This window comes from Alosa alosa, chromosome 21 (assembly GCF_017589495.1).
Source record: "Alosa alosa isolate M-15738 ecotype Scorff River chromosome 21, AALO_Geno_1.1, whole genome shotgun sequence".
Taxonomy (NCBI): domain Eukaryota; kingdom Metazoa; phylum Chordata; class Actinopteri; order Clupeiformes; family Clupeidae; genus Alosa; species Alosa alosa.
The window spans coordinates 8766172-8838260 of NC_063209.1; the positions used below are offsets into that span (position 1 = coordinate 8766172).

The following is a 72089-nucleotide window of genomic DNA, read 5'->3' on the forward strand; positions in this document are numbered from 1 at the left end:
AACCTAGACAGACATGATGGCCGGGCAACCGGCATCCAGGGCCACCTGGACCAAACTGGGCAACCAGCGTCTAGGGCAACCTAGACGGGCGTCATGAGCCGGGTAACTGGCGACCAAGGCAACCTGGACAGTGAGCTGGGCAACCAGCGTCTAGGGCAACCTAGACCAACATGACGGCAAACAGGTTAAAGCTAAAACAATTCTCCCACAATGCCAGTGCAATTAAAAACAATTTAGAAGGTAGAGCACAATAACAAAAAGTGCATCAGTGAGTTTTACACAGACAAGAGTTAGTTCTAGACAGGTGATAAGTGCTGGGATTAGGAAGGCTAGTTTTAAGCCGTGCTACAAGAGGAGATATCCTCGAAAGCGCTGGCCTTCGGGAGATTTGTGAAGACGGAGGGATGACCCCCTCCAGTATGAACTGGAAACATGATCCTCCATGCTAAACAATTACAGGCCCATATCCAATCTACCTTTTATTGGCAAAATTATTGAAAAAGTAGTCTTTAATCAATTAACCACCTTCCTAACATCAAATGGGTATTTTGATTACTTTCAGTCTGGTTTTCGGGCAAATCACAGCACTGAAACAGCTCTCATTAAAGTTTCCAATGACATACGCCTCAACACAGATTCAGGTAAAACATCAGTCCTAGTGCTACTGGACCTTAGTGCAGCATTTGACACTGTTGATCACAATATTTTACTACACAGACTAGAACACTGGGTTGGATTTACAGGCATAGTTATCAGCTGGCTAAAATCATATCTACAAGAAAGGAGCTTCTTTGTTGCCATCGAAACTGTACCTCAACACCAACGTCCTTGACCTGTGGTGTTCCCCAGGGTCGATCTTGGGGCCACTATTATTCAACCTCTATATGCTCCCCACTTGGACAAATCATTCAAAATAATTTGATTTCATATCATAGCTATGCAGATGACACACAAATTTACTTAGCTCTATCACCAAACAACTATGGTCCTCTTGAATCTGTGTCAGTGTATAGAACAAATCAACACCTGGATGTCTCAAAATTTTCTTCAGCTGAACAAAGAAAAAACTGAAGTAATTATATTTGGTAAAAATGAGGAAAGACTTAGGGTTGCCACTCTCCTTGACACAAAAGGGTTGAAGGCAAAGGATACTGTTAAAAACCTTGGTGTATTAATTGACAGTGATCTAAATTTCAACAGCCACATGAAAGCGATAACTAAATCAGCTTTTACCACCTCAAAAAAATATTGTCAAACTCAGAGGGCTGATGTCAAAACATGACTTAGAAAAACTCATTCATGCATTTATCTCCAGCAGGGTTGATTACTGCAATGGACTGTTCACAGGCCTTCCTAAAAAGACTATTAAACAGCTTCAGGTGATACAAAATGCAGCAGCTAGGACTCTAACAAAAAAACTAAAAGAACTGACCACATTACTCCAATTCTTAAATCCTTGCACTGGCTTCCAGTAAGTCACAGAATTGACTTTAAAAGCACTATTGCTTGTTTATAAATCAGTAAATGGAGCAGGACCTAAATACTTGTCAGACATGCTTCAGCAGTACACACCTTCTCGTCCTCTCAGGTCCCAGGTGAAAAACCTGCTAGTAAAACCTACAGTTAGAACTAAACATGGTGAAGCAGCTTTTTTAGCTGCTATGCGTCAGCTGTGGAACCAACTTTTCGGATGACATTAAAAAGCCCCAACTGTAGCCAGTTTTAAATCTAGACTTAAGACCAAACTGTTCTCAGGCGCTTTCTGCTAACTGTGCCGAAGTTACAAATTCTGAATCTGCCTCGATAATTATTCTACTTTGTCTTTTATTACTTTTTTTTACTACTTTTGCCTTTGTTTTTTTTTACTAATTATTTTTAAATGATTTTACCTTGTGTTTTATGTTTTCTTTTTATTATGATCTTTACCTTTTAACTATTCTTTGACTATATTGCCCTTCTATGCTTTTATTTGTTATTATCGTTTGGTTTTGTTTATGTAAAGCACATTGAATGACCTCTGTGTATGAAATGTGCTATATAAATAAACTTGACTTGACTTGACACGATTGCGTGATTCCGTGAACCGGCACTGCCATCCCTGTAAGAAAGTAGATGTTAGTGTGATATGTGGAACTGCTTCTCCATTGACAAACTGCATCCCCTCAACGGAAGAGGGGAGGCATGATGCACCTGCAGGGGTTAGCAAATTAAAGATTGGGAGGAGAATGTAAAAGGAACTTGCACGTCCTCCCTGGCGCGATCACTTCGGGTGAGCATATCTGCCAAAACAAAACAGCCAAGGCAAAATAGGAGAATGGAAATTAGAGTACACATTATGCAGAGGATCCTGCTAAAACGGCAATTCGAGTCAGCAATCAATGTGACTGATGGCGTGACTAGATGGGCTGAAATCACACGGACACGCAGAGACCCGTTGTGTCTAAAGAGAGTGCATGAAGGGCGCGGCGTTGGCCTGAAGGAGACTTGAGTCTGCCAGTGATGATGGACCGCTCCGTTTGACCTGCGAGAAGGAAGGAGTGGTTAGACAGGTGACATGTAGCATCGTCATCGGTAAAACAACCAGCCAACGGCTACGTTGGTAGTCGTGATCAACGAACTTCCAGCATAGGCCACCACTTAAACCACAACTAGCGAAATGTAAAATTGCCGACATAATCATGAACAGCCGGTAACCATTAACACCAATATATGGAGTGCTGAAGCGACCCACTGGTGGGCAGTGAGCAAAGTGAGGCCTGCCATAGAATTCCTAGGAACCCAATACACGATACGGAATCAGAAAAGACATTTTAAACATACAAAAGACGCTAGAAGGATATGTTACATACACAAATGACAGCTTCTTAATTAAAAGCTCAACCATGTGCGCATGAGCCCACACTGTGGTGTCAGCTCATGAACACTGACATAATACGGGCATTGAAAAGAAAACACCTATTATTGCCTAGATAATAGCTTGTGTGACATACTGGCAATTGATGACCATGGGCCGGCGTGCCGTCATTTTGGTTCGAGCTTTGGTGCAAGACCCCCCAAAATTAAGAACCCAGATAGCCGAGAACGTCAGGGACGTCACGGCATACCTGGGACATGACAGATCAGCGGTAGCTGAGAGTAGTTTGAGCAACGGCAAGTGCATGCAGAGAATCACCCGAGGAAGGCCGTGTAGACTTCCTACCAGAAGGTATGGGACGCAATCCCAGATGATTAAATGAATGCAATGATGAACTGGCTTCCCGCAGCCATGCACAAGGAGTGATACCTGAACCGAAGGTCCAGCAGACGAGTAGCCTAGCCTAAAGCCTATGCAGCCCAACGAGCAGCGAGGCAAATTAAGAGGCTACACAAAAGACAACTGGTTTGACGACGCCTCAACCAAGGTAGACATCGAGATAACCACAGTGAGTGTAGAACATCAATTAAACAGGTCTTAATACAGGGTTGGGTTCAACGGCAGCGTGGTGCAGGCCAGCAATTTACAGCACAAATCGCAAGGATTATAATATCAGCAGGAATTATGTAAGGGGGCTTAAGTGAAAGTTAAACCGTGTCAGACAAGTCAGTTTGTTTGCTGCCCGCCGAATATCATTGGCAAGCAGGTTGCATGACTGAGTGTAGCCCAGCTCGAGGAGCTTGGGAAGAGAGAGCACGATAACCTTACCAACCAGACACAGTGAAGCTTGAGAAATTGTTGCCGAAAACGACATGGGCCTGCAACAGAGTTGCGCGAGGGACGGCGACCCGGCAGTAGGTTATCGTGAATTGAAGGCTGCAACAGCGTGGCGTAACTGGTCTCGATATGCAGTAGCGATGAAGCAACATGCAGTGGCCCTGACTGAAAGACGCACAGGTCTGAACAGCGCAAACGAAGCCTGTGTAGGATTGTAACAAATAACGCCACTGAGGGCAGAAGGGGCTAATGTAAAATGCAGAGAGCCCAGGTCCACGCGGAAGCCTGAGCTAGGATCGTCAAAGTCAGCGTACTGAGAAGCAGAAGCAGTGTTAGGTGGTGCGTATTTAAAGAGCCCACTGAATTCCTATAGGCTAGCTGATTGAATGAGTGAATGATCAGATTGCAGGGCTTTCCGAAAGTAGGCAAAGCTAAGATTGGCTCCGTGTAAGCATGGGAGGAGTAAGTTACACTACGAGTCTTCCTAGTAGAACTTTTGCTGAAGCTATCATTTATTAATTTACAATACCTGGTTCATTCACAAAGAATATTGGTGTGTTTAAAGGTTGGATTTTTTCCTCATTTTTTAATTGAGGCATTAAGATCAATTTCCAACAGATGATTTATTGCATTCCTCTGGTTGTCTTAACTTATGCACAGTTGATGGTTTTATAAAGACACCCCTACACCAATAAATAGTTCATGTAGACTGTCACACAATGGTAAGTGGAACATTGGCCACAGCTTGTAACAACTTCATTTTTTACCATTCTTTATGTGGGGATGTGTACACAAGGATGTGTAACCTTGTGTAACTTTGTGTAACTTGGGAATTACAACAGAAAGGAACACGTTTCAGCTAATCAAAATCAATGACTGGAACTGTCAGTTTCAGAGCTATTATTACCACACTGATAGATTGATTTTGCTTTTTTTATTTGCAGCCTACGTTATGCACTGTGGAACGCTCTCTCGGATGTACAGCTGTGGAATCCATAAAGGTCAAGAAGGCTTTTGTTACGAGGGCTGGAGGTTCCAAAACATCCATGAAGCTGGGGTAATTTTCTCTTATTTTAAATTATTTCCAATTGTGGTGAGCATTATTGGTGGGCTTTTTATAAAGGGTAGGCCTCTATTGCACTAAAATTATTCAACCTTTATACAGTTAACATCAAACTGTGTAGCTACGAAAGCTACAAAAGCACATTGTCATAGAAATGATAGAGGCGAAATTTCCACTAGGTTTTATGAAGATATTTATTAAACTTGCTGATTAATGGGTTCAAGGAACCAGCCTTGTCTCAGCTCAAATTTTATTTTAAGTTCACGTTAAGATCTTTAAAATAGCCAAGGCTACTCAGTTTTTCTCCCCAATCACTCTTATTTTGCCTTATTTCTAGAGATGCACCGATAGATCGGCTGGTGACCTGAATCGGCCGATTTTCACGTGATCGGCCATGACCGGCGACCGGCCGGTCAGTCTGAGACATGCCGATTTTATCCCGGTCAAATGCACTTGCGCGCCACAATTGTAACAACACCCAGCTGAGTTTGCAAGGTTTGAAGCTAGCAACCAGGCCAACACTCAGGGCTGGATGTAGGGTTACAAAGAAAGCGCTAATAGGCTACTGAGTTTTTCTATGCAGTAAACGCTGTGCTTTGCCATTGGCCTACTGCGTGGAATTTACTAAGCTGTCACTTCATTAGGCTACGTAAACATCGCTCATCACCGCCCGTCACTGCCGCTAATTGCGTGCCCACAGCTGAACCACAAGCGCTGCTGAACAGAGATAACCGATTGCAGCAACATACAGTAGCCCTAGTAGTTCTACTCCACTTAAAAAAAAAAATACTCGGAACTATTTACTGCACGTAGACTAGGGCTATGCCTTAAAATACCCTAGTAGATTGAGAAGTGGATGTCGTGAAAGTGAACAAATGATAGCCTATTAGAAAGGCAAACAAACGTTAAAGTTGCTTTTGACATAGTAGCCTACAATGAAGAAAACTGATGCTCTGAATACTGAATCAGCCGTCTCTGAAAGTTTCTGGGCCTATAGCCTAATTGATGCATTTAACCGAATTTGATTTAATTTTTTCACCGCCAAAACAGGCGTGCACTGTTTTTCATATATGGTGGAGCACCTAATCGCTATTAGCACTTCTCCTCCCTGTGTTTGGTGATAGCCTAGGCTACAACCACTTTTCCTCAACCCTCCCATAAATTCATCAATGCATATGAAAATATGTTACATGGTAGCATGTTCAAATGTATCATGACAATTTTTCTTATATCTTTAGTTGGATATTGGATGTGAGAAGAATAAAATGGGTGTTCCATAACTTAACTTGATCCATAATTTGATACTGCAACTAAAGTTAGACTTGAAGAAGAATCTGTCTGCTCACCAGTTCCATTTTTTTTTTTACAGCCATTTCATTATTGATAAGTTGATTACATGTCTATATTAACATGTTCTATCAAAGAAAAGATAGAAAATAACTATTTGTGTGTGTGCTGTAAAATGGTTAGAAGAAATGAAATCGGAATCGGCTAAAATCGGTATCGACAGGTCAAACTCTATGAAAAATCGGAAATCGGTATCGGCCCAGAAAATTGCAATCGGTGCATCTCTACTTATTTCTCCTCATTTCGAATGTTGCCTTTTAGGCTACTTATTTTATTTCACATTAAACATTAGGCCTAGGCCTACAATCTTCTTGAATTTCCCCTTGGGGATCAATAAAGTATCTATCTATCTATCTATCTATCTATCTACAACTAGGCTCCATCCATCCATCCTAATATTATATATACACAGTGGCGATTCTAGACATTTTTAACAAGGGTGGCACTAGTGAGGCACTGATTCAAGGGTGGCATGAGGCAAAACATCCAGATAAACAGAAACAAGCTCAAGATGTGAAATTAGCACAAATACATTAGGGAAACCAGATGCAAATAAATTCATAAATTCAAAACTCATAAATTGAAGGACAAAAAAACACAAATACCTTACTCTCACATAAAATGTCTTTGTATTTGAATAAAATTTAATACAAACATATTGAAGTTAATTATCTAAGTTGTCTGTCACTGGGCTATGCTGTTCTAAAACAAATTCCATCATGGGGACATTAAAATATAATCAATTTTATTATATTACTGTAAATGAAGATATACAAAATATACTCATCCAAGACATTTCCCCACTCTATGGCCATCTATTTTTTGTAGCTGTTACAATAATTTGACCTGCTTTTTTGTCTATTTGTTTATTTTCTCAAGAAACTTGAGGTTGGTATGAAGGAGTGTATTGTGTATGTGAGCAATTTCATCTTCCTGAATCTCAATATTATGATCACAACAAGTCTGGGCAAATTATTAATTAAATTTTCACGTGGGGTAACTTGTTGGAGGGCAACCATAACCGGTTCCATGTCTTCCGATTAGATGATTAATCATCAGTTTCTTCTCAAGAAACTTGAGGTTGGTATGAAGGACATGCACATGGTGCAACTTCTTGCAGGGCAACCACATAACCGGTTCCATGTATTTTGAATTGGATGACTAAAGTTCTCAAGAAACTGATGTCCCTGAATCTCAATATTCTGATCACAACAACTCTGGGCAAATTACAAGTCAGCACCAGTGCTGCATTCATTGTTTTGCACTTTTATAATCATATCACCAAAATTGGTTTTATCAAAATAATTTGGCACTATTTTTAAACTACAAACCTATATAATAAGTATTTTGATACAAAATATGATGCCATTTTTTTCCAACTAAATAAAATAAAAATGACAACATACTATTTTGTATTTTACATACATGTATCAGACATACTGCCTATCCCTGGCTGTTGGCTGCAGCAACTCAAGCTAGGTAGTACTGATTGTTTTGTGTTTGTTTTGTGTTTATGTTAGTTTTGATCCAATTTGACAGCTTTGCTATGTTGCCCACCCAAAATTTCTACCAGCCCACCCAAATATAGTAGCCTAGCCTAGGTTAGAACCAGCTCTGCCCTGCATGGAACATATTTTTCACGAAAAATGGAGAAAATGTTAGCAAAACTTTGGGTTTTGTTAACAGAATCTCCCGACCCTCATTCATCTATTTGCATGACAGCCCACATTCTGCCTTCAATCCAGCGAGACAAGTGAAATATTTTTTTTTTTTTTTTTTTTTTTTAAAGCTGTCATCAGTCCAGGCCGCGATATTTAGGCTACCTCTGTTAAGCCTACACAAAGTTATGTGATAAGAGTATTTCCTGATCGGGAAACCTTTAGTTCCGCCCAGTTCAATTTTGCAGGCCAATAAAGGCAAGTGTGTTTGCCACTTACATTTCTGACGCCTGACACTTCACACTGCTGCAAGTGCATCAAGAAAGGTCCCGCCTTACACCATGTTAATGGCCAGTCGTGACTAGGATTTGGGGTGGCACCTGGGGTGGCTAATCGAATCTCAAGGGTGGCCTGTGCCACCCGAGCCACCCCCTCTGGCTCCCCCTGTATATATATTATACATACATACATATACATAGCCTAAAAACATTATGATGTCTCGGACCTTTGCTTGAGGAAATTTTCCGTAACGACCTCGCTGAAGATTAATTGAATACCCCTGGTGTATACTGTATTTTCTGTATTTTGTTTTTGTTCTTGACAATTGTCAGTGTCTCTTGAGTGATCAGAGCTAAATGTTTTGGGCTAATTTAGATGTAATATTGAGTCATTGTCTTTGATTTTACCGGATTGACCCTAAAGCACTCCTTGTTTACAAATCACTTAAAGGACAAATCCGGTATGAATTGATCCATAGCTCTTGTTGGAAATCACTGTGTGCTGTTCATAGGAAAAAGAAAATGTGGCACAGCCAATTCTGAGTTATGGACAGGGAAGTATAACCCAGAGCCATATAGAAGTACTTTTGGTATTCCTGACATAATGCAGGGTAGCCGCGGGGTCTTAAAAGTCTTTAAACGGTCTTAAATGTCATGTTCCTTAATTAAGGTCTGAAAAAGTCTTAAATTCCGTTGCCAAAGTCTTAATTTTTTAAATGAAGGTCTTCAATTTTAATTATACTAGCCTGCAAGCAAGGTGAAATGGGGAAAAAACTAGCCTGGCGGGCCATCCTATATCATTGAAATGTATAGTCTGGAATCGAGCCATTCACCTCGCTTTAATCCAAGGGCGGGCAGAGAATTGTCTTTCAAACTGCCTAGGCATGCAATAGGCCAGCTACGACCATATCCAGTATCCAGTCGGCAAAACGGCAAATACATCCTTCTTCGAAAAGGAATGACTTAAGTGCATTGTGTTGCTCAACTTTCAAAAAAAAGCACAAGTCCAACTCCTCCAAAGTTGGCGCTAACGTCGATTCAAACAACCGCTCTTAGTTTGCCATAGCCACCTTCCTTGTTGTTCACTGTCGCAGGACTGTCGCCATCCTGTTAAGCCCGCCTTAAGACTCTCTAACAAAATAGAGAGCTGTGATTGGATGGCGTCCACGGCCAGCCAATAGAAATCCCTATGGTTTGATACTAGGCGTACAGGCTGAGCAAATTAATTTGCCGCCGCTAGGGTGCGCTAGATTTCTAGGCTAGGAAAAACAACAACAATGTGAAAATTCAACAGGGGTTGATTAACGCCAGAGATCGCCTAATTTAGTGTTGCACGTGCACCGATACTACAAAAGTGTCGCAATAGCTATTAGCAGTTGTCACAATACCTAATTTTATTAGTATCAATACTTTAAGAATGACCGTGTTCTTGTTTGTGTGCACAAGGCATACTTCTAGTGCCTCCTCCCCAAGCCTGTGGCTGTCGTCTTTTCTTCTCCTCACACATATGCGCAGCTGTCGTGCCATAAACAGCAAGACATGGCTGCTAGGTTAGCTTAAGTGATTCTGTGGTAACGCATAATAATAGGCTAATATCAAGTTTCTTTGCTCACTTGCACCTCTCAACTTTGTGTTGCTAACCTACCTAGGCTATGAGATGTACGTAGGTCTACTATTGGGTTTAATGTCATTTAGAAATAGGCAGCGCAACCTTTGCAAACTTTTACATCTGGAGAGAGCTCCTTGCTAACTAATTCTGCTAACTCAGGTCATGTATTTCATTCGTAATTAGTGCTAAAATCATTATTGAACATGATCCCTTCTATGAACTTGATAGTTTTTTATTTACATTTATTTTATCTAATGACCGACAACAATGAATTGCATCCACATATCCTTATGCATTATGTGCAACTATTATTCACTATCCTAAAACCGTGAGACTGAAGGCTACAGTAATTACTCACGTATTTCTTAAAGTGACAAACACTCAATTACACCTAGGCCTACACACCACATTAAAATTTGCCTAGGTGTAATAGTTTAAAAATAAATATTAAAGTATTCAAATGACTAAATATGTTTAGCAATTAAGCAGATTAATAGTAAGTATGCAGATTAAAAATACTATACATTAACTGTACACTTTATATGAATTCGAAGGTATATGAAGTAGAAACATATGAAATAAGCCATAATTTTCCGTGTGTGTGGAAAGAGTCAAGCAGAATCTAGGATGCCCACTGGTGTGAATGATAACACTATATTCAATATTACTGATGATGTCAAGGTGGTCTGGGCCCCCAAATCAAATACATTTTTTAAGAATTATCGAAGAAGTATCGAAATCGCAATTCTTGATGTGGTATCGGTATCGAAACAATACTTTTGGTATCGTGGGAACTACACTAGTCTAATTTCTTAGGATATGCGCAAACAATACTTTAGGTTTTCACACCGCCAGCAATGAATCAACATAATCAGTCGAAAGGAGAGGACCGCACATCATGGGGAAGTGTTGTTTTAATTGTCATTATGGATTTGATCTGGTGTTTTACAACCGCATAATGGGTGTGATGTAGGTCTTAATTTTCATGTAAGTGGTCTTAAAAAGGTCTTAAAAAAGTCTAATTTGGGGTGGTCAAACCTGGGGAAACCCTGTAATGGAAAGAAGATACCGAAGGCTTTTTTGCCATATTGAGTCAGCTTTACTTTCTTGTCCATAACTTGTCTAGGTTATGACACATTTTATTGTTCTTTGTCCTTTGGACAGTGCCTGGTGAGCTCGAACAACAAGGCTTTGAATCAGTTTACACCAAATTTGCCCTTCAATGAGACTGTGTGACATGTTCCAGCAATACTCATCACTTAAACCTCACTGATCACATGAGAAATGTTCCTGTTGAAACCCACTATCAGAACTAAACAAGGCAACGCTGCATTTAGTTGTTATGCGTTCTGACTATGGAGCCAGCTCCCAGATGACAAAAAAAAATTGCCCAAATTACTTTTTTGACATCAGGACTCTGAACTAAACTATTTTCAGATGCCCATTTTTTTTTTTACACTGAATAGGCTTAGTCCAACCAAAACAAGGTTTTGCCTAGTGGTAAGCTGGATAGGGGTTAATCCTAGCCTGACAATACAGTTTACTCACTAGATGAGGTGAGGGGAATTCAACAAACTTGTTTAAGCTTGACAAATATATCAATACAATCTGTTTTTCAATTGGGCAACATATAGCAAATGTGAGTGGTAGCTATCACATCCCCCATTCTGTGTTTAAGTGATTAATAAGGTGTGTCTGATCTTTGTGCTGTATCAAAATTCCCACAGTTATGAAAGCAGACGGTCAAACAAATGTCTTACTTTGTATTTTTTTTGAGTGGCTCACAAACTAACAATGTTCTATTTTCTGCTCTTCTCTCCCTCCTCCCTTTGGTTGGTTCCACCACCAGGATAAAAGACGCAGATTGACCAGCCCACGCTTTCATCCACCATTGTACACAGTATGGCACGCTTTGGCACAAGTTCAGTTTGTTTATGTTATTGTTTATTAGTTCATTTCTCCATGTTGTATGATTTATAGATAGACTTAAATTGTCATTGTGCAGTTGGTCCGTACAATGCAATTTGCTTGTGCAGCTTTTAAAAATAATACTCACATACACACTCACACACACAAAAAATAAAAAAATAAGAATACACATTATAAAAAGAACATATCAAGGCATTAACATGCTTCCATTGATTGAAGTCCATTTTAAAGTTCAACTGTGCAAGCTCCCATTGCTTAAAGTCCATTTTTAAAGTACAACTGTTTTGCTTTGTTTTATAAAATAAAAGTTTGAAATGCTATGGAGTGCCCTATTTTTTGACCCTCAAACTGATATCTCAATTGTAACTTCTACTTCTCAACAGTTTATCATTGCAATGTCTCCTCATTTGCTCTATTATTTCTCCTAAGGAGAAACAAGTTGTAAATGAGACTACACTCAAACATATAAGAGATCTCCCGTATTTCTCCTGCTTCTCAAACTAATATCTCTTATGTGACTCCTACTTGTCTTATTGCTATGTGTCTCATCTTTTGCTTGTTTTATTTTTCCTAAGGCAAAATTAGGAGAAATAATTGTGACAAAAGTAATACTTAAATGATCCTTAAAAGAGAATCACCATTTTGCCTCCTTAGCAACAGAAGGGATACAAATGAGAAGCAAAAGTTTCCTCTGGGTGTTAGTTTTGATCCAATTTGACAAATTTCTACCAGCCCACCCAAATATAGTAGTAGGCCTACTATGTTAGAACCAGCCCTGCCCTGCATGGAGACATATTTTACGATAATAATGGAGAAAATGTTTGGCGAAACTTTTTGTTAACGAAATCTCCCTCAGTCATCTACTATTTGCGCAACAGCCCACATTCTGCGTTCAATCCAGCGAGACAAGTGAAATAAATGGTTTTTTTTTTTTTTTTTTAAGCGGACATCGCCATAGGCACGATATTTAGGCTACCTCTGTTAGGCCTACAAAAAGTTGCGAATTAAGGAATATTTCTTGATCGGGGAAACCTTTCGGTTTGCGGTTCTATAATATCTTTTAATTGTGCCGCAAATTAACAGACAGAAGTGGGGCGAAATTTAAATTCATGGCTCCGTAGACCAGCAATCTACTTGTCGAGGAGGCTCATAATTTGAGAAACGCTGCAGATCATAGACACAGAAAGCTCTGGGACGAAACACAGGCATAGGATTTTGTTGTCACGCGCTACTATGGAAAATTAACTTTATAAAGACCAAAAAAAGAAAAAAGTATGCCAGATGGCCAGTCCAGCCCTGCGTTCAGGAATTATTTAAGAAAAAGTGGAAGGTGCGCAATGTTTCATTTATCCCTCCTGATCGGGACGAATAAAACAGGCATGGGGGACGAAAGAAACATGTACACAACTGTATACAGTTTAGCCTAAGCTATGTAAACTTCCCATAATTTCAATATTTTACAACAAATGCTTGACTGGTTGAATGGTCATACATGTCATCAGAATATCGCTACCTGTAGCCTAGATGCGACGAGTGTTTAGTGAGTAGGTCTAAGCTTGATGAACCATAAATGAAAAGTTTTCTTAACATTACATTAGGACATTATTGCCATTAAACACTTTTACAAAAGTATAGGCCTAGCCTACAGTTAACACTTAATGACCTATCAAATGTCGGCAACTTAAGTGTGTGACTAGATAAATAGGCACTGGCAGATGCAATAGGTAAATAGATATCTTTGCGTGTTAGCACAAGCAGTAGCCTGTAGGCCAATAAAGGCAATTGTGTTTGACGCTTACATTTCTGACGTCTGATACTTCAAACTGCTGCAAGTGCATCATGAAAGGTCCTGCCTTAGACCATGTTAATGGCCAATCGTAGACTAAGATTTGGGGGTGGCACCTGGGGTGGCCAATCGAATCTCAAGGGTGGCCTGTTCCACCCGGAGCCACCCCTCTGGCTCCGCCCCTGGGAATGACATGTTCATTTTTCAGGTGCTGGACAATGGAGGGTTTATGGAGTGATATCATCTTCTTTCGTTCCTTCAAAAAAAATGTATCTTTTTACAAAAAAGCTACTCCTGGCTTGAGTCAGGAGCATAAAAAACATAGTTGTAACTTTATGACTCTCCAGCAGTGGTGTAGTCTACGTGATGCACAGGACTACGCAGTATACCCACTTAAAAAGCATCACAACCTCAATCAGGCTACATCAGTAAACCTACTAGCCTACAACTAACTAGACCACACCACTGCTCTCCAGCAACGGGTTGGTTAGGCCAGTGATGAACGCCATCCATACTCTATCTGTGACTTTGAGCCCAATAGCTCTACTGCAAATTGAAAGGTGGAAAAACCCAGGTTCAGAGAGTAGAAGTCCTAACATGAGATGATTCTACCTGTGCACCTTCTCACAGGAAATGTCACTAATTAATTAATCTACTGGACGGAAGAGTTGTGCTAATGAGAATCAGCTGATTTTAGTGAATGGATGGAACAAATATAGTAGCCTACTGCATTGTAGGACTTTCACTTTCTGAAGCCGGGTTTCCCATTTCTGAGTAAATGCCAGAAATTTCACCAGTGTGACTGTGATGCATCAGACTTCCCTGGATCAGCTTAATATGATGACATTGCAAATGTATGACCGTTAAGAGTCATGTGTGTGAGTAAGTTACAGAGAAGTCTGCAAAACTAGGTGCTGGAGGATACCAAAGAAAGTCCACCACACATTAATATGATGTTACTGCCCCTGAAATACTGATGTTTCTCAAGGGGCCTGATGTAAAATTGAGATGAATTAAACATATGAATAATGAAAACATAAGTATTAATAGTAGTAATCAGTGTAGTAATATTTTTTTTAATTGGATTTTTCTTTTTAAAGTGAACAACATGACATACAAAGAGTCAAAAGACACACAAAAAAACACTAATACAAAAGAGATTGGGGAAAAACAACTAAACAAAAAAGAAGACACTTGTCTGAACGGCACACACTCAAACGTAAACAGGCTATGGATTGTCTTTACAGTACAGTATACGCATCACTTTAGAGTCCCAAGAAAGAATGGGCCCTGTACAAAATGACGTCCACATTTCTTCAGTTAACAGGTTTCCATTGCTAAAACTTGTATAATGCCCGCTAACCGACATTTCACATTAGGTCTCAGCATAGACTTCCAGCCTTTGCCACACTACGTCTGGTTTCCAGCAGGCAGAGTAACACTCTTCCTATTAGCTCTGCTGAGATCAGTGTCCGGTATGAGACCCAGAACGCTTTTTTGGGCACAGAGAAAGATTCACCTTTGTTAAAGAAAGTACATCTATAACCTCTTTCCAGAAGTGTTGTAGCTATGCACATTTAATACACATATCAGGACTTGATACACATGCAAAACTTTACAGTATTGAGTGATCAATATACTGTACAGTGCAACCCTTTCAAGTTTTACACATTTTGTTTTGTTTCAGACTCATCTTAAAATTGATTCAATATTTTTTTTTCTAATCAATCTACAGACAATTTTCCAATACTCCACAACATAAGTACAGTATATCTGGATCTCATTCATAGTGACCATTGGGTCCTTGGTTACCTGTCTGACCAAGGCCTTCCATCCTGATTACTTAGTTTGGCTGATCAACCAGGAAGGTTGTTCCAAACTTTTCCATTTGAGAATGATGGAGGCAGAAATATATCCTTCCCCAGATCTGTGTCTTGACACAACCCTGCCTCACAGGCCTATGGACAATTGTCTTGACATCGTGGCTGTGGTTTTCACTCTGACATACACCTTCAGCTGTGAGATCTTATATGAACATATGTGTGCCTCTCCTAATAATGAATACATTTAGGCACGGGCAGGGATGGATTACTGCACAGGCCTACCGGGCCCAGGCCCAGGGGCCCAAGGGGTCAGGGGGCCCTGAAGCCCAAGCCTTTGCATGGAATCGTTGCCTCAATATCAACAAATCAGGATGTAGGCTATGAATCTGATTGAATTTAGTATTGGCCATCCCCAAAATGCACCAGAATACAGGAAATCACATCAAACAAATTTTAAAAATTCTGGGGGAGGACCCCCAACCCCCCTCCCACATATGCAACAATAAGTGGGGGGGCATTAATACATCTGGGCCCAGGGGCCCAAAAGTTCATAATCCGTCCATGGGCACAGGTGGACTCCAATCAAGTTTTAGAAGCATCTCAAGGACCATTGATAGACATAGAATGCACCAGAGCTCAATTCCAAGTGTCATAACAAGGGGTCTGAATACTTATGTAAATGGGATATTTCAGTCTTTTATTTTTCATAAGTTTACAAAACACTCCAAACACCTGTTTTTGTGTGGAGTATTGAAACATTGTGTGTGAATTGATGAGATCCATTTTAAGATGAGTCTGAAACATAACAAAATGTGGAAAACTGGTAAGGGTCTGAAAAACTTTCCAGTTACACTGTGCATCTTCACAATCCACTTGTATTGTAGCAATCTGAAACAAACATTAACTATTAGAAAGGTTTGTTTGTGTATGTGCACCGAATTAAATGGGGTTTCAGACTTTATTTCTGCCAGTCTTGTACAAATCTTATGTGAACTTTTGAATTATTTTATTTCAGTAAGTTGTTGTTAAGTTATGCTTTCAGGTCACAATGCTCATTGTGACTTGTGTCCAGTTTTCTGCCACTGTTTTCTCAGGGTGAGACACCACCGTTCAAATCCAAGTTAAACAGCTTTGAGGGGAAAGTGTCCTCAGCAAGCGGAACTGATAGTTCAGTTCCATTTGGATAGTTCCATTCCATTCGATCTCAAGAACATGTAAACGTTATCATCCCTCTCCCCTTTCCCTTCCGCCTCCATGCACGTCCACTTTCACACTCTTTTATAAACATCTTCTTGCGTGACTTTTAAATTTCCGCTGCTCTCTTTCTCTCTCTTTCCTTCTCTCCCTCCCTCCATGTCCCCTTCCGTGTAACACCCGTGTTTGTCCTCTGAATTATAACCAGAACCGTGTTTCAAAGCCATTCGTTTACTCTAATATTTGTTTCTCACACATTTTTCCATGTCAGTTGAACAAAGAGCAGAGCCTGCTGATATGATGTTCGTGTAAACACGGCAAGACCCAACAGCGCAGGCTGTGCTGAGATAAAGGTCCCCTGGAGTTTTGGACACTGGTGAAGGTGCTCGTTTTATCAAAGGAAAGTATGGAGAAAAAACAACAGGAACAAATGAGAGAGAGAGAGTGAGAAAGGAATAACAATTGGGTAGCATGGGCGTTCGTGTCAGTGTCTCTTGAGGACAGCAAAGAAAGAGAAAACGAGGCGAGAAAAACAAATGGTATCCTTCCTACGTCAAGTGGAAAAGATCCAGACCCCTTGAACTGGGTGGGAATCTGTTTGGATCACTGGAGTAGAGGTCAGTGGACAAAGAGAAGAGAGCTTTCTCATTTATTGAGCATTTGGTATTTAAAATATACATTTTTACCCCCCCCATAAAATCTCTCCCAGTAAAATACTCTTTCTTCTCTCTTCACAGTGCAAAACACATGACACATGTGTGACATATGTGACATACCAACACTTTTGATATACAAAAATAAATACAGCTTGATGTACATGACAGATATTTACAAAGATTTAAAATCAAACAGAGGTTAGATATTAGACCTTCTTCAGTGTAGTGACTTCACTGTGCGCGAATAAGACGCAGCACTGACAGAACAAACATGGATAGTTATGAGTTACATTAAAGGGTCTGTCAGAAGCACATGCTGGACATTGATATTTTCGGCTTCCTTACACATACTGTATGTCAATGACTAGTCTACTCTCAACAGTGGTGAGCTTTAGAGTCTTTGCTGCGTTTCACACCCCAGGAACTCCAGTCGAAGAGCGATGTCATTCAACCATCCTCGGGGAAAGATGCGGATATAGCGAGCAAAGAGTGGAGGATCAAAGAGGTTCAGCTTCTGTTCATCGTATTCCATGTTTCCTTCAAATTTCTGAAACAAAAGAATAGAAATAAAAAAAAAACATCCTGTTGTGAGTATGTGGAGCCTCAAGATTACACGTTTTAAAAAAGGCACTTATTCTGCAGCAGCTTTTGAAAAATAAATCTTCACAGAGTGCCTATTGGCATCAGTCCTGAAATCAGAAGATAAAAACAACTGACTGACAGCTTATTATGAATGTATACAGTAGTCTATGAAATATTGCTAAAATATTGCTTCCCTCACTTGCAAATTATGACTTACACAACTTTCCTCAAGAAAAATGCTAATATACTAAACTTTAGCATTTAGAACAACCTGATAGTATCTGTGTGTGAGAGAGAGTTTGTGTGTGTGTGTCTGTCTGTGCTGTCTCCTGTGTGATAAATGACACACACCTTCTCTCTTCCGCCCTCCATCACCATGGTCCAGTCGTGGCCGTTGTCGCTGGTGGACACGCAAAACTCTGTGACCATCATTCCCTGCAGCATGGACCTTGCCCCCTGGGTGATGATGCCTGTCACCCTCCTCTGCTCCATGAAATCTACCTGGATCCACTGGTGGGGGTCATTGCTCTGTTGGGAGCGTGTATGAGAGAGAGAGTGTATGGAAAAAGCTAGAGTCAAATGTGTGGCAAAGGAGTAATTTTGTTTGGCAATGTCAAACATATACTGTAGGGCCAGAAGGATAGCTGTGTCCATTTAATCAAGCTAACCATGCAGTGTCCCACACATGTATTAAGACCAATCCTAGACTAAAATAAACTTTCAATGAAAATCTCTTCAATGGAAAAACTTGGGAGAAGGCATCAGTTTGCTTGTTTTTAGAGCCTTTAGGTCATTTATTTTGGGTGTTTTGAAGAAGGTTTCGTTTGCATCAATGAACACAGCTGTCAAAGTCAAGATTTACTAAAGCAACTGAAGTCTGAGAAGTTATTTTTAAACAACATTCTTCATAGACCTGCCTTAGGTCAACATTTTTCAAAAACATAATGCACCCTGCTACAAAACAACAGCAAACACATGTCAGCATGTCCTAGAGAGAGTCTGCTGAGTATAACAAAAGGTCTTGAACCTTCTGAGCCCTCTTATCAACGGCATGCGAATTCAGTATGGTGGCAAAGGGAAGCAGTAAATGTCTTAGCCCGGGTAAATAAATGAGGAGAGACAATGGTGTTGGACTTGGGCGTTTCCTTCACTTCATGTTATTCGTACTGCCTGCGGTCAATATGGCAGCGCTGCTGGAAGATTATATGCTTAATCACCAACCATCTAGAAAGAAACCCTTTCATGGGTGATTTTCTTTCCTGGAATCCTTTCCTTTCCCCTCCCTATGGATACATTCATGTTTTAAATGGCCCAAACAAGTACCTGGGCCTTTTATTCCTTAAGTGCTTTCCCAAACACGACAGAGAAACCCTACAAGGTCATAAGGATTTGTTTGTATAGGTATTCAGTATGGCTGTTATGTCTTTTCAATGACTCCTGTTGTTATCACGTCACTAAGACATGTTCTTAGACGTGTAAATGAATATGTCTGCAGCATCTAATTTACATAACATTCCTCTCTAGGGGAGGATTCATCATTTCTTCACACTTGCCAGGCTTTTCAAAGCACATTAAGTACAACAAGATGTTGTTATTCTCCAGGCAACTAGAAATACAACATTAAAGACCCTTTCCTCGAAATGGATGAATGTAAAAAAAGGAGGGCACTGGCCCCAGCTGTGGCGCAACTAGCTGGGGCACCTGCACCGTACACCGGCGACCCGGGTTCGATTCCCGCCCCGTGGTCCTTTCCGGATCCCACCCCTGCTCTCTCTCCCACTCACTTCCTGTCATTCTCCACTGTCCTATAATTAAAGGCATAAAAAGCCCAAAAAAATATACTAAAAAAAAAAAAGGAGGGCACTTATATGCCCAGTTACTTATGCCCATCCAAGGGGCCTCACCTTCGGCCGCCAAGCATTGGCTCGGCCCTCCTGATGGAGTCTGGCCAGAGAGGGGGTCCAGGACAGCAGCCACTTGTACAGATACGAGGAGGCCGTGATGCTGTTGTTGGGGATGGTCTTCTTCTGCATGCCCAGAGGCATCAAACAACCTGGGATCAGAGACAGAGCAGGGTTACAGTATGAGATTACTGACAGTGTTGGTTCGCATATCACATGAGGAAGAGAAATGCAAGAGAGAGAGAGGAGTGTTTGCATGCTTATCTCGGAAGGATTAAACAACCCAAGGACATTGCAGACTGCTGAAGCTTTGATGCTGTGAAATTTGTTTTCGGAACTGACAAACGGAACTTTAAAAGAGTCAACACTTAAATAGCTTGGAGAAAGATATAACTTTGGGAGCTGTGCACACAAAGATAACTCTTGGTTCATACTTAGTTCCCAGATTCTCAGTGTGCATGCACACACTAATTTAAAAATTAGATATGATAACTATATAGCTTCAATACTGCCAGCCAATGCATGGAGAATTCTTATCCATTCTACAATTGAGGATGAAGCCTTTTCAAAGATAAAAGAGAATTGAAGAATAAAGAGAACTCTGATATTTCAAAACATGTATTAGAGAAATACCCAAAAACAAAAAAATCAGAAAAGAAAAAGAAAAGAAAGTAAAGCCAATTCAAGATTTTTTTTCCAGCTTTACAAGAAGCCATTAGTGATATGCACGACTAACTGTGAGACAGAGAATGCAGCCCTGCCGGAAGCACTGTCAGTCAGTGAAGCTCAGAAACAAGCCATGGAGCTCCCAACCGACGCATTTCTTCCCTTTCATGTCAAGTGAGGTGCTGTCATCGCAGCATAATGCTTTGATTTGAGCTATTATTCACTTCTTTTGAAACTCTGACAAAGAGGAACACAGAGAATGCACTTCAAATGTATTGTTCAATACCCTCTGGCTCCTTATTGAAGTGAAGCTTGCAGCGAACAACGGATGCGTTTTAAAAGTGGTGGGTGTCCTTGCGGAGGTGCGTTGCATTTCAGCAAACAAAAGAAACTCACTGTTTAAATCGCATCCCAGCAGCTCCAAGCGAAAAGTGGGACGGCCCTTGAAGACCACTGGATTCAGTCTGATGTGCTGGCCAATGATTGGTGGGGACAGGAGATTTTCATTTACACTTGAGCCATCCCAGTTGCCGATAAAAACCTGCGTGCAATACGATACAATAAAATAAAACCCTTTACAAAGGTAAATTGATTCCAAACAACAAAGTAATGACATCCCAGGACATAATGCAAATACCATACATTTATGTAAACATTGATTACAAAGCGTGGCCTATAAACAACATTGCAAGTTCAAGTGTAGAAAGTTGAAAGGCACTGACTTTGGACGGCTTGGAGTCGTTTCCCCGGTAGATCTTCCAGTGCTCGTTGTCCATGCTGTATGAGACAGTGAAGTACATGGTGAATGTTTCTTTGATGCCCAAAGATCCGGTTCGGGCTCCTTGGGTCTGGAGGCCGTGGATCAGCATGGGCTTCCGCAGGTCCACCTGTTCACAGAGGGAAAGGACAACAGCTTCTTCAGATGTTGCAAAGGATTCTGGTCACACACTTCATGTAACTTGGACTTATTTTATGCTCAGTGTAAAAAAATACTTAGTGCACTCAACATAATGCATCATCTTATTGCTTTTACATATTTAGTTTCTTACGCATAAGCTTGACACTACACATTCACATGACGTTACTAAGTCAAAGCAACAAGATGACTTGCGATGCTGAGAGCACTCATCTTTTAATAGAATCAGTAGGCCCTAAACCTTGAGTACAGTTATCAACTGGCTCAAATAATACCTACAAGAAAAGAGCAGCTTTCTTCAGCTGAACAATGAAATTGCTATGTGATTCACTTTTGTCCAACTTCCAGGTGACAAAAAAAATGGCCCAATTGCTGCCAATTTCAAATCTAAATTTAAGACCAAACAGTTTGTGGTTGCTTTATATTATGCTAACTGATCAAATGCACTTCATGTTCATCAGATGCACTGGGTTTTTATGTCTCTGTATTCTATGTCTACGTATTTTATGTTAATTACTTTTTCAATTATTTTTTAAGTTATTGCTCTTTTATGCTTTTATTCACTTACAATTATTGTAATTATTGTATTACTTACAATTATTTGCTTTTGTTTATGTAAAGCACATTGAATTGCCTGTGTATGAAATCTGCTACATAAATAAACTGGCCTTGCCTTGCCTTAAAGTGACATGTTGACACTTGTGATCACACATCATGAGCATAGTGGGTTTGAGGATTGGATTTGCAGTAAGAGGGTCATGTGCACAAGATTTCAAACTTACAAGGATATTTAGTGTGTTACATGTTAGGCCACTGTACAATGTAAAGTTGCATGGCATATAAAGTGCTACCTTAATCGTTTTTATGTAATGCCTAATTCGTGCAAGTATGCTACAGTGAGATCTTGTAGGCAAGTCACTTCAGGTCTTGTTATCTTACCTGGAGCCATGATGTTTTGGAATGGCCTACCCAGGCGTTAAAGGAGCCAGACTGCTGTAACCTGGCCAAGCCTGGCTCCCAGTTATCTGGTAAAAGTAACAGAGAGACAAAAGGCAAACTGTGAATTGCAGTTGGAAAATTGCAATCAGACATGTTTTGTGTTCTACACAGCACTGCAACAGCAACAGTGGAAAAAACAGAAGACGCCTCTATGACTGTATTGTACATTTCCCAACTTTGTGCATTTAATATAATGGCTCATGAAATTTGTCACAGCTGTGAGAAAAGTTTTGAATGATGATAACTGTTATTAATGCTCTTGAGGGCTCTGTGGTGGTGAAATGACACAGTGAGGTCCTTATCCTAATCATGAGGGAACAGTAGAGACCATTTGTGACCCACATGGCAATGTTGCTTGCTATACTAATGATAATATTACATAATATTTGTTCTCCTCCACTTTCGCCTTTGTCATATCCTTTCAATACAATTCAATTCAATTCTATCAAATTTATGTAGCACCATAACAGGAATATGTCTCAAGGCGCTTTACAGAGTCAAACGTCAACTTGATCTCCTCAGCATTCAATAACCTATCCCTTTTTGATTCAAGGTGATTTAATTAATTCAAGTTCTTAAGAAATAAGTGCTCAGAGACCTCAAACTTTCACTGGAATGTGCCTAAAAACATTGTCTTGTTTCCCTGCCAAACCACCATCACCACCCACAGCACATGGACTCAATCAAGACATGTGGACAACAGTTTAGAACACTCTGGAAAGAACACTAGTATGCAACCATTTAAAAGTGACAACAAGTTGTTTTCCATTTTGAGAAATTACCATAATAGTCCGAAGCTGAAATTTGTTCGTCAGAAATAATTCCCGATTCCATCCCCAGTGGCTGAATACATTCTGGGGGGCAAAGACAATGACTGTTCATGTATGCACAGTGATAGTTTTTAATGGCTTCTGGTAAATTTAAAATCTAAAAACAAAACATGAATGTGAAATTCAAATACAGATTTCACAGATGGGTGATGTAGAGACTGAGTGGGCACCTACCTGGGTCGTAGACCAGCAGCTTGGCTCTCATGCCGGAGAGCTGGTGCTCCCCTATGGAACACTCCACCATCCAGGTGCCCAGCATGGGAGGTCTCATCTCAACGGTGCCAAAAACACCTGCGCTCACAACCAGAAGGGACAATGGTCAATTCAATTCCATTCAAAACCTTTTCTTTATCCACATGGGGCAATTCCAAAGAAAATAGGCATAGCAAAGGGCACCCAAGAAGACACAGTAGGCTACATGACAATCACCATGAAACAAAAATAGTTGTTTAGACATAGATGGATGCTTCTATGCACAAATGCCACGAGAGGACAAGTGAATGCTATCAAAATCTGGGTCCTGAGTCAGACTCCCAAAGCTAAACAACAAACTGAGAAAATGTAACTATCATACGATGTGTTAGTGTAATAACATCTGGCAATGATAAGTGATGATAAGTAATGACTTAATTCTAAAATGCGCTCAGTAAGCAAATGGTCAGTATCTTATACGTAAATGATGTGAAAGGATAAGAAAATGTTGATGGGTTACTTGATCAGTAGGCCAGCATCACTGTACTGTTGGACCCCAGGAAGCATAGCTAGGACTTATGCCCCAGTTAATGGGGATCCTATAAACAATAAACAATAAACACTGCTTACCAGGATAGAGGTTGAACACGCCCATTCTGTGCTCCTCGTCATTCCTGACGCTGAATGGGAGGCCGTGGAAGTAGACGGAATGGAACTCGCCCCCACTGCCCATGTTCATGAGGTGCCATCGCACGGTCTTGTACTGTTCAATAGCCAGCCCTGGGAGTGTCTCTGCCACGTACCCATTAATGGCTGCAGAAGATTTATGAATCGAGAATGTTGTTTAGTTCTGTGTGTGTCTCTCTCTTTTACCTCACATTCTCTATCTCACACACACACACACTCATCCACACATATACACAGACACATATGCATGCACACACACACAGCTGTTCAGCCAGATAAGTGCTCTTTATTTTTGTCATTTCACACACCCCAGCAACATCCCTTATGTGGCAACTTACAAACAGTACACTGAGTACCGCAATTGTCTTTGTTTTGTTCTCACTTTTATGGTCACAACATCCTCTTGAGAACTTGATATAACAACGCCTGCCTCTTTAGGCTTATAGTTGCCAAGGAATGAAATTCAGCACAATGTTCTAGTGCTGAGAAAGAGGTCTTGTGGAGTACGGTGCAGTCAAAGAGACATTATGCCATTTATCGTGCTATGTTATTAAAGAACATAGAGAGGGGGACGCTGCATCACCCCCCCCCACACTCACACACTCACACACACACACACACACACACACACACACACACACACACAGACATAGATTGCAGGGCCCATGGGGACCTCTGTTCCTGACTCAACACTGAACCATCCCAATGAAGACTAAAAACTAATCTAAAAAACATAGTGGCACACAGTATAAGGCCATATAAAATACCCAAGGGCTATGTTCAGTTACCTGAAAATTTGTTGCTCATCTCAAACCAGGGGTCATTTTTATTGGCTCTGCAAGGGGGGGAGCAGAACTTCTTGATGTTTTCCTCCATGTACCAGCTCTTCTGCTCATCAAAGATGGTGAAGAGGAGGAAGAGATCTCGTACCCCTGGCTGCATAAGCGTGGCTGTTTTGAGAGTCCCTGGGTTACAGATCAGCAGGGGACCAATCAGTCCAGAGTTTATGTCCTTCTCCTGGTGGGAAAAAAAACATACCAGAGAAATAATGAAATCCTCAGAACAGAGGAGCATCAAACGTTTAAACCTCAAAATTAAGAACCATAGTATTGTGGAATCATCCATGTAGAAATGTGGTCTAAAAGTGTGGAGAAACTATCGGTATATGAAGTGTGCTTGAAATACTGTAAACCAATCCAATGCACCGATGAAGAGCTATTCATGTAGATAAGAACAGAAAGCCTTGCCTTGTCAACAGTGGAATAATAGGCGCCGGTCTTGCAATCAAAGTCTTTTGTGGCAGGTCCCTGGCGTTTGTGGACCCTCCAGTTGTAGACCCTCTCCTCCCGGGAGGCACAGGCTCCCCGGGGGCCTCGTCAGGCCGATAGTCCTGCCCGGGGATACCGCTGGGAGACGACTGCCCCTGGAACTTGTCATAAACTCCTTGGAGGTGCAGAGAGTAGGGTCTGGACGCTTTGTTCCTGAAGACCACCTGATTGGAGAAAACAAAAAAAGAGAAGTTCAATACCTTTTACCTTTTGTGAGATAGTGATTGGAGAGTTTCTTTGTTATTTTTCTTTAACTGAAAAGGACTTAAAATGTGTAAAAAAGTTAAGGTTAAGTTAAGAGGTTCTGAAGAACCCTCAACAAGCTATGGCTGTTAAATCATGGTCCACTTTGCAGGTCTCCAGATTGACAATACCACAAAACAATACCACAATACCACAAAAAAATACCACAATACCACAAATCAATACCACAATACCACAAAACAATACCACAAAACCAAAGCAGGACACCAACTCACTGTTAGAACATCGTTGACTTCTGCTTTCAGCACTGGGCCCATGATTCCAAGGTGCTCATCGAGTTCTCCTTGTTTGACAGGCTCCAGGAAATCTTTGTTCTGGTAAGCCCGGAACACCACCTTCTTGTAGGCTGGGAAGTACTTCCTATATCCACGTCGCATTTCTCTGTGGGATGACAGATCACGTTAATGTGGAAAGTGACATGATTACATTTTCTCTGTACCACTCTTCAGTCATGCAGTATGTGTATGTGTGTGCAATGAAAGAAAACACCCCCTACTTTGGTCTAATAAGCTGATGGGGTTTTGTGATTCCGTAATCCCACATGACTTCCTCAGCTGCGATGTAATAGCTGCGGTACTTCGGTTGGCTCGACCTTGGATTCAAACCCCCCTCGTAAGGAATATCATTCATTGAAAAGTTCTTTTCATCAGAGTAGTCGTCATATTCAAATGAAGGCATCTGTCTTGGGTCTGTGGTGTTGTCTGTGGAATTGGACAAATCCACCAGGTCACCAAGGTCTATCTGTAACTTATCGAGGTATTCTGTTAGTCCGTCTAGACTGTCCAGTGAGTTATCGTCGAGAATGTCGTTCTCACTGGCCAGGTCTATCGATCCCTCCTGCTCTGTGTGCTTTATAAGGTCAAGAGCTTGTCGCCTCTGCAGCTTGCTCCTGTTTTGTCTGTCAGAATCCTTCTCCACACTATTGTCAGCCTCCTCCCAAGTCTCATTTAGTGTCTGGATAGGGTCATTCAAAGAACCCTGGTCCAATCTTTGGAGGATTCTACTGAAGAAGTCATTTAAGGTTTTGTTCTTCTCCTTAGATTTGGTTTCATCGACATCTGCCTCAGTGGAGTTCCCCATAGCTGTATGCTGAGATTCTCCTTGAAATACCAAATCAATATAGTCGGAGAAACCAGACGGCATCCCATCACTGACATCCAGGACTTGATCAGCTGACGTGTCTCCGTCAGTGTTTTCCTCAGTCGTTTTTGTCAGTGACCTCTTCCGTCGCTTTGCAAGGTCCCCATTTAACTCTTTGTCCAGCTCCGCCAGGATGTCTTCGGGGATTCCACCCTCTGAGAGAATGCTGGTGTCCTGCTCTCCTGCCACACTGATATATTTCATCTCACACACCTGCTTTCTCTTGCCCTCCCTTCCCTCGATGGGGAGGGTGTTGTCCAGCTGGGTGTCGTTAGTCTTCACTGGCCGGCACACTCGGATGGCCACTGTCTGGTTCCCCTGATCTCCTCTGGCACCCCTCGCCATGGGCATGGGGTCAAACACATAATCAAAATCGTAATCTTCTTCCGTATCCATTGTGGGTAACTTTTCACAGCTGAACACTGAGTACTGGGCACTCATGCCCTGGTTTTTCAGCTTGGGGTCAAAAGCACTGATCTCCCACTCACCTAGAAACACAGGGACAGTGGAAGATTCTTAGGAGGTCTCACAAATTAGATGACCGAGAAAGTGGTTGCCGCTAAAATCCCGGTCTGTTAATGGGCAAGGACATTGTCAGGTGACATTGAGTTATGTACCTTCAAACATTAATGACAGATTATGTTACAAACTGGAACACTTGGTTGTTAATGGGTAACAGTTCCTGAGAAAGAGTCATGGAGTTGTTGTAAAAACCTTCAAATGTTTCCACTCGATAATGTTAAGTGCTAAAATACTGGAAAATTCACGGTGAGTGAATCAAAGTGACAAAATACAAACGTCCTGTTTTTTTTGTCTTCCACTATGGCATCCAGCTATTAGCACCCACAGTTAAATGTAACTTAGAATAAAAGTTACATATATCTACATGTATGCGAATAGTGTATCATTATGCGGCATATATACAACTCTGATCAGTGAGGCCTACCAAGTGTCTCCATCTCTGTTGCAACGGTTTCCCCACTCATAGGAAACAGGGTGAGGACAGTGTTGTACACTTTGTCTTTCTCAAAGGGATTTCCTGTGAAGTAAACGGACAGAAAGTTGCTCTGCGTCCCCACGTTTGCCATATGCCAGAAGGTGACCTCACCCAGGCATACCTTGAAGTGGAGGTTGTTGTACATCAGGCCATTGACAGCTGGGAAGACAGAGCAAGTGTGGTTTGAGTGGTATTACATAATGAATTTTTAATAATACATTATATTTATTTTTACATTTATAAATATATTATTATTAATCTACAGTAAAAAAAAAACAACAACAAAAAAACATCAACAACATTGCTTTGTACGTCTACTGTCAGTTATTCAGCTGAGATACAAGAAATTGGAGAGCCTTTCCACCATCACAAAATAATAGCATTGAATGGGCAAGTACCGGTAAGTATACTTACTATTCATAACATTGGATTTGTAGAAATCTGGATGCTGAGTATTCAAAGCATTAGGGTCTTCACTGTAGTTCTGAATGTTTTCATTAAGGTACCAACTTTTGTTTTCATCAAATATGGCAAACATCAAATGCTTCTCTATATCTGATGTTACCTGAAAATATTATAACATACATTACATTATATCAACACGTTTTCAACTGACACCTGTTGAGATATTTGAATTGAAGCCAGACCATGTATGCATACATGTAATGGAAACTATTTCATAAGTCATATACATGATCAATGTTTTGGCACTTAGGGGGTTTACAAATAAATGTAAATGGGGCTCAATGGAACTGAACTGAATTGAACTGAGCTGAATTAAACTGAATTGAATTGAATTTCACTGAATTGAATTTCGCTGAATTGAATTGAATTGTCCTCACCACTCTGCCTGTCCGGTCCAGTGAGCCTGGTTTGCAGACGATAAGGGGACCCACCAGCCCTGAGGCCAAGTCCCTCTCGGAGTTGAGGGTGCTCTGGTACAGACGAGTGAGGCATCGTGGGTCGAGGTCCGTGGGACCATCCTCAGATGTCAGTTTCCACAGGTAAGAAAACGTGTCCCCTGGCTGTATTGCCAGAGAGCTCATGTCCTTATGGGTTGCTGGTGAGATGATCAATTTATTAGCCGTAGAACTTATATACATTCACATTCACTTTTACACATAAGTATCCTTGAGTTAGTACATTCAGCACATGTAATAATAAATAATAAATTCATCATTCTTTCTCTGTCTTCAAAATAAATTTCAATCATATCTCTTTGTCTCTTTCTCTTTTTCTCTCTGTGAGTGAGATGAGATATCATACCTTTTCGATTAAGTGGCAAAATGCTTGTCAATCCATTAGGGTAGATGTTGTAGGGCCGATTAGCCAGATTCTTGAAGATAATCTGGATGTAAAGATTTTAAAAGGGTCAAACATCTCATGTTCAACATTGCAACAAAATGCCCTCCATGTGTGTGAGGTCACCAGCAGATTCTATACATGTGTAGTTTATGTACTTACCTGAAATTTGTCCCCAACCTCTCCAGTCAGGACAGGCCCAATCAATCCCTTGCCTGGGCTTTGTCTTTTTCTCTTAGTGAAGCTCTTGTCTGTGTACTCCACATATGCAACCTTCTTATACACCTTCCCTAAGCGCTGTGGACCCTGTCTCAGGTTCTCAGAGGAATAGAGCCTGAAATAGCAACAGCAATAGCATACATGAACTTCTGAAATTAGTTCATCCAAAATTAATGGTAAATATGTAGGTGACTGAGGTATTTTTTTTTTATGACTTATGACAAACTAATGATATGTCCACCTCTGTCTCTCTCTCTGTCTCTCTCTCTCTCTCCACCTCTCTCTCTCATTCTCTCTCTCTCTCTCTCACACACACACACACACACACACACACACACACACACACACACACACTCTCTCTCTCTCTCTTCTGCTCTCTCTTTCTCTGTCACTCTCTCTTTTCCCATTCTCTCTTGTATCTCACCTGTCACCCTTTTTAACATTTGGCGCGTAGTCCCAAGTATGTTCCTCAGCAGCGATGTAGTGGACCCACACTCTGGGCCTCCCCTTACTCCCCGACCTGAGGAGAGACGCGACGCCCCCACGCTGGAACACAATCGTGGACATGAGGTCATCGTAGGAGGGGTCGTCTTCCTCCTCTACTTTGACATTCCGCTTGTCTGGGAGCACAGGATCTACACATTTGTGCACCGTGAAGTTGGCAGTCATGCCAGCTATAGGAAGAGACATTGCAAACAATTTAGAGCTTATGGAACAGCTCAGGAGTATACAGTATGCCAACATAAAGGAAAATGTATTGAGAATAGACTTATGGTTATATGGTTAACATACTATTTGGATATCAAAACACACTATCTTTCCACTAGATCACATATTTGTTACATTATTATTACAGCTGTTTCTTTCAAAAATTTATTTTTGACAACAATGAACATATATTGGACATAAAAATTAATTAAAAAAGATCTGAAGTGTGATGACTGAAGAATAACCATACATGGCTTATGGGAAAAACACATATTTGACATTTACAGAATGCATTGCTGTAATATGATGGTCATTAGATCCATTAGCACTAAAAAGACCCGAGAAGATCCACACTATACCGTTCTTATGGGAGTGGATCCGGCAGGAGATCTGGAACGTCCCCTCAGCCAGCGGCTTCATCAGCGCTGTGGTGAAGGTCATTGGGGCCATCTCCAAGGACACCTTCCTGTGTTTCATTACTTGCAGCGAGTACTCCTGGAACTGGATGGAGTGGATCTCGGGAGAGGTGCCCACACCAATCAGATGCCAGGACACGTCCTCATAGCCCTGGCACAGAGTTAGACCTGCAAAACCACACATACCGCATGAGTCCACCTCAATAAAGCGCCACGGTGGGAGAACTCCTTCAAGTAAAGAGTGTGAGTGTGAGGTCATTGATCATGTTCAGGAAACTTTTTGTACGATCACACAAGTCACCCAACCAAGCAAATACTGACTAACTCCTCTTCAGAATTCTGTCTGTACATGCATCTCTAACTCTCATAGTCACACTATCATTTAAACACTGACTAAAGGAGGTGATGCATGGGGGAACATTTTGAGCAGTGTTGCTTTAACTCAGCTCTCCAATACTCGTTCGCCCACCAACATTGCTCAAGAATCGGCCCTCTGTAATTTTGCTGTCTCTGCACTTGTCTCTGTGTTACTCTCATAGTCATAAAACCATGTAAATACTGACTAAGCCGTCTTCTGTTTAAGCCGTCTAAGTTTGTTTGTATCATAGTCATGATACCATGTCTCAGAAACACCCTCCTCAAACATGGTCAACTTGAGAAGAACATACCAGGTAATGATGAGTTGAAATGACCATTGATGGTGTGATATTCTCTGGCCATTTCAGGCTTTTTGAATTTGTCCAGGGATCTTTCCAGGTTTCTGTACCAGGTCTTGTTTTCGTCGAACACAGCGAAAAGTAAGATGAACTCAGGAACCTTTTGCTTCCCTTCGACTGTCAGAACACCTGTGTGATGACAGGGTGGGAATTAATTCATTATTTCACAAAAGCAAAGCTGTTCTGTTCATATAGAGAACCCAAGGACTACATCATTCTAAAGGTACTTTTAAACCTCTCACAACAATAGAAAATTAATCTGGGTAAAGTGATGTGTTAGTCATTGGTGGAAAGAAAAAGTGAAGATCCGCACACTGGAGAGCTCCCATTTAAGTATTTTTTTTATTGATAACGTTTCAAGCCGTTACGGCCCTTCCTCAGTCAGTCTTTGAACCGTATCTTCGATCCTGCACCTGTATTATTTTTGGATGTGCATGATTAAACCGTGCTTTAGTCATTGGTGGAGCCATGGAAATATTTTTTTTATTTATTTGTTTTTCCTTACCTGCTCTGCAGATTAGTAATGGGCCGATGAGTCCCGAGTTGAAGTCCCTGACAATGTCGACGCGGGAGGAGTAGGAGTATGTGAGGCAGTCAGGGTCTGTCATGGTGGGCCCGCTCAGGACATGGATCTCCCACACGTACTTGTAGTAGCCGCCAGGAGCGACGGCGTCATCGCCCTGCTCCTGGCTGGTAGTGGAGTCATCATATCCAGCACCTAAAGAGAACAGGTCATTTTCATGGGTTCTCATAGTTCTTACAGTCAGCAAAGAGAATACCACCTGTTATTGTACTTGTTATGTATCCAAATGACTGAATTGATCTCAGTTAGAATTTGAGTACGGTAACTCAAAAGAGCTCAAACATCTTTATTTAGTTAATCAAATGTATCTATAAATTACTTACACTTTCTACTTCATAAAGTTAAAGTACATTTTTTGTCCAGTGAGTGAGATATTGTTTTATGTATCCATATATAATTGCAGTATTTCATATTAAATATTTTTACAACCAGGTTAGCATATTTACAGTATGCTCAAAAAAGAAATAAAGAAAGGGAAAGGAGAGTGGAACAATGCTAACCTTCTGACTGCTTCCAGTAGGGAATCCCAATGGGAGAAATGCTAAACGGTTGTGACGCAAAGTTCTTGAAATGGATCACAACTTTATCGCTCACCTGGGCTCTGATTGTGGGACCTTGGATACCTGGCACGCAGAAAAAAAACAACCATGAACGTAAAGAAACAAAGTCCATGCCATGGTGAACATATGCTATTATGTGGTCTATAATTAGCCTACCTAGTGTTAATTGCTAAAAACAACATAGGCTACTTCACAAATTAGTACAAAGTGACAAGAAACAAGGTGCTAACACTTTTTTCATCTTATAAATACATGCTGAAAAATTAGGATTAGAATAGGATTATTTGACCAAATTTAAGCGTATACTATAGACCACTTGTTATTGGTCACTACAGTTTAGTGTAATGTCATACTGACCGGCCCAAGGAGGCTTTGATTTCTGTGTTGTAAAGGTGGAGTCTGTGTATTCATTATAAATGGCCTTGGTATATTTTGGGATGTCAGGTCTGGAAGAAGTAAACAGGATTAGAGATCAAAAACAGAGGAAAACACTCATTCATTTTTTGTAACTGGCACAGAATGGCTCATTAAGACTCTTATCTGCCTTAACTCAGAATGACAACATGAATGGAGTTGCAGAATTTGGATTTATATGTACACAGAGCTGAAATGAAAACTATTCTCTACCATACATACATACATACATACATACATACATACATACAAGTACAGGGCAAATGTTTTTGTCATTCAACGCAGTTATTTTCAATAAAGTGTCTATAGGAAACTTTCCATTTAGATTTCCAAACATTCTTCTTGAAAATAATAAAATAACTAATTGAGGTATACTAACTGAAAAATATTAATTTAATTTTGAAAGCATCCTCATTTTACAGCATTGTTTCAAATGTGCCTAAAACTGTGCACCATTTCAAGATAATTGTTGTATTACTTACTGTATATCAAAACCACATGCTCTGTAATCAGCGGAAAAGACATCCTGCCATACCAAATGTCTATACCATGAGAAAAACTTCACAAACTCTGCATTGTGTTACACCCAGTTTTGCACTTGGGACGAAAGTAAACTGAGTCTACTGCATCAGAACACAGCCATGCTGCTACCTTTGTCTGGAGGCCACGTCTGTGCTCACTGAGTCCAGGTAGTTCCAGGTCGTCTCCATGGCGGCAATGTAGTACTCCCAGGTGACAGCCCAGGACTGTCCCACCGCGCCCAGCAAGAGTGTGACGAACAGCAACAGCATCTTTCTCTTCATCTCAGTCTTCTTCTTCACAGCTTTTTGATCGGTCTCCTCAGACTCCCGCTGTCTGCTCTGGGCCCGAGGTCACTGCGGCAGGAATTTAAAGGCTTCTCCACCACACAGCCTGTGGTGGGGGGGGTGTGTTCATGGTGAGTCGGAGGTGGTGGAGGTGGTGGATGATAATGAGTGGGAGAGAGAGAGAGAGAGAGAGAGAGAGAGAGACAGAGACAGAGAGAAAGAGAGAGAGAGAGGTACCCTGTAGAAAAAAAGGGAAGTACAGAGAAGGAAGTTACAAATTACAAACGAGAGAATGCAGCACAGATAGGGGGAGCTGATGCAACGTGAGAAAGGGGGATAAACAGAATGAGAAATGGAGCGAGGGTAAAGGGGGGTGGAGGAGGTGGGGGGCCGTATGGGAGGGTGAAGTGATGGATAGAGTTTAGGCCAAGAAAGTAAGGAAGAGGAAGGAAGAGGGGGTATAGTTTTATCAGCGCACACATTCCACAATTGTAGAAAACTTGTTTTGCCCCAGAGGGTACTTTCCAAGATGTGGGCCCGAACACATCCTGTTCCCCTTTTGGTTCTCAGAAACGCTAAATTGAAGAAAACTGGACGGAAATACAAAGTCTATTCATAATTAAACACTAATGGGGGTGTCAGCTGCTTCTTTAGGTTATGGATAATATGCCCCAGGACAGTATTCCTATATTATCCCAATTCCTGTTTGCTCAGATACACTTGTATCCACAGTAATGTTTCTCTGCCTCCTTGTGGAAGCTGTAAGCAATTACATTCAAAATCCAATCTGCATGGTTTTATTTTCGCCAAGCAGCACCAGGTCAAAATTCAGTAAAGCTATTTACTGATTAAATACTGTGAAAGTAAATATGTCATTACAATACGAATATGTACAAATAATGCATGAACATTAGAACACACTGAATAAGTGGCATATTCATTGTCTCACTGAGCAACAGAACAATGTCGACCTGACACACTGTGAACTACAAAATAAATGAGGTAACAGCATATTAACTGCTATTATCTAAACTGCCATACAGTTGAAGAAAGTATTGACATGTACGCCATCTCCTTCCTATTGGTATGATTAAATTAAATTTCATGACTTTTCCAAAACTTTCAATGAATTTACTCAAATCCATGATTTCTCCAGGCCTGAAAAATGGGATTTTACAATTCCATGACTTTTCCAGATTTTGCATGACCGTGGGAACCCTACAAGTTTCAAATATTATGATGGTCGACAGTGGGTCAGAAGTGGTGGTCAGATATCTGGAAGCACTGATTTCACTATCTGGGTTTTTGCTCACAATGTGGTCCCCCTCTAGCCTGACGAGCCAGACCCACATTATGTAATTTGCTGTCGCTAGGGTGCGTCTAGATTTCTAGGCCCTTCACTTTTAAAATATCTCCTGCAGGCCCCTGATAGACCAACCTACACTGGTTGTTGACATTTGAGCTCATCTGCAATCAACTCACCTGTGGCTGTGATAATATGGCTCGTTCCGAGACACTTTGTTTTGTTTTCATGTAGGCCTACAGATCCACGACTGTTTATGAACACCAGAGTTTGCACAAGCAGAACGGACAGCATCTCAAATGGACACTGGACCCATAGGACCGCACAGAACGGCGCAACCCTCGCGTACTTGAACACACCCTGGAGTGGACATTTTCTCGCGAGACTTTTGTTGTTATACCTTCAATGTTTTTGTATGGCTGATGCTGAGTGCTGCAGTGGTTAGCTAGTTAGCAGATAGCAAGGTAGTCAAAAAGTAGAAATGGACTGAGATATGCAGAATAAAAATCAACACAAAAAGGTAAGACTGTTGTACCGGGTGGTTGTTTATATTTACACGTACATGTCTAACAGTTATATATGAATGTAGAGATTCATGTAAATGTATTCATTCTAGGAGTTTGAGCCAGCTAGCTGTCAAGCTTGCTAACTTGGCTAACGTCAATAGCCTTAGCCGGTAACCTGATTATTTTACTCTTGATTGTCAGCTAACGTCTAGACTCCAGTATTAACAACCTAAATCATTTAGGTATCCTACACTTGCTATGGCGATAGTTTGATTGTAAGAACCCCTGTACGACTAAATTAGCGTTTACTAACGTTAACGGCAACTATTAAGAGATGTCTTGAAGCACCAGTGTAACGTTACATTAGCTAGCTATCACTCAAAAGTTCAGTGAGTCTCAGAGCTCGCAGTGGCGTATGCCAGCCACCCAGGCAAAATTGCTGACCAACGTTATTAATAATGCTTTGGCTTTCGTAATGTGTGTCTTGTTATTTCAGTCCAATCATTTCCTGTAAGCTAGATATGGATGACATTACAGTTTGCTAAGTAAGTCTCTACATTGCTCAAAACTTTGTTAGCTAACTAACCACCTAGCTTTTGGATAACGAAAGTCTATTGTCATAAATTGCACACATCAAATGGGACATTTCAACACCAACGTGGCCCCACTGACGCTATGACCTCAAACGGCTTGTGTGTGGATAAAAGTGGAGGGCCCATTGACATAGCCAGCCTATCCGAATGAAAGACATTAGCTTAGCATGGCTATCGTATCTAGAAGAATTCCTGTTAAGGATGTGCACATGACATGCAGGCATGACGTGCACGATGCTTTCAATGTCGCTTCTCATAGAATTGTTGCCTGGTTTGTCGCTGGATAGTTCGTGGTTCTATTGTTTCAGTTTGTTTGTTAGGTTGACGTCTAGATGTCAAATGTATGGACATTAACTCTGTAACTAATTCAACGCTAAGACATTTTCGCTCCTGTCCTGTGCTTACACAGCAGGTTCCAACGTTTTCCCGAGCCTTGCCAGAGCGAGGATGTTCCCCGGCTTAGCCCACAGACCATGGCAAGTCTTCTGCAGGGTTTACCTGCATCAACGAGCCCCCCTTACACAATGGCCCCCTAGACTGGCCCGCCCTTGTTATGGTGAGCAATATTTGGGTATGTTGCCTTATTTTCATAATAACCAGTACATTAGTACAATAACCAGTACATAGTACATTACTATGCATCATCGTGTCTTGTTCATTCTTATTTGTCTGTTCTTTGTTATTGTTATTATTATAACTAATGATGGATTGTGCTTGCCCTTGACTTGCATATTTTGTCTGTTATAACCTATTTGGGTAATTCAGACCAAAACCAAATTGCTGTTCTCTGTTCAGGTTGGCAAAATGGTACCAAGGTACAAAATGTGTGGCTCAGCTTTCCTGACTGTCGAGTGTCACCATTTGCCTGGGCGCAAGTCCAGTACTATTCAACGACGGGCAGCGGTAAAGACGGGCCTCCTGTGTCAACTGACCCCCCTGTCACAGCAGAGAAGGTATTGGCAGCAGCAGGAGCTCAGCCGTCTCCTGAAGGTAATGCATTTCCTTCTAGAATTTCCCCTGGGGATCAATAAAGTATCTATCTATCTTCTATCATTGCTACATATCACAAGCAAAAGACAGCATGTGCCTAAGCATGTTTATGTTCTCCTCAGGCACGTCTTCAAAAGATGGCGCCGGTAAGTTTTGGTTATTTATCCCCTGTGTCACTCACTGTTCACCTTGTTGAGAAACACAAGCTGTAACCCATTCATCTTTTCAGATGCTAAACTCCAAGGACTGACCAAAACAGAGGCTATCCAAGTAAAAGGTAACTCAGAGATCATGCTGTATTCCTGTAGTGTTTATTTGTGGATGTGCATATGCCTGTGTAAGTAGATGGGAATGATTATTTGACCCGTTGACACTATGGCCCAGTTTCCCATACATGAATAAGGACTAAACTAAAAGCTTTTTAAAAAAAATAAAGAAAAATAAAAAAAAAAGTGATTCTGTGTTGTCACTGTGATGTGTGCCCTCAGTCCGAGCCGTCCTGAAGAAGAGAGAGTATGGGACTAAGTACACCCAGAACAACTTCATCACCGCCGTCAGAGCCATGAATGAGTTCTGTCTGAAGCCCAGGTACATACAGAATATCTAACGGAGGCCATCATGATTCATATGTGTATTTGGACCTGGACAGGGTTCCCACGGGTCATGGAATTTCTGTAATGTCATGGAATTTTGAAACGTCTATTCCAGACATGGAAAGTCAGGGAAAATCGTGGAATATCAGGGAATTTTCTTGTAGCAGTTTAAAATGTACTGTACTTGCCAAAATACATAATACAAATATGTCCACGCAGAACTGGTATATATCTGGTTATTAGCTTTATCGCTTGCTTGAGTAGCCCTACTTTGTTTATTTAATGCCCATTTATTTACTCTAAAAAAGTACAAGTTTCTTAAACGCTACGCGGCTACTCTGAAATCATTGGTCGGTGTATTATATAGTAAGTCATGGAAATTGGGGTTTTTTTTGTCAGGGAAAAGTCATTGGATTTTATATTTGACTTAGAGTGGGAACCCTGACTGTAAATATGTGTTTTTCCAGCCATGTAATGCGGCGGTGGTGTGTTATGTTTTGTTTTTTTTGTTAATGTAGTTTGTTTTGTTATGTTACTGGAATGGCAGTGTAACCTCAGAAGCAAATCTCATGAAGTGTAGAGGAGCAGTTCAAAACTGGGAAAGCTCTTTGTCCTTTTGAGTAGAGTTTAATTTTCTTCTGTTATGTTTGTATGTTGATTGAAGTTTGATGTGTAATTGTGATGGACAGCGTACATATTATATTCTGCATCTGCGATAGAAAGAGAGGAGAAGCGATTAAGTTCTTAAAGTAGAAATTCTCTGCACTGTGTCCTGACTAGACGGTTGCTCTTGTTGTGTCTGGTTGTGAATTCAAGACTGTGACCTCTTGTTCTTCTCTAGTGACCTGGAACAGCTACGGAAAATCCGTCGCCGGAGTCCACACGATGACACAGAGGCTTTTACAGTCTTTCTGCGCTCAGATGTGGAGGCAAAGTATGTACTTTATTTATACGCATTCAATAAATTACAATTACACTGATTTGCCTCACCATTATCTCATAAATTGCATGCACACAGAATATATGTTTGAATGTCCTAATCTTTGACGAATTCTTTGTGTCTTTTCTGTCAGAGCTCTGGATGTGTGGGGCAGTCCTGAGGCTCTTGCCCGAGAGCGAAATCTGCGAAAAGAAATTGAACAAGAGTACCAAGAGAGTATGCACCTGAACTACCTCACTTTTCTATCCTCAGCCCGGCTTTAACAGACTCCCCCCCAAATGATCTCACATACCCTTTCAATTTAGTGCTCCTCCACTCCAGCCCATTAATTATTATCTACATGTGGTGTATGGGGCACGGTAACCACGCAGAATCTAAACAATGGACCTTACCCCAAGACTCCGGATTAGAAGCCATCAGCTCAATGTAAATAGCTGACCGATGTCATTGGGTGTTTTATTGCTCATTTTGTGACCATCTTTGTTCCAGATATCTTCAGAAATCAGCAGCTATTAAAGGAGTATAAGGACTTCTGGGGCAACACTAAGGTAGGCCTGGGACTGGTATGAACTAGCATGCTGCTGATGACCTTCCATGTAGAGGTGAATCATAATTTGTGAGATACTCAAGGACATTAATTGTTATGAAATTACAGCATCTTCATGAAATTATCCTGTCATTGCATATTACCCAATAGTTATTTTAGTATATTTGAATACAAAGCACACTGTATGGTTTTTCCTTCTGAATAGAGAGTTCTGCGTTAAGACAGTCTACAGTATATTACAGACAGAGGTGGGAGTAAGTCACACATGTGCAAGTCACAAGCAAGTCTCAAGTCTTAACCTTCAATACTCAAGCAAGTCCAAGTCATTTTTTGTGACAGTCAAGCAAGTCAAGTCAAGTCATAGCTTGGGTCAAGCAAGTCAAGTCATAGCTTGGGTCAAGCAAGTCAAGTCAAGTCATAGCCAAATCATTGAAATTTATGATGATTTACCCATGTTACAATAAAGCATACTTTGACTTGTTTTCATTTTAAAATAAGCTACAATAGGCTAGTTATGAACTGCTGGAGTTTTATTTGTAACAAACAAATAGACATTGCATTCATTCAAGCCACATAGCCTACATCTGAACGGTTTATAGAATAAGATGAAATGTATACAAATAAAAATAAATGTATTTCAAGTAGACCTATTATATAATAGCGCTTACTTTAGGTTACACTGGCAACATTTTCGCTATATATCAAGATTAAACTTAGACAAGAAAATGTTTCACTTTGCTATTTTACACATTTTAACCTAATAGGGCGTTAACTAAAAAGCATAATAGATTCAAAGCCAACTCTTAACATGCCTCAAATTTGACGTTAGGTTTCTAACACGACTAACTTCGGATGAAAATCAACGTGGTGGTGGTTATGTCGCTATTTTGCACACTTGCTGTTCATTTCTTCTTTGACTTGTCAGATAAATCATCTGTGAAGCCAAACATTATTATGTTTTGGTATAAACGTGGAGCCTTCCATATTTGCAAGTTAGCCTACCTCAGTCTGTCTCACTTGATCTGGCACTTGCTGTTGGTCTGTCGCGTCGCGTCACTTGGCACAATGACAGGTTCGCTCGCGTGACGCATGCAACAGCACCTAAGCAAATTTTCTAAAATCGTAAAGTTAACTCGTTAATATCTATGAAAAAAATAAAAAGTCAAGTCATTTGTCTCAAGTCTAAGTCAAGTCTCAAGTCATGAATAGCAAGTCAAAGTCAAGTCGAGTCTTTTATACATGCTGATCAAGCAAGTCTTAAAAAATGTGACTCGAGTCAAGTCATGTGACTCGAGTCCCCCATGTCTGATTACAGAGCAGGATATGGTGTGGTCAAAAGAGTGACATAAACATCATTATCATCATAAGCCACACAAGTGGGCCAGTAGACACACCCATGGTGTTTCCCTTGACCGGTTTGTTTGACATACAGTAAACAAAAAGTCCATCATGATGTTGCATAATGTATATTTGAACAGGGCCATGACTAAAATTAGCATGCATTGATGTTTTCTTTGTGCACATGGTATTGGTCTGAAATTGTTTTGTTTTTCTGCTAGCCTCGATCAGGCAAGAGAGCCACATTTCTACAAGGGCCAGGGAAGGTGGTTATGGTAGCTATATGCATGTAAGTCTCTAATTTACAATAACTAGATTCTGTTTTCTAGCATGTATTTGCAATATGAACATACACATACCTAACTAAGTGTACAGTTTGTTTTAATGTGAAAGTGTTACCACACCAACTGCTCTTCAGGTGGTCTACTATTCTTAATGGTGTATCGCTTGGCCAAACTAGAGCCTGATTGATCAAATGAGATTTAAATGCTTTTCTGTTGGATGTCTTGGTTTGCCAAGTTAGAGTTTGGTTGGTTCGTTATAAAGTATGAACCAGACCCACACCTCAAAGTGTGTGTCTGGTGTACGGGTTCTGTCTGTACGGGTTCTGCGTGTATGTGTTCTGCGTGTATACTGTAAGTGTATGTATGTATGTATATATATATATATATTATATATACTTTTTGATCCCGTGAGGGAAATTTGGTCTCTGCATTAAACCCAATCGGTGAATTAGTGAAACACAAACAGCACACAGTGAGGTGAAGCACACACTAATCCCGTCGCAGTGAGCTGCCTGCTACAACGGCGGCGCTCGGGGAGCAGTGAGGGGTTAGGTGCCTTGCTCAAGGGCACTTCAGCCGCGGCCCACTGGTCGGGGCTCAAACCGCCAACCCTCCGGTTGTCCAGAGTGCTAACCAGTGGGCCACGGCTTCCCACAATGTGTTGTGTATGTGTTCTGCGTGTATGTGTTTTGCATGTATGTGTTCTGCCTGTACAGTATGTGTTCTGCCTGTACATTGTGTTCTGCCTGTACAGTGTGTTCTGCGCATGTGTGTTCTGCGTGTTTGTGTTCTGCCTGTACAGTATGGGTTCTGCGCTGCGTGTACAGTTTTGAAGTTAACTCAGCCGGTGTGTGTGGCAGCATGGGGCGTTATGGTCGGTGGGGGCCTGCTGGCTATTAGATTAAAGTGATTGAGTTTAGTGGGCATGTGATGTGTGTGCGGTCACATGAGGGACAGTCTGTCATCCACACCCTGTCCATTCACACTTGGCTCCTAATGGACCACAGGAAGTTAAAACACAGACACAGACAGTTCATTCTAGCACAGTCCAGACCTTAAGACATACTACAGCACCTCTGTATGTTTAGCCTCTGGTGTTGGAGCAGTGTAGTAGCTTATAGTACATGATATTCTCATAGCACCTATAGCACTAGCCTACTAAGTCGACAAACCAGTTTCCTGTTCGTTGACATGGCTGTCAACAAGCACCTGAAGAGGAGAGCTTCAGTTGTTCCAAAACACGTGCTCACCTTATTTTGTGCAGCCACTGCACGTAGGCTAGCATTTTTAGGGAAAAGATGGAGGCTAAAATCGCTTTTTATAACGACTTGGAAGACGAGCAGTGGCTCACAGCAGCGCTCATTAGAGCCGCCCAGAACATTAAGACTCCCGTACATTGTATTTCTTACGTTTTGGTACAACTAAAGCACTCCACACTTCAGGTGCTTGTTGACAGCCATGGCAACGAACAGGAAACTGGTTTGCCGACTTCAAGTAGGCTAGTGCACAGAGCCCAGAGGACTAATCCATTCTGCATGCTCTCATGTAGAATACTACGGTAGATGAATGTTATTGTCAAAACCATATGGTTCTATTTGTTCATTGAAGATGTCATATAACCATTCTGATGAGCTACAGTAGATTAAATGGCAAAGGGTTACGGTCTGAAGTTGACAACAATTGGACTGAGTGAGTGAGTGCCCCTACAAAACTACCAGGTGTCTAATGGAAAAATGACCTGACTAAATGGTGCCATTCTTGAATCACATCACTTGTCAATGTGTTTGTTCTCACAGAGTTGTCTCAAACCAGAAGTGGCCGCAACATCCCCCATATGCTGAATCATGCCATATTACCACCGATGAGTACAGTAGAAACAGAAACAGTTGATCAAAACGCATGATGCCGGTGTAGAAATATTGCTTACATTAGTACAGATATTAGTCTCTTTTCTTGATGATCTTCCTCCGTGTCTTACCCATGACATGACCTCGGGGGTCACATGCTTGCACTGATGATGGCCCGCTGTTAAAACCACAGCTCTCCTATGGTTACCGTGGCCACGGATAATGGGCCTCACCTTTCATTGTGACCTCTGGAATCTCTCATTACCTGCCAGAATGTTCTGTTGTGTTCCCTTCATTCCCTGAGCATGCGGCTTATTACATAGAAAATCCACATTCTTCTGAGTCACTGGGTGACCAGAATAGATTCTATTTTCCAGTGTGTGTCGATGGGAAACACACACACACACACACACACACACACACACACACACACGTATGAATGTGTTTTTCCTGGTGTCAAACGGTTACCAAGATACTTTCCTCTTGATGTAAATTTTCTCTTGATACACTTGTTAGCAGTGGTGGACAGGCGCCCATTACGTAAATTTGTTGACCTCTGTTTTAGCCAAACTTCAGACTGGTTGATGTGTCACCTCACTGTGCAGAGTCCTTGGATCTCAATTTTAAAATGTATAATGTTTGATGATAAAACCTGCGTGGGGTGTGCTTTGCTGTTCATTCAATCTTTTTTTCTTTCTTTCTTTCTTTTTCCCTCTCTCTCTCTCTTTTCACCACAGAAATGGACTGAACTTTGTCTTCAAGCTGCTTGCTTGGGTGTACACTGGGTCAGCCAGCATGTTCTCCGAAGCCATTCACTCATTGGCCGACACAGCAAATCAGGTCAGTCCTGCCCACACCCTTAGCACTAATGTGTTTGCTTAATACAAAAGAAAGGAAGCTGTCAGTCATAGTCTCCATAGTGTCTCCATTAACCATGTGAACTGCTCTCCCTCACACCCTTTATTTTCTCTCCACTCATTCTGTCATCCTTACACAGGCCCTCTTAGCCATTGGCATCAGTCAGTCTGTGAGGAATCCCGATGCTGTCCACCCGTAAGAGCCGTGGCACACACACACACACACACACACACACACACACACACACACACACACACACACACACACCCTCTCTCTCTCTTTTCACCACAGAAATGGACTGAACTTTGTCTTCAAGCTGCTTGCTTGGGTGTACACTGGGTCAGCCAGCATGTTCTCCGAAGCCATTCACTCATTGGCCGACACAGCAAATCAGGTCAGTCCTGCCCACACCCTTAGCACTAATGTGTTTGCTTAATACAAAAGAAAGGAAGCTGTCAGTCATAGTCTCCATAGTGTCTCCATTAACCATGTGAACTGCTCTCCCTCACACCCTTTATTTTCTCTCCACTCATTCTGTCATCCTTACACAGGCCCTCTTAGCCATTGGCATCAGTCAGTCTGTGAGGAATCCCGATGCTGTCCACCCGTAAGAGCCGTGGCACACACACACACACACACACACACACACACACACACACACACACACACACACACCAGTTGGCGTGTGGATGATCGAGGATGGTTATGGTTTTCTTAGACTGTATAGAGCAGGGTTCCCACGGGTCATGGAATTTCTGGAAAATCATGGAATTTCTGGAAAAAGAGTTTGTCTAGTCTAAGATTCCAGACATGGATAATCAGGGAATTTAATAATATCTGGGGCAAAGTCATGGAATATCAGGGAATTTTGTTGTGGCAGTTTAGAATATACTTGCCAAAACACATTAATACAAATGTATTTCCACACAGAATTGGTGTATATCTGGTTATTAGCTTTACTGCATGTGTGAGTGGTGATGGTTAGCCCAACATTGCTTCTTCAATACCCATTTATTCATATTCCGCTCTAAAAAAAGTCAAAGATTCTTGAACACAATGCGGCTGCTCAGAGATCTTCTCATTATAGGTCATGGAAAACTAGATTTTCTTGTCAGGGAAAAGTCATGGAATTTTACACTTGACTTAGTTTGGGAACCCTGATAGAGTAAATTAGCTGATCAGACACATTATTATGCAGCAGATCTGGTAGTGGTGGATCAGCTGAGTCTGCATGATAGGAACTCTGCATCCCAGCTCCTCAGAAGTAGTTATTCAGAACAAGGTTGTGCTGACACCAAGTTTCATTTCACCTTTGATTTGAATCGAATTCTAATTTACTCAGTTGTGTTTACATGTATTTATGAAGACCAATTAGAGTCATCTCTGCTTGCAGTGCTTTGCAATGTCTGATCCCTGACACAGCTTTAAAATCCTGCAGTCTGATGCTACTGTTTGATTGAACAAGTGCATCTGAATCTTTGTTGTGTAAATCATGCTGAGCTCAAGTTCCACTGTTCTTGTGTTTCTCATACCCCCACCCCACCCCAACACACACACACACGCAGGTATGGGTTCTCCAACATGCGCTACATCGCCTCCCTTATCAGCGGCGTGGGCATTTTCATGATGGGCGCAGGCCTGTCCTGGTACCACGGCATCATGGGCCTCCTGCATCCGCAGCCAATTGAGTCCCTCCTTTGGGTAAGACGCCATATGCCACACTCGATATCATGCTGCTGGGCCTCCTGCTATGGGTTAAGAGCACAAATGTTATTGCTGGCAAATGCCTAATCTTTCTCTTGTTCCCCTAGGCGTACTGCATTTTGGCAGGATCCCTTGTTTCTGAAGGAGGTAGGTTGACGAATAATGCTCTTTTTTTTTTTTTCTGAGCCGTGCATTTTTTTGCCAGTGATATTTATTCTTTCATGTGGAGCAGTGTGGCAGAGTAATTGCATCTTTTTGCTATCTTTTTGCCCCCCTAGCGACGCTCCTGGTTGCCATCAACGAGATCAAAAAGAGTGCACAGCAGCAGGAGGTCTCCTTCTATGAGTACGGTGGGTGTCGGTGTTTCTCGTTAGAGCACATTTGTCGTCATGTAGGCAAATCAATCAAGTCTTTGATCGAACTTGTCACATTAGCAGTAAAAAAGTATAGAAGGGAAATTTGTATGTGTGCGGTTACTGAAATATTTATGTTTTTGTTTTTGTTTTCTTCAGTGATGCAGAGCCGTGACCCCAGCACTAACGTGGTCTTATTAGAGGATGCGGCCGCTGTAATTGGAGTGATCATGGCTGCTGGATGCATGGGTCTGACCTCCCTCACAGGTAGAAAATCGAAATGGGTTTTCATTGCGTGCAAAACGTATGTCAGAAAGAAGTGTTTGTGTTAATGACTTGTTAATGAGCTGTTTGCAGCTAGATATTCTCATTCTTAAAAGGTTACACTGGATCTGTGAACAATGGAACAAATGTCTATGGTTTATTATATTGTTGGTTGAACCAGTAGTATTTTCACCTGTCAGCCAGTATTTTTACCAGCAGAGGGTGCTATAGGCAAAGTACTAATCCTGTACATACTGAACATGAAATACATTTTTCCTCTTTAAGGCTTGCGGCACTGATGACCAGATTGTTACCATGGCTATAGATATTAGAAATGTTCTCTGCGTTGCTCCCTACCTCAGGTAATCCGTACTACGACAGTCTGGGCTCTCTCGGTGTGGGCACCTTGCTGGGCGCTGTATCGGCCTTCCTCATCTACACCAACACAGAGGCCCTGCTGGGACGCTCCATCCAGGCTGAGCATGTGCAAAAGCTCACGGAGTTCTTAGAAAATGACCCTGCAGTAAGGTCAGTCCCACAGCGTGTGCTCCAGTAAGCCTGTGTTTTGTGCTCAGGGAAACACACAGTGAAATCCAATCAAATCCACACTTCAAAATCCGGATTTTGAAATAGTGAAGTACTGTAGCCAGAGACTTTCTAATGAGGAGACACAGCACTCAAAAAATCCTCCATAGAAATTAATGGGGTTAGTTTGTAACGCCGTTGTCTACACATATCCCACCCCTTCCTCGGCAAAACGTCGACATGTGCCAATCATGTGGTGTGATGTGAAGACATCGTGCCAATCATGTGTTGTGAACTCGCCGCTGGAGCAAGGTTGGTGTCGTGAAGCCTTGCGCACGTGCATTTCTGCCGAATAGGATGCCCGATGAGTGCCCAAAAAGCAAAATGGCTGCCGAGTGGAGGGACTTGCCTAAAGGGACTTTGCTATAGCCCCCAGAATTTCAAATTCAGAGGATGTGTTAGAAAACGGTTAGAAAAAAAAAAAGTCTTCTAGTCGTACACTTTGTACACGTGTCCTAGCAATACGTAAATGAGACTAAACCGTCATTTAAGATCCATTTTTTTCTCTCTCTGTTCCTTTTTTTTCCTCACGGCTACGTTTACAGGGCGATTCACGACGTGAAGGCCACAGACATAGGCCTAAGCAAAGTGCGCTTCAAAGCGGAGGTGGACTTTGACGGGCGGGTGGTGACGCGCTCCTACCTGGAGAAGCAGGACATCGACCAGATCCTAAATGTAAGGAAGTAGACAAATAGGCCATAGATAGATAGATAGATAGATAGATAGATAGATAGATACTTTTGATCCCTATGGGGAAATAAAAAAAGAGTCTTGAGAGAGATCGTACTGTTTAGTCATGTGTTGGTGTTTTGTTGGCTGAAGCTCCTGAAGCATGGAGTGTTCTGTTTGAGATTCACTATTTGGTTTGGTTAAGGTCACATCCAAGCTCAAATATTTAGTGCCCCCACTCTGATGTTCAAATGAAATCTGGATTAATACGGTAATGTTAGAGATTCACTTTTTTCCGACCAGCGAAACTGCCAACCTAACTGGCCTAGCATCAACTGGCTTATTGGCTGCTATAGGTCAATATTTTCATCTAGTTCATCTTGCATTTAACTGGGATTTAACGTTAAAAAACCCAGTGCTTGAAGTCGACTGGATTTCATCAACATGGTTGTCATCAGTTTTGCTTGCCTAAAACAGAAACTCACCGCATGCTACTGCAGTGCACAAATGTACACACACACACACACACACGCACACACACCTAATACTCAGATTGTGGTGTCTTTATCATGGAGCCAACAGGCTCGTAAAGCAGCACTGGATCAGAATCACCCTTGCTTGGTCTCATAGTTAATGGAGGGCTTTCACATGTAGTTAATCAGAACATTTGATATTTCATTAGAAGAAATAAACTGAATGACTACCGTCTATATATTCACACATATTTTGGATCACTGCTGATCCAAATACTTTATACTGGATCATTACATGTTCTAAGCTGGCATACTTCTTACTAAAATGACAGCCATTTGCTGTGGTCATTAGTTTTTTTTATTTTTCCCTTTATTCACATTCAATTCAACGGATGTTTCATCTGCTTGTCTCTGGCTCTCAGTGGATTGAGCTTAGTGATTAGCTTAGCACTGAGTTACAAAAAGTTGACAAAAAGACCCCATTTTCTCTTTTGCATCATACAATATGCTCTCACAGAATGTGCTCTTGGTGTTTGAATTTGACTGTGTGTGTGTGTGTGTGTGTGTGTGTGTGTGTGTGTGTCTGTGTGTGTGTCTGTGTGTGTGTGTGTGTGTGTGTGTGTGTGTGTGTGTGTGTGTGTGTGTGTGTGTGTGTGTAGGATATTCAGCAGGTGAAGACCCCAGAGGAGCTGGAAAACTTCATGCTAAAGCATGGGGAGAATATCATCGACACACTCGGAGCTGAAGTGGACCGCCTGGAGAAGGAGCTTAAGGTGGAGGCTCGCACACCCCACACACTCACTCGCTCTGACAAACTCTCACACACATACACTCACACTCGCTCTCACACACACACACACACTCACACTCGCTCTCACAAACTTGCAAACACACACACTCACACTCACTCTGACAAAGTCTCTCTCACACACACACACACACAGACACACACTCACTCTCACAAACTCTACCCCACACACTCACACTCGCTTTCACAAACTCTCACACTCGCTCTCACAAACTCTCACACACTCACACTTACACACACACACACACACTCATGCTCGCTTTCACAAACTTATACACACACTCACACTCGCCCTCACAAACTCACACACTCGCGCTCTCTTCTCACTCACTTTCTCATTTACTCAATCACACTCACTCACTCACTCAGTCACAGACACACACACACACACACTCAGAAACGCACACACCCATACACTCAGCAACGCACACCCATTCAAATTGCACTTTTTTTCTGTGGTAAAATGTCAGAGCAATTTTTGTTTAACAAAAATTTGTTTAACAATTTTTTGAGATTTAACAGAGGCTCTCACGCCACCATGTAATATGGAGGAAAAAGAAGAGGGGGAAATGGTCCATGTTTTTCTGCGTCAGACTGAACTCTGTGTGATTAAAGGGTTGATGTGTTCTCTCCAGTGCTCTGGTGCTCATACATCGCAGGCTTGAGAACTTAAAGACTGTAAATGGTGTCTAAGATTTGTGGCTTTATTGAACCTGTTGAAATGGAAACTTTTTATACAACTTTATTGTACACTTCAACAGAATGATGTTACTTATTTGTTTGCATGTGTGTGTTTGTGTGGTGTGTTTTTTTTTTTTTTTTATATAAATATTGAAGGCAGGAGTGCCATTTCTACTGTCGGACAGATTTAGCTATCATAGGAGTCCTCTTTGAATGGTCAAATGGCAAGTTTGGCAAAGTAATTTGGCGAGCTAGGATGCATGTGAGGTTACCGATTGCTGGTTAAGAGAGGTTGAAATTTTAGTTTGACAAAAGTGTCCCACCCAGAATATAATACCAACCACAGTCAGTATATTTTATTTTTGGCTATACACCTAATGGTTTCAAAATGTTGTCTACACTTCCATTTGTGTTGTGATGTTTGTAGTTAAGTTTGTTTAACACACACACACACACACACACACAGCCAGACCATTAGTGTGTATTTGGAAGTGTACTTGTAGTTGTAGTAGTAGTTGCCCTCAGTTATTAGCTTATATCAATGTCATGAGGCAGTTTTAATCATCTGATTATGGCAGCCATGTCAGGGAATATGAGCTGTTTAGGTGCCAGTGGTGTTCCTTTTTACTGACATTGCCCTTGTTCACCCCACAGCAACGGAACCCAGAGGTGCGGCACGTGGATTTGGAGATCCTATAACTCTTACTTTTGGCAGGAGGAGAACGCCGTATAGTAAACCAGAAAGAGAGAAGGAAGAAGAGAGAGAGAGAAAGGCAAGAGTGAAGGAATCAGCGGGAGATGAGGACTAAAAGCATGTGCTTTCTCCCCACCCCACCCCCTCCAACCACCTCATCTGATGAAGTCTTACTGTGCTGTATTATTCAACATATTCCCTAAGTTCTAGTGACAAGCTTCAGGAGAAGGTTTCTTTTAATTTAGTTTTATTTTTGTTTTCCTCTATTATTTCCTCTTCCATAGTCAAGCAATGGTCACGGGACAATCATCCCAAAATCTGAATGTGCATCCTCAGACCACCTCTTGTGTCTAGGGTACGTGTGTGTGTGTGTGCGTGCGTGCGTGTGTGCGCCTTGCGCACATGCTGTGTGTGGCGGTGTGTGTGGTGGGGGGTCAGCATGTGGTTGTGGAGACATACTTGAGTATATTCCACGGTGTTGGATACTAGATTCCACCTGCCAGTCTGCTGCAGAGAAAGATCTGCGAATGCAGTTGAGTTCCAGTTTAGGTTCTGGTTTGGCCGTTAATGTGAATCAGGCAGGTCCACACTGGAATCATGTCCTCAGACTCGGAAGAACTTGAAACAAACAAACAAACAAACAAACAAACACAAATAGCCAGATCACTTTCTGCCGCAGACTCTCGCTGACCTCATCTCTGTTCACTAGGGGTCTCTGCTCCGATACAGTGTATGAATGTGATGAGCTTTGCTGTAGCAGAACGAGATATGAAATAAGCAACTAATGTATGTGGAGCATCATCATTGCTCTCTTAAAAAAATAAAAAAAACATTAGGAAACATATAGGAGATCATAAACCTCATTCTGTGTCATAATGAATGGGTTTTGACAGAAAAAAATATTTGTGAAGAAAGGTTGGGACTACAGTAATCACCAATAATTACAGCAGTAGTGATGTAGTTAAAACCAAGGACTAGGGTAATATTAATATTTTCCTTTTAAAAAAGGATTTTAAATGTTCATTGTTTAGGTTTCACTGTGTGTATTTGCTGGAAAAGAGAAAAGTAACAGCTCTTATAAAAAGCACTTAAAATGTTGTTAACTCTGTGCATGGCATTCTTCAAGACTTCCAAGTGAATCTTGCAGTATTAGTGATGTCAGCCACAGCCAAATATCTTCATGTACACAAAACGTAAAAATCCAAAGATTACAACGGAGAAAAAAAAGAAATTAGAATTCATATAGGAGGTTGTGTTTGTAACTTAATATTGCGGTACCCTTCATTAACACAGATTACTGTTCAGTTGTTACGAAATTGTAATTGAATGGAGAAGTTCTCTGACTGCTGAACCTTCATCTAGATTTTACTAAGTGACCTCATGTATGCCTGACATTAATATCTCCATAGATTTAACCATTTCACAGGGTCCATTCACTACAGTCAGTCATTTCTTATTAAGCTACCTTTTACTATTTAAGACTTCCTGTACTCGCTAACAGTGGTGCTTTGGTGTAGATTAAGTTATTTGTCAGCATTCATCTGTCGGTTTTAATGGCAATGTCTTCATGGAGAGTGTTAAGAGGCGGCTGCTGATTGCTGTGAAGGGTAGGGTTCCTGCTGTTCGAACGTTTAAACTCCTGCCTGGCACCAAAATAAGTGTTTCTATGGCCCGTTGTAAATTTCTGCTGGGTTTTGTAAGCTTCAAGGTCTAAGTCCTATCTCTCATGTTGAATATCAGACCTCATATTCAGTAACAAACAAGCAAAACGTTGGAAAAAAAAAAATAATAAATCACTGTATACTAGGGCAGTGTACACCTTCGCTGCATTCTGTGTATTGATCATTATATGGTCTGTGAATTCAAAATAGACATGCTTGGTAAAACCCATTGTAGGCTATAATAACCATGTAACGCAACAAACCCGCTCTGTGACAGTGAAATATGCATCCACTCTCGTTTTTTGTATAAAACCCAAACTTACAAGTAACTCGTATAGGCCCTCGGTCTGCAGTGAGGTAGAAATTAAACATGATTGTGAGCAGATAGGTTTGGGTGTGTGTGGACATCCTGAACTGAAGGATGCAAACCCTTCCTGCCTTAGTGGTGGGCTGATATTGTTTTGTTCAAGGAGGTCATAAACTATAGTACATATATTTTTAAAGATGTTTATCAACATTGTCAAAGATTTCTCTTGGTTTGATCAGTGTAACTGTTGCAGAAAATGATTGAATAAATTGCAATTAATTTATTAAACTGCATTCGAGCTTTTCTCCATGTCTTTTGTGTGATGACATCTTGTTTATTTAAACTGAAAGGCAACGAGCCTCTTATCCAGTGACGTTCATTATGGATGTGCATTTTGGAATAAATCCAATGAATATATGCGTAGACCCAAATGGACTCGTCGGCAATGGTCTTTCTCATAGCGCATAAATATGTAAATATAGCCTACATGTCACTTTCCAATGGCGAAATCAGCCGTTCTCGGTGGAAAAAAAAAAACATCCTCAGGACCGCCTGCAAAAAAAGATTGGCCTCCATTGGTCAGCGAAGTCATCAATAGAGCTGACTTCCATTTGGATTGGCTCATATTGCTTTCAATAAAAAAATAGTCTAACCTAGAATTTCAAAATCCCCCGTTTGACTAACAAATGGGGTGCTGTGCGTTTCGTATTATAAACGAAGAGCCTGCTTTTGACATTTGGCAAACACAAATTCTGCGGCGGAATAATGAAGGTAAGATATCTTAAAACGGCGATGAGCTGTTTTTGAGGTTCCATCGGATCGACCCCAAAGGGATTACTCGATGTTCAGTAAAACGGGAAGGAATCATCCATAGATGCCAGAAATGTATCGGGGAACCCTTCACCAAATGATGGTCAGTGTGCGTTTCAGTATGGCTTAGGAAGAGTGAAGATAGGTGATCCAGGGGACTACAATCCTAGGCTGTCAGATTTTACACCATTGCGTTTTGTTCTGTAGCCTAATTGTAGGACAGAATGTTCGGTAGAAATATCTAGGATTTCTCGTGGGGAGATTTATCTGCCCACACAATTTTTCATTTTCCTTTTGATTCTTGAACAGCTATCTTATACAATATCTTGACCGATCTAATTAATTTGACTTGGGTCTTGGAATGCATCAGCCAACTGATGGTCTAATATATATATATATATATATATATTTTTTTTTTTTTTTTGTAATGGTAGGATAATTGGTAGCGCCTAACATTTATGGAGGTGATGCTGCAGCCCATCAAATAGTTAATTGACCTTCTGTCAGATAATTTTGTTTTTATTTCAGAATATAAAAGTAATAGATATCCATGTGTTTACACATAATATATCAGACTAACGTTGACACCTGATATTCGTGTGAACATGACTACGGTGTGTATTTTTTCCCCTCCCTCTCCCCATCTCCCAATTTCTCGTCTCTCTCTCTCTCTCTCTCTCTCTCTCTATTTAGCTGTCCAGTGGGGGCGCTATTGACTGTCATTTGACTGACACTGTCCATCACAAAAGATTTTTATTTAGCGTATCTATCGAACAGTTTTTTGTTATTGTAGCCTACTGTGGTTTAGTTTACCTGTTATGGTTACTTATAGGCGTCGTCGACTTGAGTGTGAATATTGCCGATGGCCTTTCTTTAGGAAGACTGAAAGGGTAGCTAAGACATAAATATTACCGCCTTGAACACTGCTCTCTGCTTTTAGCCTCTTTACAATGCTGCCTTGTGGAATCCAGATCAAGCAGCATTGTACAGGGCTATGATAGCGCAGAGCTCCTCTTCACCCTCAAGATGTCTCCCAACATGGTTCCAATTGCTTACTATCATATTTCTCGGAATTATGCATTAACACTCACAACCATTGACTTAACCTGTGCATCTAAATAAAATATTTTCACAGTTGGAAATTTGAACTCATTTTTTTTGTAAAAACCTACCCTGTCATCTACTTCTGCGTTTTCCTCCTCTACTCTGTCTCTTTCTTTAGCTGTCACTAGTCTTTCCCTCTCTGTGCTCATCATTCCACCTTTCTCCTGATCTGGTTGGGCATGTTCCCCCTCAGCACTGGGTGCTCCTGCTTAAGGGTTAATTTCCTGTTGAAAAGGATAACTCCCTTTGCCTATATAGGCTGGGAATATCTCCTTGTCATAAGCATGGTATTCAGGGAAACACCCTGACACAACACTTTTTAGTGGTGTTAATTTAAAAAAAAAAAAAGTAAACTGAAGTAAACCTGAAAGGCTGGGCTGCTTTCTGATGCAGTTTGAAGTGTCAGTGGATTGCCGTTGCTGCCTCTGTTGAAGTCTCAGATGTTTCAGTAAAAAGGGAAGCTGAGGCTGCTATGTAGCTACTACAGCAGAGTGATCCCTATACCCCATATCCCATGGCCTGAATAATTCAATGTAAACCCACAGTAAAAGTTTGTGGGTGGCTGATTAATTATGAAACACTGTCAGCGTCCAGTCGGCTGGCTGTATCGCTGTGTCCTCAGGTCACAGTATACGCAATTAAGTTCCAAAAACCTGATGGTCAGTTGTCCAAAATACAGAGACCTTTAAATAAAGCAATGAAAGTTCACTACTGAATCTACAGTGCTCCGACAGTGCTATACATTGAAAGTCTGCTATGAAAAGGGCCTATAAAGGTCACACAATAGAATTATTCTATTCAGCAGGAATACAAATGGCTATGGGAAGAGCCTGCAGAAGACATTAAGGAATTTCATGAAGGTGACATTGTTCTTACTAACAGTCATATCATCTGACTTAGTTGAGGACAAATGCTTATAAAACAACTTTCATGCTGTTACACAGGAAGCTTCAGTATAGACCTCATACTGACAATGTTGGCACAACTACCAATTGTAATGCAAAATAGAAAGAGAATTGGCCTCAACATTTCAAAGTTAGTGTCTTCAAATGTATTACAAAATGGATGCCAATAGGCCTAGACAAAGATGGGTGGCTCATCACAAAAATAAAAAAACATGTCCTCTGTCCACTGAGCCTGGCCCCTTCCTTCCGAGTTAGTTCGTCCAAGTCTGTGCGAAGGTCAGACCAGCAGGAAGTCAGAGTGAGCAGATTGAACAGGGCTGCAGTCCATTCTCGTTGCACGCCGTGCACTTGAGGGCCTTGAAGTTGTCTGTGAAGCAGTTGCGGAAGATGGACATCTTGCTGCCATGGCACATTGGGCACGGGACGAAGGCGAAGCCCCCGCAAGCCTGGCACGTGTGTGGGTGCTGCACCCGCTGTGGAGGAGACAGAGTGCACGGGCATGACGCCCATGGGTGACTAACTGATCGCTCGTGTGCAGGTCATGAATAAAACATCTCAACTGTTAGCACCTGCATTGAGAACTATGGCACCGCGCATGTTATAATTGAGTAGTTCACACCTCACATCCAAGAACTGTCCAAGTGTGTTGTTACTCCATTGACAGGGTAAAAATAACAACATCTCTACTAGCCTATGCAAAGAGATTGCACCATCTGTGATATCTCCAGTTCCTTCAGTTAAAGTCATTCCTGTCTGAAATGATCCATGCAGATTTCCTGCACTATAGAATCAATATCTGAGCCTTTTATTATTTATGGCCATTTATTGATGCCTATTCATAATTGATGACAGTTCACTGATCTATAATTCATATGACATGGCTGCTATTTACACTCTCCACTAGATGTATTTGGGTGGTATGAAAACTCGGCAAAAATGCCCAAAGTGAAGTCAAATCTATCTCAGCAGTTCTGCAAGGGTTGGTTTTTCTTGTTAGATTTTAGTAGCCTTCATCAAAATAAAGTGAACTTGGGCCACTTCATAGAGTAGACTTATAGGGCCAGGTTCCTGGAAATGGATTAAGCCTAGTCCTAGACTAAAAGCTCTTTTTCAGTTAGATGCTTCATTGATGTTCTCTTTTAGTGTAGGACAGCGCTCTATCCATATCCAGGAACCTGGCCCATGACACCACGATACATCAAGCCATCAACACTAACTCTAACAACACTAACTCTAACAACAACACTGACTCTTCTTCTGTGATTCCTCTTTGGTGGACTGATTCACTCAATGCTCTTCAAGACTTTTGTTCTAACAATAGTGTTGGGATCTTCAAAAAGAGTCGCATGACATGAATCTGTCTACCTGGTATAGCTAATTAATTCTCCTTACAGAGCAGCGATTTGTATGTTTATGAATATTGTTATTATTCTGTGAGATTTAGTCTGTTACCAATATTTTCTTTTAAGGCTATATGCCTTTACTTTAAATTGTTGATAGTAATGTTAATGTAGTGTTTATTGATGTCATTGTACTGTAAGTCACTTTGGAGAAAAGTGTCTGCTAAGAACTATAAACATTAACGTCAAGCAAAGCAACTTCTCATATATCCAACATGCCACTTGATAATGGCTGTGTTCTCATGGAGGTGGAGGTGGTCTGCCCTGTGTCTTGTACTGAGTGAGTCATTCAGAATATTTGTACCTTTTTAAATGAACCTAAATGTTGACTGTCCCTTTTGCTATAGAGTATAGCCTATAGCCTGTGTAGACCAGAACAGGATCAGAATTAAACATTTTTTTGTGACAGTCATAAGAATTCTGCAGGCTTGTTTGACATACAGACACAATGCAACATTGCGTGACTGTTTGTTATTGTTCAATATGAGTCATTTAGCCTCCCGTCAAAAGTGATGTCATTTGTTTTCTTGCACTACGCTGAGGTCACTGAGAAGTTGGCATTATGGGGTCATCACAACATCCCTCTCAGTGGCTCAGGATGCTTGTGGTGTCCCTTAAGATTGTGCCACCACATCAGTACCAACCAAGATCATGGCCTCACATGTAAACCTGAAGATTGTGCCACCACATCAGTACCAACCAAGATCATGGCCTCACATGTACAGTAAACCTCCACATGTGCTGAATGTCTCCTGCCTGCTAATGATTAAATGCAATGGGCGCAAGGATACCACTAAGCATTTACATCAAAGAGTGCTACATATGTGTTTTGTGTAGCATCTGTATATATTTGATACGAAATGCTTTTATTTTTGCATAAGGATATGTTTGTGTTGTTTTAACCATCTGTACTTTTGGGTGCTTGTGAGTTGTCTCTGTTTCCTCTTATTCTTTTTTAGCCTTAACCTGCCAGTGACTGCAGATGAAAACAGCTACATCTGGTACATTTGCATGGCTAATTTAAATGAGCATGTTAATTAATGTACACTGTTCCTTTTAGAGAAATAAACATAAACATAAACTTGATTAATTTAGGGCCAGTTTCCCGTACATGGATTAAGCCCAGTTGTAGACTAAAAGAAAAATCCAGTGATTATCTCATTGAATAAAAGCTTTTAGTCTAAGACTAGGCTTCCATCCATCTAATACTAATCCATCCATTTATGGAAAACTGGCAAAAAGTGTGTGTGATGTGTTTGTACCTCAATTTTAGTCAGAAGATCCTGAAGTTCCCCTGATTCATTCATGGCCAATATTTTCTCAGCCCCCTAAAAAAATGATAAGAAACCAGAAAGGTTCAGAGAGAATTCAAATTCAATCCATCAAACATCAAAGATTTGGACAACGTACCCCGAGGTATTGTCCATCAATGAAGACCACAGGAAGGGATGGTGGCTCTCCCACACGCTTACACCTCTCCTCCAGCTCTTTCCCATAGTCACTGTCCAAAGCAATGTTTTTGTCCATGAATTTGACCCTGTGGTTCTGGAAGATTTTCCGCACAAGCTCACAGCGCTCAAAGGTTGTCCTGACAACACGGAAGCTGGTGGTGTAGATGATAATCCGCCCAAATTCCACTGTCATGTCAGGCTAAACAATGGACACAGAAAAGACAATTCATCTCTTGATCAAGTGACCATTCCGGATGTATTTTTTAGTAATACGATGATGTAAGACAAGAAAGGCCAGTGGGCACTTCTTCCTTGTGGGTGTGCGGTACTGCCTGTAAATGACCATTTGTAATTGTTATTCTTTGTAACAGTGCCAGCTTTTAAATTGGACTACACGCCTCCAGCAGAGCTCTCTCTGAACACAATGCACATAAAGCCCAAAGAATATCTTAGCACAACAGGCACTGAATTAAATCATCACAATGAAAATGGTTCTCTTTTCTACACTCTTAGTCAGAGTAAAGAGAAAAGATACGGTAGAGTATATTTGATTTATATATATTTATAGGCCTACACAAACCCATACACACAGTTATATCACAGAAACTTTGGACATTCATTAGGCTATTTATTGAATTGATATTGTTGTTTATTATGTACAGAGCCCTAGAGGGGTCGTTGCAAGGTATTTTTGGGATATATCCAAAAAGCGTGGGCTCATTTTACTAAATTGTGCACTCATTTTAATTGTTGTAAATTGAGCGCACAATGTAATAAAACATGCGCATAATTTACTAAATCGTGCACACGTTTTACTAAATTGAGAGCACAATTTAGTAAAATGAGTGCACTATTTAGTAAAACGTGCGCACTATATGTGCACTAAATGTGCACGTTTTACTAAATCGTGTGCACGTTTTACTAAATTTTACTAAATTTAGTAATATGAGCGCACGTTCTCTCGATACACAAAAATATATTGCAATGACACCTCCTGGGCTCTGTAATTATGTAGTCTGACCAACATTTTAAATTGTTCCTTGTTAAATTTAAATATTATATTATTTTGTGTTTGTATGTCACTTTGGACAAAAGCGTCTGCCAAATTCCATAACCATAACCATCTCCTGAACTTCAAGCAAATATACAAATGAATATTCACTCATTTGGCAGCAAACTGGCATACAGAAAGCAGGTAACCACCAGCTCCGCAAGTTTACCGCTGAGAACCAGAACCGGAGTCACTAGAAAGTAGAAGTCACGATGAGAATTAATTAACCTGATTATCAGGCCTGAGACACTTTAAGAAATGCATCATGAATCTTTAATTATACAGTGACCTTGTCCTCTTTAAAGGCTCATTTGTCCTGGGTGAGCCTGCGCAAGGAGGAGACAATCCCTGTAACCAATCACCAACTCAAGCCATTATGAAAGGGAGAGATCGTTCACTACAAAAGCTGTAATCTCAAAGAGAAGGGAGATGGAGACAGATATGCCCCCCTACTATATTGTTCTCCCTGGAGTCTCTGGAGATTGGGTGATGACTTAGAGAGAAAAAGAATACCCCAACGTTCACCTTATGCTAAGGCACATTGTAAACCCAAACAGCCAAACTAAATCGAAATAATGATTTAACAACATTAAAATCATCTCACTTAATTATAGGTGTTTTCGACAGTTTTAATATGTTTTTGCTAATGCTAGTTACACTAAAATGTCAATATAATTTGGGAAATGTGTCTTTAGGTTGTCTTTAGACATGGTTTATGGTTTATTCTCACCATGGGTTATAATATGAAAACTCACCGTCAACCTAAACAAAATATTTAACTTAACACAACTCAGAGTGTAAGTCATTCTGAGGAATTTACTCCTATGATCCTTTGCTAAAAGCATAACAAATAATCAAATATAGTTGTCAGGGTATGCATTTGACAGTAGGCCTGTTGGCTGCTCTAAAATACGGATGCAATGTTGGACATGGAGTATGGTCAGGGCAACCACTATGGAGAAGTCCACTGACAAAACTTGACTAAGTCTTTATGTGACATTGTTTACTTCGTCAAGTAGCACTGATTAGTATACCTGTACATGTTACACAGGTTAGGCTTTATTGTCCAACTGTGTTGTACATCTATGTCTGCTGATGGCATTTCATATACTGTCTGCTGTCCGTTCTGCAGTTGTGAGAAATACAAGATATGATTGCCAAATTAACTTAAATTAACTGATATTATTGACTTCATTGTATTAAGTCACTTTAAATCTACATACTGGTACTCAAATCAAAATTCGTTTTAGTTTAACTTGATTGTGTAAATAAATGATAAATGTTAAGGTAATTAGTTTCCTCAAATGTTTTGAGTTAGTCTGACAGTTCGGATTTACATTGCAAGTTGACAAACCAGGTAGAATATAGATTTCAGCTATTTGACAAGGGTGGTTTCTGAGGATAGTGAGTGGTTCAGCAACTTACCCCGCTGACTTTGGTAAGGTTATTAAAGAGCATTTGACCAGCGCTGACTTTGTGTTTAACACCCCGAACGGTCCCGTTTTTACTGAGGATGTTGACCCGTTTGGTGGTGAACGTGCGATCCTTGGCCCCGCCAGTGATCATGAGCAGGTCGTCTGGCTCACTCTCGCTGTCGTCCAGCTCCGAGCCCAGGTGGCCGAACAGGTGCCCGTTCATGGCCTCACCGCTGGTCGAGGGGGTGCTGGCCCGGTCCAGGTCCGTGCTGCTGGTGCAATCGGAGTCGAGTGAGTCCGAGGGCCCCTCGTCCTTGAACATCTCTTTGAGGACCCGGCCGCTGTGGCCTGACGCCACCCGAAACCTCACCCGCTTCTGCGGCTTCTCCTCCCCCGCGGTCAGCATCGTGCCCTCCATTGGAACACACAGGACGAGTTACATGGTCCAGCTTTGCCTTGCTGTACCTTGCTGTTAACCCCTCGCTCTCAAATTAGGCAGAACATGTCATTCTCTCTTAGAGCCCCATGCCCCCCTTCAGAAACGTGTGTGTGTTCTAGAAGGCAACACAGTTCTGAGAACGACTAAGAGCAACTAGAAGCCTTTCTGCCAGTCACCCAAGCGGTTAATAATGTATGCTCGTCTACCATGGTTACTGAGAAAGCCAACCAAGAGGAAACTGATAGTCCTCTTGAATAATTCATAACATTTCACAAAGTTTTTTTCACTCTCTACACTACAGCTTTGGGGTAGACTTCTGTTCACCTATTTTTTTTCTGTGTGTAATTGAAGTGAAACAGATAAAGGAAACAGGCCCACATTGTCTTCCGCTGGGACATTATGCAGAATGTTTAATTTTGTTTGTGGATCTAAGAGATGCATTTGCATCCTTTCACATCAAATTGGGGTCCCATCCCAGACTCAAATTGGGACAAACGGAGAGTTCCTCTGCAACACGGAAAGCACTTAAACACTTCTGCTTAAAACAAAAACTCACAAGTGAGGCCCTCAAGACCATTCACGTAGCACTAGATGGGAAATTCATATGCCTTTAAAGTGGTCATAATGGTAAGAGACATGAAGCCAAACAAGGCCTTAAATAGCATTACTGCCAAGTGCACACACACCGACCTAAAAGCAAACGAGCATAAACAAACACATGGCAAATGGTTGTGGAAGGGCATATCCACTGGTTTACATTTCCCTTCCCTTTGCATTGTGGGAAGGCTGAGCAGCCGGTACTGTTGAGACTGGGGCTTAGGGCATCTGTTCACTGGGACGGCAGAAACAGAGCAGGGAACACCGGCGCTGTATTGTGTATCTGCTGTGCCACTTTGATACGTCCGCTGCAGAGACGTTACACCTTGTCATTGTCGCAAGTGATGAAAATGGCTCTACAGAAACACAATACTTTTACAACAGCTGTGACTGTGTGTGGACCGTGTTTATAAGCAGGTTGTTTGTGAGCCTGAGAACATGAATGTCTTTTTTTCCCCACGAGATGACACTTTGCCAGCACTATTAGATACATTTTCATGACTGAGTGATTACATACAGTACAATATAAATAGTGGGACATAGACGTGTTTGTTAAAAAATCACAAATGTTGACTTTATTAATTGTGTATGACTGTAGAGTGAACACCTAACTCTCGTATGTTAACTTCCTCCAGTGTCGGGCCATATCAGCTGCAGTTGCCACACATAACTGCTTTATCTGATTGCAGCAGTTATCAGCGGATACCAGGCACCCTTAACTTGATCGTCACAGTTTAGCAATGACATAGGCTATATTTGACTGCTCTGTTTTAGTGGCAGACATACTGGAAGAGCAAGGTGCTAACAGCAGCAAGATCCAGAGTTTGATTCCTATAGGGAACACAATGTATGGATGAAAATGTATATTGTTACTGATGAAATGAGTAAGGAAAAAGCAGTCAAGAAACGGCAGCACCATGTCCTTGTAATTAATAATAAAAATAGTGGAAAAAACCTGGATACTTCCATCTTTAGGCAGATTTATCTTTAGGCATAATTTATCTTCCTATGAAAATGTAAGTTATGTGAGCAGACGCACATAGAGATGGATGGATGGGCCCAGACCTCTATTGTGGTGCATGCAGGGGTATATAAATGTATCTCCTATTTGGCCTTTCACATCCACAGCTGTATTGTACATGTATTATCACACCGCAGCCACTGAAATGTGCTGAGTGTTGCTCTTTAATCCAGGTGTCAGGTTACCATCCGTGTGTCCTGTGCATGACTCACTGTCATACTGAAACCACCACATGACCCATTGTGTTAGTGAACTTGGCTGGGCAAGTGAGCTAATACCAAAGGATAGCTGTATATGTTTCTCTATCTACACACTGAGTTCATGTCTTGTTTGCCTATGAGAGTGACTATTGTGACTATAGGTAAATGGTAAATGGATTTGTGGAATTCTGAGGTATTCTAACTGTATTCTGATGTGTTTCTTATTTACTCCTGTATTATTATACTATATTATATTGTACACCACCTTGTTTTGAGCAAAAATCGAACAGATTACATTTATATAGTGCTTATATTCTTCTCCAAGCACTCAACGTGCATATTCCCACACACCTATTCACCAACTACATGAATGACTGCATATGAATAAATAGTGTATTATGTGTTCATAAAGCAGTAATTGTGTTCACTTGTTTTGTCATTGTTTTTGCTATGATATTCAATCAATAATATTAACATTTAACCCTGTTATTCAAAAAATAGGATATAACTAAATAGTATTGAACAATACAGAACAATGAGAAAACTGCTCTAATGACTGTCGAAAATAACGATTGCATAAATTAAGGAAAAGTTGTGCTCTGCAAAGTCCATCTATCAAGAAACATTAGTATAAACTTCTATACTGCTGTTTCAAATGTTTTGCAAACATTTTTATTTTTCAGGAAAGTGATTGCCCAAGTGAATTACACACCAGCTAATTAGTCCTGCATATTAAATGATTAGTTTGCAAAATTATACATAACTGATCACAAACATGAAATTATTATGTGAAATCAGGATGTTTAAAGTTTGTATACTAATTAATTGTGCAGCCAAGGCCTTTAGTCATTAAGAACAAAAGAAATGCTTCACAGATATATTTCCTTTACAGATAATCCAAATCGAGTTTCATCTTAAAGCATGTATAACGCAGCCTTTGGGAGAATGTATGACGCTCCTATTAAGTGCAGACAATTTCAACTGTGTACACATTCCCTCCCTTGTGGGTATTCAAGGACACCAGGAGCACATAGGAGGTTTGCTGTTCCACTAGAGGGCAGACTACAAATGGAGGATCCCGATCAGCGTCACATTCCAAGGAGTTGAGGATGAGGAGCCAGATGGACGAAAACCGCTAGACTGTCGTCATCAGCCCACTAGAGATGAGGCTAACCAAACAGAGTTTAAAATGGTGTAAATAGTAGTGACTTGGGAAAGAGGGGTTGGGGGTTGAAAAAGATGCATTCTTGCTACAGCTGACCATTGTGTTGGCTCAGGTCAGTTGTTCATAAACTCTTAACCTCAGTCATGTGAATTGGCATCAAACATAAATTTAGTGGGACAAAAAATGCTTGTCAAAAAATCTGTGACAATAAAAGGCAGCGACTCATCATGCTTCTGTTGTTAAATTAAATCCATGTGACAAGAAGAGCAATTGGCATGGATGTCTCATGATGACTTATGACTCATAATTGTCTACTCATATTATGTCTTTCACAACCAATTAAAATGTTGTTTCTCAATTATACTGCTGTTGCTCTCATAGTAGATAGAGAAATGGTTGTTTTTTATGTCCCAGGAGTGAATTGGACAACATATGCATATCATTTATCAGGACTGATTTACATTCTATTCTTAGCAGGCGTATAGGCAAATAATGCAGCACATTCATATATTTGGCTGATAGGCTTATGGCTGGAAGAGCCATCATTTTTAAACAGTGTCAAAAATCTGTGCTTTTTGGGCAACAGTGCTGTGATTGAAGAGAGAAGAAAAAAATCAATGCAGTGCGGTCTGCTACCAGGCTCTCTTTCTCATTTTGCCTGCACCCATAGCCTAGGATATGCAATACAATGTAACATAATTTGACAGGTACGTGCTTGCAAATAAGTCACATGAATGCAGTGATGTTGACAACAAATATGTAAAGTTTGAGTGTTTAGGCTATCTCTGTGTCAGTTTCAGATGTATTTGTTCTGTGATTCTGAAATTGTGTGTGTGTGTGTGTGTGTGTTGGGGGGGTCGGGGGGCTATAGAATCTGAATGGTTGAATCATTATTTAGAGACTGATATGCGCCCAAACATAAAACCACAGCATACATAATCAGGGAGGCAGGCTTCTTCTCGTTGTTGCTAGGCAACCTCAGGAGCCATATACCCAAATCCCTGTGGTGGCGTACTGATGCTGAATTAGGTGGAGGAGAGAAAGAGAAAGAAAATCTTGGGAAATGATCCATCCCTTTTGGCCTTACTGAGTGGCTTTTTCAAGCAATTCATGTTCAACATTTAGAATCATGTTTGCATGGGTTGTTTGCTCAGGGTATGCTGGTCAGCTACTTTGAATGCAGTCAAAGCCTTTCGTCATATTTTCTAATAATAAATAGATAAATAAATAAGTAACTGATTATACGGCATGATATGAGGCCTACCTTTTAATATTTAATCTGTTTATGCCAGAGATGCAATGTGTGCAGGATGTCAGCCAACAGGGAGGCAGAAAATGACTAAGTATAGTTGCTTTTGTTCACTGGAAAATCTGACATAATACAAATTGGCAACAAACTAGAGGTGTGGTTAGCAGTTTCTGTTGAAAAATGAAAATGATGAAATAATGGCATAAAGTGCTTCCCAATGTCTGGTCTGAAGAATGCAGAGACAAAAGCAAAAATTGTGTTATGATTGTGTCTCTAATTCATTTTTATTTATTTCCCCCATAGGCTACTGTAAATGTGTCCCTTCAATCTGCAATAGAATAAACATCTATGCTAAAACAAATCTGTAGAATTTACAGATTTTATAGTAGCCTAGCCTACAGTCTGGTGTTAAGAAACGGGCCTACTCATTCATCCTGGCAAGATAATGAACTTGAACAGCAACAGTTTGAATGGGCTCAAATCAAGTTATGGCAGCAATGGGCGTTTCACTGCGCAACACTATCTGACATTTTAACATCGGGAAACATTGACTGATAATCATGCCATATTGGTTAACTAAGTAGAAAATGACATAGTCGTGACTGCTCCAGGCCTAGAAATAAAGAAATAGAGGCCTGTCACTGCTCCCCCCTCACCATTTCCCTTCATACACAATGAACTGCAGCAGGGAATCTCCACTGGAGCTTTACATCTGCCAATTGAATAAGGGGGCTTCGTTAACAACTTCTTTTTAAACCTTCGTAACAAAATGAATGTAAAACTACTTACATTAGATGAGAATATTTTTGAATAATAACTCATACGATGTAATCTTGTATATTGCTGTCAAAGGTAGCAAATGCATTCTAGATCGATGACTTTACCACTACCACCCCCCGAAGTCATGCAATGGAATAGCCCAAATTGAGAAGCGGCACCACTCTCTCTTCTCTCAGTTTGTCAGGCTCTTATCGATCCTTGCAAGTGTGCGCCCATGCTTTTCATATAGGGTAAACATACAGACCCCGTTAAACAGGACTGGACTTTTTAAATGTAAGACACGATGCACATTTGTTGAGATTAAATGTGTTTGCCCGAGACACGCACCAATACTCAATGTTGACGAAGACTGGCTCTGAAATTCCTAGACGGGAAAATAAGAGACACAGAGCAAAGAGCGCAAGCCGCGTTTGACAGGTGCCATCGTTCGGCTCTGTGGGCTACGGTGTTGGGGAGATGCCGCCTGTTCAAAGAAATGTGTCCGACCTCCGGTCCCGCGTGGAAGGTAATGCAATGTGCTGTTTATTTCTCAGTCACAGTAATGCTCGTGTTCTCACTCACTCCAGTGTGTTAGTTAAGGCAGTTTTTTAACTCGTCATTCACCGTATAGCGCCCTATATTATCTATGTTATTGTGAGGAGCAAGGATTAACGTTAGCTGCTGTTAGCGGAGACAATGTGCTGGTTTGTGTATGGTTTGGTTAGCTAAAAAGAGTTAACATTAGCTAGTAAGTTAGAGTTATTGGTCCTCGAACACATTGAGAATGACGTTAAGTATGTCGTATTTTCGTGTCAGCATATCAGGTTAGTAAATTGTATGTCACACTTTTGTCGACCCAGGTTAACGTTAACATTAGTGTTGACAGTCAAGCCAATTCTATATCGTGTCGGTTAAAAGTTTTTTTTTTTTTGAGCTCATGAGATGAGTTAATATTAAGATATCGTTTCGTTATGGACCTGGCCAGCTAACCTCAAACTCTCGGTGGATTGACTACTGCTCAGTCGTTAGCTGTATTTTAGTGAAATTTAGAGTTCAAGCGATAGGGAGATAGATGTGCGATAGTGGTATGTGTAATCTAAATAAGCATAAGGGCACGGCAGCAAGATGACAGTTTTATTCGGACAAAGCTGTGCTAGCTTTCCAGCTAGCCAATCCAAGTTAGCTAAATTGTTATTCTTGTCAGAATGTTATTCTGACAGTTGGCGCCGTGCCTTTCGTGTAGGGAGGCAATGGAGGAATGCAAATTGAGTGTTTGAAACACTTTAATATAACTTCAAACTACGACCACATAAGATGTGATCAAGTGTCATTAGTTGTAAGAAAACATTTACTTCACTTTTACAAACAAACGTAATACATGACAAGCAGTACTACTTTGCATGTGTTGCACAACCATTGACAATCTGTTGAAGTGAGAGTTGATGATTTATGTTGGTGTGTTGGCTTGACATCTCAAGTGAAGTGTGTTGAGCAAAGGCGCAGGGAGTTTGCAGTTGCTTCATCACACGAGAAAAGGACCACCCATGTCCATAAAGCCAATCTAATGCTGGGTAGCAGCGGTAATACGTCTCCTCCTCCTTATTTAATTGTGGCCGCAGTCGTTTTGTTTTTTTGTTGCTGCTGGCACAGAGGCTGGTCAGTGATGGCTGCTCTACACAGGTTGTCTGCAGCCGTCCCTGATCATTTTAAACCATGTCTGTGCAGTGATGATGGATGGTGTGTCTGTGAAAGCCCAGTATTTATTTGGTCGAATGTGTAGGCTATAGCACTAAATGTGTAAAACAGTGATGCACATTTGATGGACAATAATGAGTAAGTCAAAAGGTGTGCCCACGGGCTCAGTTACACCGACCAGGACTTGTCCAGCCTCATTCTGCTGTCATGAACTGAAAAGCATTGTGAAATATGTGGCAGAATTACCCCTGCAACACGCCCTGCAGATTGCCTAGAGTTTACGCTCTGTATGCATAGTGTACTTTCACAGTTACCAGTGTCTTGGGTGGTATCCATCCTAGTTGTCTAGGATGTTTACAAAAATCGCCTAGATGCCTGCTTTCAGTGCACTATGAGCAGAAGTCTGCTTTCAGTACACTATGAACTGCATGGTATCAGGTTTCCCCCACAATGAAAAAGGGAAGGTATAAATTGGATCCCCCTGCAACAGCAGGGGCTAGACAAAATAATCAATCGTTATGCCCTTGCCATTAATAAGAACCAAACAAGAGCATGCATGCATAGGCCCATATATTGCGTATGTTAGGCTTGCGAAATGAATAATTGAACAAAGCCATAGATTGAACAGAGAAATTGTGTTGACCAGAGCTGCAGTCACGGTCATCAGAGCTCCATCAATAATGCAGCACGTCATGCCATCACCCCAACCACTGGCTGCGACCCCAGCTCATTTAATTTTTCCCCCCACTCTTACCAAAAGAGCAAGCGTTTCATTTTCCACAGGGTTATAGCTGAGGCTATACCCACCTCTACCTACTTGGGAGGAAAAAAAGTATCCAATTTGTCTGCACCAGCACTTCTGAGAACAGTGGAATCAATAACCCTTCCGTGTTTGTCCGACAGTCCTGCATGTGACCTATCTTGAGCTGAGAGAGAGAGAGAGAGAGAGAGAGAGAGAGAGAGAGAGAGAGAGAGAGAGAGAGAGAGAGAGAGAGAGAGAGAGAGAGAGAGAGAGAGAGAGAGAGAGAGAGAGAGAGAGAGAGAGAGACACAGAGACACAGAGAGAGAGACACAGAGAGAGAGAGAGAGACACAGAGAGAGAGAGAGAGAGACACAGAGGAGAGAGAGAGAGACACACAAGAGAGAGAGAGAGACACACACACAGAGAGACACACACACACAGAGAGAGACACAGAGAGAGAGAGACACACAGAGAGAGAGACACAGAGAGAGAGAGACACAGAGAGAGAGAGAGAGACACACAAGAGAGAGAGAGACACACAAGAGAGAGAGACACACAAAGAGAGAGAGACACACAAGAGAGAGAGAGACACACAAGAGAGAGAGAGACACACAAGGAGAGAGAGACACACACACGAGAGAGAGAGAGAGAGAGAGAGAGAGACAGAGAGAGAGAGAGAGAGAGAGAGAGAGAGAGAGAGAGAGACAGAGAGAGAGAGAGAGAGAGAGAGAAAGAGACAGAAACAGAGATGCCTTTTTCTTTTTTTCCTTACTTGTGGACTGGGGCTAGTTAGGCCTCTGCCAAGGATGTGCCAATCTGCCAATGTTTTTGCTGCAGTTTGTATGTGAACTGCTTTTGTATTACGCAAAAAGCTACTGTCTGCCCAGTATCCATTGTAGGCCTAGTGCACTATGTAGCAGATTTCTCATGACTGCAGCATGACGGCTGTAGAGTGTTTTCTACGAATACAACAGGCATCTGTAAGGAAAACCTGAGGCTGTTCAAAGAACCGCTTGTTGATTGTTTTACCCTCTCCTCCTACCAGGAAGTTACATCAATATTTTGCAGCGGTCTAAATTGGTTCAAACTCAATGTGTGGAGCGGCAGTCCCTCTTTTGTAGAGGATGACCAAGTGAAAGCAAGCATTAATAGCCTACAATTTTGCTTCATTTCAAAGAGTCTGCTCTCTCTGTTTAGCATTCCTCTCTTGCCTGTGTTAGTGGCAGACATATGCACCTTAAACATCTGGGATAACTGGGACAGGGATGTAGCCTGTGTTACCCTTGGGTCAGTGAACAGCTTGCTGTCACAGGTGCTGCACAGCTCAACTGTGGAAACCCACCTGGCCCAAGCTCCAGACTCCAGCAGCCACCACCACACAGTCATTCAGGCACTGACCAGTGCACTGTGTGTGTGTGTGTGTGTGTGTGTCTCTTTGTGTGTGTCTCTTTGTGTGTGTCTCTTTGTGTGTGTCTCTTTGTGTGTGTGTGTCTCTGTGTGTGTGTGTGTGTGTGTGTGTGTGTGTGTGTGTGTGTGTGTGTGTGTGTGTGTGTGTGTGTGTGTGTGTGTGTGTGTGTTTGTGTCTGTCTGTGTCGGTACATGTATACATGCACATGCATCCTATTGCATAGGTCGCTGCTGCCGTGACAACTATAAATATAGTGGTGGGTGCAAACTTAACATGTGGTCACAGACCAAACTTAACTCAAAGGAACTCACAGCTAACACTCATAGCTAACACTGGGTTTCCTGAGAGCTGCCTCTACCCCACCCGACTCCACCCCACTCAGCTCTCGTCTCCCCAGCTTGGCTACTCTCTGTGTTGAGGTCTCCTTCTGCCATTTTCCACTCTGCAGTGCATTCTGAGCCTGCAGCAGATCTCCTTTTTCATTTCTCACCTCTCACTTCTCCTAGTCTCAGTGGACTCCCAGCATTCAGCAGTTCAGGTGGACATGCAGTATTGTTAGTATCAAATAGTCCTGTGGAGCTTGAGCATACAAAGGCACATTATGTGGATTCACATAATATACCTGTAGGCTACTGTACAGTAGATTGTGGATTGCTTAGTAATTCACATCATTCAGATGGTAAATCACATGCTAAGAAAAAAAGTGGAACTGAAGCACTCCAGTACTGTACTGTACTGACCTGCACCTTCCTTCCTCACTGGACGGTTATGTGACATCAGAGCTTTTGAGAACCTGCTGTGTTATGAGTACTAGTCTGCTGAAAGGCATCATCTCTAACACCAAGTTACAAGTAGCTGCACTCTTACTGTACGTACACACCGCCGCCGACTTGAGCTTCCAAAGATTCAGGAAGTCATTAATATTCAATGGAAGCCGGCTTCTCTCAGCTGCCAGAAGCGGCAAATCCGTCGGCGTCGCGTTTTGGGTGACTTGAGCTTCAAGCAGAAAGTTGAAAGTCAGTCAACATTATGATAATGAGCTATGACGCGGTTCAGCGACCAACGACCAGCAACCAATCGAATAGAATAAAGTATTAAGATAGAACATGATGGAACGTAAAATGCTGTCACGTCAGAGCGGCCAAAGCGTCCAAAGCTTCATTGTACTTTTTTGACAAGCGTCCTTGACAGGGCGACCAGAGCTTCTTTGGAAGCTCAAGTCGGCGGTGGTGTGTATGTACAGTTACACACATATGTTGCCTAGATCTAAATCACCCAGTGTATAAAGATCAGCCTATTGATGTTTGGTGTAGTCATAATTCTTGATTACATGGCTCCTTTGTGCAGTTAATTTTATTTCCCTTTTTTGCAAGTCAACAAACGCTTCCCTTTTAAGTAACCTTTCAACTGCCTGAAACTTGAGAGCATTTTCAAACCAACCACCAAAACACCAGGTTGACAGTATCCTTGTAACAGTAAGAGCATTTCAGTAAAAGTCATATAGTTTCACAGAGCATCACTTTGATGCAGGAATACTGTATAAGCAGAATAGGCTACATGGCGGTTTTCCCACTTAAAAAATAAATTAATAAATAAAACAGTCCCTGTAATCACATAATGACACAGAAAACAGCTGGATACCGGCTGAATCGTTGGTGTTAAGTCATCAGTGGCCATGGCCGTTGGCGAGGATTTAAAAAGGGGGTGGGGAAAGCAAAACTAACAACAACAAAAACAGAAAGGTCTGAAATCTCTGCCCTGGCTGATTAGTGAGCGGGTTAAGTGGGTGAGCGAGTGATTCGTGACGCCGTGCGGGAGCTGGAGCCGGGGCCACACGTGCCGGGAGGTAGTCGATCACGATCATGTCACAGCGGGATTGCAAGGTCAGGTCAGGGGGCTGCGGCTGGCATCCGGGGCAGAAAGCAACACCAGCAATGGTAAAGAAGCCGAAAACCCACTGGTGCCAGTTACACACACACACACACACACACACACACACACACACACACAACACACACACAACATCCGTCTGAACACACACTCACAGACACACACTAACACTCTCTTACAGACACACACACACACACACACACACACACACACACACACCCCTCCCTCCAGTCCCACAGTGCCTCTCTCGTGCTACGACCCTTTTTTTGTCTGATAGCGCAACTGTACTCTTTGCGTGACTCAAACGCTAACGCCGGAGGGACGCATTGCACAACCGCTGTGCAATTTCTCACACGGCGAGTTGTTTTATTATTTTATTTTTTCTAATCACCATCCGGTGTTGCATGGTACCTTTTTGGATATTCCCCGAGGACACATTTGCACTGTGACGTCTGCTGTGAAAAGCTGCCTGTGTATGTTTTGAGCATTTTGTTGGTGTGAATCCGCTGACATGTCGTGTCCAGTGAGTGAGGGAGTGAGTGGGGAGCCAGACATCTGTTCTGTTCTAGACAGCCCTGCGCTCTCTCACTCTGCTCCTCTCATTAGCAGCGCCCCTCTCACCTTTGCTGCTACCACTCTTTCTCTCCGTCCAGCAGCCACTCTCATGCTCCCTCTCTTCTCTGCTCTGTCTTTTGCTCATGTTCCCCCTCTTCTTTTGCTCATTTTCTATTTTGGTCTCTTGTTTTTTTTTTTGAGCTTATTCTGTCTCTCCCTCTCCCTCTCTCTCTCTTTCCAATTCCCATTTTCTCTCTCTCTCTTTCCAACTCCTATTTTCTGTCTCTCTCAGTGAAGTGTCACATCAGTCACAAGGCCACCTGAGATCTGCCTTTGTCAAGTGTCAGCCTCTCACATCCTCTCAGCAGTGAGAGAAATTCTCAACAGGGAGTCATTTTAATGGACAGCGTTTTAATCTTAGAGGTCGTTTTGTTCTGTCAAGTCTTTAATCTCATGTTCTGAATTTGTAGTTGTTTTCATACCCAACTGCTTTGCGTATATTATGTACTGTATATGTTTGTTTAAAAACTGTATAAAATAACAGTTTAAAATACAGTGATTATGACTAACCTTTGGTCTGATGAATGGATACATAATTACTCAAGAACTGACATTCTCTCTCTCTGTGTGTGTGTGTGTGTGTGTGTGCGTGTGTGTGTGTGTGTACACATGCATGTGGGCACAACATGCCACGCAGCATGGTGGTATGAATATGGTATAGTAGTGCAGCATGCATTAACCACACTGCCTCTCACGCAGTTGCCCTGGCTGGCCCCATCTTACTGTACATTATATATGCACTACTAGCTCCCTCTGTGAATGGCCTGTATTATGCTCAAGGTTTCATTCTATAATTAGGCTGAATCTGATTCATATATTCATGCTCTGCTTGTGCGCTCGCTGTATAGACTACACTCGGTCTGTTTTCAATGAACAGTGACATGTGAAAAAGGGGGGAAGGATGTGTAACCTTTG

General features: G+C 41.4%; 4 protein-coding genes across 7 annotated transcripts in view; 2 read left to right on the plus strand and 2 right to left on the minus strand.

The window, feature by feature from the left end:
• Nucleotides 1-16996: 16996 nt before the first annotated feature.
• f8 (coagulation factor VIII, procoagulant component) lies at nucleotides 16997-33320 on the minus strand. Its single transcript, XM_048231825.1, is given in 26 exon segments — nucleotides 16997-17581; nucleotides 17968-18144; nucleotides 19521-19669; nucleotides 20580-20724; nucleotides 20906-21070; nucleotides 22039-22124; nucleotides 22881-22952; nucleotides 23103-23219; nucleotides 23751-23933; nucleotides 24596-24824; nucleotides 25055-25152; nucleotides 25155-25299; nucleotides 25615-25780; nucleotides 25896-27027; nucleotides 27486-27695; nucleotides 27951-28101; nucleotides 28379-28596; nucleotides 28803-28884; nucleotides 29001-29172; nucleotides 29482-29731; nucleotides 30125-30349; nucleotides 30850-31026; nucleotides 31403-31615; nucleotides 31981-32103; nucleotides 32398-32486; nucleotides 33106-33320. Coding segments are annotated over 26 exon segments (5082 nt in total). The 5' UTR covers nucleotides 33258-33320; the 3' UTR covers nucleotides 16997-17425.
• A 1639-nt stretch (nucleotides 33321-34959) lies between these two features.
• slc30a9 (solute carrier family 30 member 9) lies at nucleotides 34960-51541 on the plus strand. 4 transcript variants are annotated; one of them, XM_048231439.1, is made up of 21 exons: nucleotides 34963-35083; nucleotides 35566-35614; nucleotides 36072-36233; nucleotides 36458-36652; nucleotides 36775-36798; nucleotides 36882-36929; nucleotides 37141-37240; nucleotides 38087-38179; nucleotides 38319-38401; nucleotides 38675-38733; nucleotides 40292-40359; nucleotides 42939-43041; nucleotides 43199-43254; nucleotides 44625-44760; nucleotides 44871-44910; nucleotides 45042-45113; nucleotides 45276-45383; nucleotides 45743-45908; nucleotides 46511-46640; nucleotides 47767-47880; nucleotides 49251-51541. In XM_048231439.1, exons 3-21 carry the CDS (start codon nucleotides 36110-36112, stop codon nucleotides 49293-49295), a joined length of 1764 nt encoding a protein of 587 aa, XP_048087396.1. In that variant the 5' UTR covers nucleotides 34963-35083; nucleotides 35566-35614; nucleotides 36072-36109; the 3' UTR covers nucleotides 49296-51541. The 4 variants fall into 4 exon arrangements, with proteins under 4 accessions (XP_048087394.1, XP_048087398.1, XP_048087396.1 ...); XM_048231437.1 differs by lacking the exon at nucleotides 35566-35614 and having other exon boundaries at nucleotides 34960-35083; XM_048231441.1 differs by lacking the exon at nucleotides 35566-35614 and having other exon boundaries at nucleotides 34960-35083; nucleotides 36072-36218.
• A 2362-nt stretch (nucleotides 51542-53903) lies between these two features.
• On the minus strand, nucleotides 53904-59812 carry grxcr1a (glutaredoxin and cysteine rich domain containing 1 a). The gene is made up of 4 exons (XM_048231904.1): nucleotides 59405-59812; nucleotides 56888-57127; nucleotides 56740-56805; nucleotides 53904-54550 (listed from the first exon to the last, which is right to left on the minus strand). Exons 1-4 carry the CDS (start codon nucleotides 59810-59812, stop codon nucleotides 54371-54373), a joined length of 894 nt encoding a protein of 297 aa, XP_048087861.1. The 3' UTR covers nucleotides 53904-54370.
• A 5226-nt stretch (nucleotides 59813-65038) lies between these two features.
• atp8a1 (ATPase phospholipid transporting 8A1) overlaps nucleotides 65039-72089 on the plus strand; it is a 140421-nt gene continuing 133370 nt past the window's right edge. The window contains 1 exon segment of the mRNA XM_048231901.1: nucleotides 65039-65350. Within this exon segment, the coding sequence (XP_048087858.1) occupies nucleotides 65302-65350 (49 nt within the window). The 5' untranslated portion in view covers nucleotides 65039-65301.

Bases quoted from the DNA above. Each gene is read 5' to 3' on its own strand.
- slc30a9 (XM_048231437.1), top strand. From the start codon at position 36,110: ATGTTCCCCGGCTTAGCCCACAGACCATGGCAAGTCTTCTGCAGGGTT. The intron at 40,360-42,938 runs GTAAGTCTCTAA...TTTTCACCACAG, and splicing joins GTTATGGTAGCTATATGCAT to AAATGGACTGAACTTTGTCT. The intron at 45,384-45,742 runs GTAGAAAATCGA...TCCCTACCTCAG, and splicing joins GGGTCTGACCTCCCTCACAG to GTAATCCGTACTACGACAGT.
- grxcr1a (XM_048231904.1), bottom strand. From the start codon at position 59,812: ATGGAGGGCACGATGCTGACCGCGGGGGAGGAGAAGCCGCAGAAGCGG. The intron at 57,128-59,404 runs GTAAGTTGCTGA...TCCATTGTTTAG, and splicing joins ACCTTACCAAAGTCAGCGGG to CCTGACATGACAGTGGAATT. The intron at 56,806-56,887 runs GTACGTTGTCCA...TCATTTTTTTAG, and splicing joins TTGATGGACAATACCTCGGG to GGGGCTGAGAAAATATTGGC.